The 58,998-nt window shown below is 37.6% G+C and overlaps 3 protein-coding genes and 1 pseudogene across 9 annotated transcripts; 1 reads left to right on the forward strand and 3 right to left on the reverse strand.

Moving 5' to 3' along the window:
* The first annotated feature begins 2,729 nt into the window (after window positions 1-2,729).
* LOC121749034 (K(+) efflux antiporter 4-like) lies at window positions 2,730-22,149 on the forward strand. The gene is made up of 20 exons (XM_042143649.1): window positions 2,730-3,261; window positions 3,912-3,955; window positions 4,523-4,581; window positions 4,730-4,808; window positions 4,977-5,038; window positions 5,128-5,203; window positions 5,325-5,399; window positions 5,517-5,588; window positions 5,719-5,802; window positions 6,264-6,332; window positions 7,563-7,640; window positions 7,832-7,920; window positions 8,341-8,437; window positions 8,507-8,560; window positions 19,278-19,373; window positions 20,456-20,644; window positions 20,726-20,803; window positions 21,007-21,051; window positions 21,513-21,602; window positions 21,697-22,149. Exons 1-20 carry the CDS (start codon window positions 3,063-3,065, stop codon window positions 21,769-21,771), a joined length of 1,710 nt encoding a protein of 569 aa, XP_041999583.1. The 5' UTR covers window positions 2,730-3,062; the 3' UTR covers window positions 21,772-22,149.
* Window positions 22,150-22,962: 813 nt separating this feature from the next.
* Window positions 22,963-25,955, reverse strand: LOC121749033 (annotated as a pseudogene).
* Window positions 25,956-28,955: 3,000 nt separating this feature from the next.
* Window positions 28,956-32,664, reverse strand: LOC121749707 (protein NDL1-like). 4 transcript variants are annotated; one of them, XM_042144301.1, is made up of 12 exons: window positions 32,444-32,663; window positions 31,517-31,616; window positions 31,325-31,422; window positions 31,087-31,175; window positions 30,891-30,951; window positions 30,715-30,801; window positions 30,546-30,623; window positions 30,362-30,418; window positions 30,190-30,245; window positions 29,939-30,074; window positions 29,398-29,653; window positions 28,956-29,215 (listed from the first exon to the last, which is right to left on the reverse strand). In XM_042144301.1, exons 1-11 carry the CDS (start codon window positions 32,504-32,506, stop codon window positions 29,432-29,434), a joined length of 1,047 nt encoding a protein of 348 aa, XP_042000235.1. In that variant the 5' UTR covers window positions 32,507-32,663; the 3' UTR covers window positions 28,956-29,215; window positions 29,398-29,431. The 4 variants fall into 4 exon arrangements, with proteins under 4 accessions (XP_042000235.1, XP_042000236.1, XP_042000234.1 ...); XM_042144302.1 differs by having other exon boundaries at window positions 28,956-29,653; window positions 29,939-30,071; window positions 32,444-32,664; XM_042144300.1 differs by having other exon boundaries at window positions 28,956-29,653; window positions 32,444-32,662.
* A 2,661-nt stretch (window positions 32,665-35,325) lies between these two features.
* LOC121748642 (ATP-dependent DNA helicase Q-like 3) lies at window positions 35,326-43,410 on the reverse strand. 4 transcript variants are annotated; one of them, XM_042143113.1, is made up of 21 exons: window positions 43,328-43,400; window positions 43,168-43,244; window positions 42,873-43,027; window positions 42,602-42,709; window positions 42,475-42,482; window positions 42,293-42,376; window positions 41,846-41,986; window positions 41,688-41,722; window positions 41,093-41,176; window positions 40,710-40,798; window positions 40,186-40,338; window positions 40,003-40,099; window positions 38,749-38,752; window positions 38,497-38,646; window positions 38,329-38,421; window positions 38,186-38,251; window positions 37,942-38,075; window positions 37,363-37,460; window positions 36,833-36,963; window positions 36,181-36,287; window positions 35,326-36,087 (listed from the first exon to the last, which is right to left on the reverse strand). In XM_042143113.1, exons 3-21 carry the CDS (start codon window positions 43,021-43,023, stop codon window positions 35,646-35,648), a joined length of 2,175 nt encoding a protein of 724 aa, XP_041999047.1. In that variant the 5' UTR covers window positions 43,024-43,027; window positions 43,168-43,244; window positions 43,328-43,400; the 3' UTR covers window positions 35,326-35,645. The 4 variants fall into 4 exon arrangements, with proteins under 4 accessions (XP_041999047.1, XP_041999048.1, XP_041999050.1 ...); XM_042143114.1 differs by lacking the exon at window positions 43,168-43,244 and having other exon boundaries at window positions 43,328-43,410; XM_042143116.1 differs by lacking the exons at window positions 42,475-42,482; window positions 43,168-43,244; window positions 43,328-43,400 and having other exon boundaries at window positions 42,873-42,901.
* Between the last annotated feature and the right edge of the window lie 15,588 nt (window positions 43,411-58,998).

Consider the following 58,998-nt stretch of genomic DNA (forward strand, 5'->3'; position numbering starts at 1 on the left):
GGCTTGCGAGGAGGATGTTGCCTTCGCCTTCCCCTTGTTCTTCGCAACCTTGACGCTAATGGGACGTCGGGAAGACACCGGTGTGCCGGAACTCTCCTCATCCCCATACATCGTCCGGTTGAGGTCCACCGGATATGCGCCGCTTTCGCTGCTTGTGTAAGCACCGGCTTCGGTGGTCCTCGTCCTCTTTGGCGCAGCCGATGGCAGAATCCCGCCCTGAAACTTCTGCTTGTCCTTCAAGAGCGCCCAAATGTTGAAATGCTAGAAGTCGTCGTACATTGACTAGTACGACAACAACGTTCTATCGCGCACATCGCTCAAGCTCTCGCCGCTTCCTTGCTCCCTCGAGCACTTCTCGTACTCCGCCGAGAACAGGTTGGCTTGGTTCTTCACCTGGTCTCAGTGCTTGCGGAGCTGCTCCCTATGACGCTTGTACGCGCTCGGCGGCTTTGCCTCATTGTAGCGCTCGACAATGCGCTCCCAGTATGCAACCTGCTTTTGGTTGTTCGCGAATACCGGATCCTCCGAAATATCCACCCAACACCTCGCCAAGACGAGGGTTTCATCCGGTTGGTAGTTCGTCCTCCCGGGGGCGTACTCTTCATTCGTTTCCGGAGGTAGCACCTTGTACGCCCGGTGCCGGTTCCGCTTCTTTCTGGCAGTGGCGGCGAGTTGGAGACGACTCCTTGTCAGACAGACCGTACGAATCCGTAATGAATTTGGGATTGTACTGCGTGTTGGAGTCGAACGACCGATATTCGTCAGGGTCTGTACCCGGCCAACGTGCACCACCACCAAACATCGGACTATTCGGACTTGGGTATTCACCGAAATCCATTTTATAATGTAATTTGAATGTGGAAAAGTGAATGGAAATGTTATAAATGAAGGTGAGGTAGAGGGTATTTATATAAATAAATTTTTCAGAATTAAAAAATAAAAAACAAAAAAACAAAAACGCGTTGTATCATCCGCGCCATCGTCCGCGTCGCCCACAGTGGGCGGACGATGGCGCGGACGATGCCCTATCGTCCGCGTATCGTCCGCGGACGATGCATCGGGCATCGTCCGCGCACCCACAGTAGGCGGACGATGGCGCGCCCGAGGCATCGGGCGGCCTATCGTCCGCCCCATTGCGGATGCTCTAATCTATGGGTCAAAGTTGAGATTTTTTAGCTTTATTGAGAATTGAGATGCATTTTCCGTCAATCATCCACAACATTTTTGAAATATCAAGTGCAAGCAATAGTCTACACATCAAATGTCAACAACTTATAGTTGACATGAATTGTATATGTAGTTATGTGTGTAGTTGAAATAAATTGTATATGTAGTTGACATTATATGTGTGTAGTTGACATGAATTGTATATGTAGTTGACATTATATGTGTGTAGTTGACAAAAAATTAAAAATAAAAAAATATTAAAAAAAATTAAAAAAATTAAAAAAAATTAAAATTAAAAAAAGTATTTATTGAATAAAATGTACCATGAAATTACCATTCTGCCCTTTCATAATTAATTAATCTAAAAATATTTGCATGTGATAAATTTGGGATAATTACACCATACGTACAAAATGTTTCATCAATGGTTCAAATTAGTACAAAAAGTTTTAAGTTAGCATATATCATACAAAAAGTTTGATTAGTGTTTCAAATTAGTACATTCCGTCAAATAACACTAACACCGTTAACTTTTTCTTATTTTTCATGCTTCACTCCAAAAATTAGTGTTTCTTTACAGCATGAAAGCTTCTGTTTGAATTAGTGTTTCATGCTTAATCGGTTGTTTTGTCTTGTAAATGACATTGATTATTTGTGTGCAACAATTTTTGCATTATAGAAGGGCAAGATACTATTCAAGATTTTGTTATGCAGCGGTAGGAGATCCAAGACAACGTTCAATGCCAACACAATAAAATTTTTCTTCTTATGGAAGAGGTGAGATCACTACTTGCTACATTTCTCCCATTTTTAATGCTTGTTTGAAGATGATTAATTATTTGTTTCCTTCCCTGAAGTTGAGGAAGCTGAGAGTGCATCAACAGATTTAAAGCATGAAATTTGAGCCCGATGATGATAGTGAGCTGCCGGAAATACAATCATCGATTCCTTTTCTTTCTCATGTTGTAACTCTCCTGGATATTAGCTAATCATTATTCTTTAGTTTACTTGTTTGTTGAGGGATTTCCTTTTCCCGTTCAATTGTTATATTCTTTATCTTTTGATGTTGTCGTATATTATAAATGTGTTATACAACAGTAGCTAACTCGACTATACATCTCTTTGATTAGAACACAAGGACGCTGAATAATCTGCATTCGACAATATGGATGATTCGCTTGGCAGTGGGGTGGGGTGGAGTGAAGCATGAAAATAAGAAAAAGTTAACGGTGTTAGTGTTATTTGATGGAATGTACTAATTTAGAACACTAATTAAACTTTTTGTGTGATATATGTTAACTTAAAACTTTTTGTACTAATTTGAAACATTGATGAAACATTTTGTATATATGGTGTAATTACCCTGATAAATTCTGGACCACTCATTTAATAAAAATAAATGACTAATAATGCAATCTCAATTTTTAATTAGATTAAAAAATCTCAAATGATTACAGCCCCATAATCTAGAGATACTAATTCATAACCCCATAATCTAGAGATGCTAATTCATAAAATGCGGCATTACAACGAAATGAAAATGTATTATTAATATTACTGCAGAATAAACACACGATTCCATTGTAGCGATTTTGTATAACAAACCTTAAATTGGCGTTCCTTTGGAATTGAAAAAAGTGGCGCAAATTGTACACCTGGAACAGCCACCGCAGAAGACGGCGCGTCGATCACACGCACCGTGGGCCGCGTGGATCCAATCCCAACCTACTCTGTTTCGCAGATCTCAAGCGCCGAGTATCTGGGATGAGTAAAGTTGAGAAACTCCTTTTATGCAATTCACTCCACCTCCGCCGTCTCTGCTGACCTGCGCCGGGAGCCATTTATCTACCGCACTAATTTCTCCATCTCCACTTCCAACGGAGTAAATTCGAAAGATGCGGACATTTTTTGCGCTCCTCATTCTCTTCTATTTCTTTTTGTCGCCGCTCATCGCCGGCGACTCGATGCCTGAAATCGCCGGAGTTAACGCTACTGCCCTAAATGATACGTCCTTGCGAAAGGAAAATACTCTTGCTGATATGATTGATCACGCATTGGAGAAAGAGTTCAACGAGACTGATGAGCTCACCGACGGTTAGTGCAGATCTCTGATGATTGTACTCTCTGTTTCGCCTTGTTGTACTACATTGTCAATTAATCCTGCCTTTTATACCGTTTTGCTTTTCCTTCAATTTTGTGTTCTGTGTTGTGTAGATTAGGTTCCTCTGTGTTGCATGGACTAATAATAGAGTTTTTTTCCCCATTTCTGGCTTGTTTATTTTCATGCATTTAAGTCCTGTGATTATCTTCAAATATTCAGTGTCTGTGTATATTCTTTTGCAGTAGATTCGTGTTAAAAGAAATGCTGGTCAGAGGTTATTTTAAGGCTTAAAGTTCATGATATATTGATGTCAACATTTGAATAACAATTACAAAATATGTATAGCATATCCTAAAGTTTCAAATGAATATAGTGCAAATAAGTTCAAGGAGGTAGCAATGAAATTAATACAAGATGGAAACGTGACACTAGGCTTCTCTTTGACAGACTGGTTAAATCTTGGTTAGTTTGGTGATTGGGGAAAGTATATCACTGTTTGATGTTTGATGTTTGATGCTTGAATGATGTGTTTTTAATCGTTGGAGCTTATTTGAATCTCGTGAAGTAGGAATATGCATTTTTACTTGGAAGGGAACATATGACTTGAGTTTGTGATCACACTCTATCTTCTTGAAATTTGCAGTAAAAGATCACGGGAGCTTCAACAACAGTGTTAATGAACAGCAGGTTTCTTTCTTGCCTTATAATTTCTTCTTATGTTGGAACATGCTTATATTGAATTATTTATAAATTAAGATATACTTAGCTATTTGGTAAGGGTGAATGCCGTTAAATATTTTTTAAGTGCCTTCTTGAACTAATATTTGGTGAGCACTATATTTCTGGCATCTCGAGAATTAGAATTTTAGGTGCTTGGAGATATAATGAAAATCTGCGGCCAAAAGCTGATGTTTTATTTGCTTTTGCTTCGTGGGGATTTCAGATGATTATACCACTGTATACAATTAAGTTTGCTTTTACATAGCATTGAACTGCTCATGTTCTTTTGGAGTTAAAGCATAATACTCACGAGTTCAATGGTGTTTCGGTCATATGAATATGTGAGTTAAAACTTAAAAACAGTTTCAATCAAGTTCATTACTTCAAATATCTATTATCTAAACTTGACTAAACAATAAACATCAAGATTATTATGTAAAACATATTTTGTTTTCGAGTGTGCCCCCTTTCTTTTGCCTCCAATTTCAATTTGGTTGTCTCTACTGTCCCTACTGAAACTTCTAAAATTCTCAGGCAGTTCTGGAAACTGTTGCCAGGGTTAAGCCCAAGAAGAATGAGACAAAAGATGAAAAGTATGCTTCCCAAACCTGTATCCTCCAAATTCATTAGTCTGCTGTGTTCTGTTATTTTTTAGTACTGGAGTACTATTTTTTTATTTCCGTGACTATAGCAAATTTAAAGTTGGATTTTGGTTGATACTTTTTTCTGACTTTATATTAGGTCATTTCAGTTCCATGATGTTTTCACTCTTGATGCTGAGAATCAACCTGAAGAGACTCCAACCTTGATAGATAGCAAGGTACTTTTTTTAAAAAAAAATTCAGCGGCTATTAGTTTCATTTGAAACTCCAACATTTGTTAAGTTTGTTGCTCTGGGGTTGCAGTAAATTTATTTTCAATAATTGCAAGTTCTGCTTTCTAGAAATGTTTGAGGTAGATATTTCCAGCCATTGAAAATTATGTGCAGGACAATGTCTTCATTATGTCCAATCGCAAGTCGAAATTTCCTATCTTACAATTGGACCTAAGGTTAGATATCTGAGTTTCTCCCCAAGGTACCCATACTCGTCATTTAAATCTTATATAAGCAATCTAATATTATTTTTTTTGGTCCACAGGTTCATATCTGATCTAGTTGTAGTAATTGTTTCTGCAACTTGTGGTGGAATTGCCTTTGCTTGTGCTGGACAACCAGTAAGCTTCCCAATAGACTTTATGCTATTTTTTCTGATCTTGGAAACTTTTTATCCATCGATTCTCCGGTGTATTGCTGATTTCTGTATTTCTGTGATGATCTGCAATTTTAACCTCGCAGGTTATAACTGGATATTTACTAGCAGGATCCCTTATAGGACCTGGAGGTTTTAGTATTGTCAGTGAAATGGTTCAAGTATGTTGCTATTTGCACCACCTTTATGTTTGAGCATAATATTATTGCATCTTTGCTGTTTTCTTACTCCTGTAAGAATGTGACCTCGTTCTAACTGCTCATAGTATGTTCCTGCAGGTTGAAACAGTGGCACAGTTTGGAGTTATTTTTCTTCTTTTTGCATTGGGGCTAGAATTCTCAGTTGTGAAGGTTGGTTGTGTTATTACTTATTATCTAAATTTACATGTTCTCTCTTGCTATTAGGTGATGTTAGGAAAATGCAATGGAAAAAGAAATTGAAACGTTGAAAGATTGATAGCAAATTTAACTGATAATGCAGATTCGTGTTGTGCGAGCAGTTGCTTTCTTCGGCGGGTTGCTTCAAATACTTCTGTTTATGTGTTTGTGTGGAATAACAGCCTTGGTATCCTCTCTATTCCCCGTTTCTTATATTTGTGCACCTTTGCAATCACAACTCTGTTATACGAAATGTTGAATGAAGCTAACTTCCTTAGATATTATTGACTTTCGTTATCACTATATATATAAAGGTATTAAGGTATTGATGTAAACTGGAAAATTTTAATTGATTAAATCATTAGCTGTATGTTAAGAATTTAATTTTACTATGGAGGTTCATTTTGTGATGCTAGGAGTTGTATGGGAAAATACAGATACAGAATCATGGTTCACCTTGTCCTTCCATAGTTCCATATCATTAGTGATAACCTTTAACATTCAAAGGATGTCATTCACCTGATCTATGGGATTTCCTTTATGGTCCAGTGCTATTCATGAAATAATCTTTTCGTGTCTATTCATTTCATTTTGTCTTGTCCTTTCATTTTATTTACTTTTTAATATGTATAAGTAATATATTTGCAGTTATGTGGTGGGGAAGCATCTGAAGGTGTCTTTGTTGGTGTGTTCCTCTCAATGTCTTCAACAGCAGTGGTACAACCTCCATCTGATTTTGTAATCTTGAGCCTAATTTAATTTGTGAGGTTTAAGATGATTCAGCTACGGAGTTTTAATTTTGAGTCCTTTTTCCTCTCTATGGTTTAAAACACTAGTTTGGGGAATAATTCCTTTCAAGCTCTCTGAAGCTCATAATAGTAATTTCTTTTCTCGCTAATAGTACCAATCTTGAAGCTATATTTCAAGGTAAAAGAACCAAATATTTTATATGCATTTTCAATCACAATCACATGACTCCTCAAAGGCCAGGGTTTAGATTCTCTCCCAGAGAAAATAATCAGAATATGGATATGAAGAGATTAACTTCATTTTGGAATTTGGAGGAAGCTGTCACTATGTTTTGATGTCGGAAGTAGAGTTGACTTTTATAATGTGCTTAAAGGAATCTTCATCTTCTTACTGACATTAGGCGAGGGAATTACAAATATTCATGTACTCCCATTAAAGATGACTCACTTTCCTTTTTAGTTTGTCCCAGCCAAGATGACCCATTTTTATAAATGGAAACACCTTTATCTCTACTTTATTCCCTCTCTCTTACTTTACTCTCTCCACTCAACACACAAAATAAAACTGCATAAAACTCCGTGCCGCCCAAGGATGGGGTCATCTTCCTTGGGATGGAGGGAGTACTTTCTTAAACGCAGTAATGAATCTTTATAAGAGGTCTATGTTATTGTACATGGTTATTCCTCCCACTGGTTAGCTTCATAGACACTGTAAGGCACCTTTAAAAGGGATCCATGTTCCCATACAAAGTAATTCCCTTAACTATTTTCCTCAGAGTATACCAAGACATCGCTGCTGCAATCAGATGACATCTTCTGATGATACAAATATCCAATTTATGCCTCTAGTTCCTGATGAATATGGATTTTGTCTTATTGAGTTCAAAGATATTGTGGCTGTATACGGTGGAAACAGGATATTTTGCATCACCAAAATTTTCCATACCAAACCATTTATTTTGCACCAAGGACACGAACCAATGAAGATAGAGTGCTCTTAGTACTTCCATTCTGATAAGAAAGTTTCACTTTTTTACATACATGGGTATGTGTATTAATAATGAGTGTGTGGTTGCTGTCTATTTTCACCTTAAAGAATCTGGACAACATTGTATGACTCGTGCCATGCATAAAAAAGAACTCATGTCTTTCTTCTGCCAATCGCTTAATTCAAGCTGATGCAATATCCTGCTTGCAGGTTTTGAAATTCTTGATGGAAAAGAATAGTATCAATACATTATATGGGCAGGTTACTGTTGGAACCCTTGTTCTGCAGGTTTGTCTCTGCTTAAGATTATTCCTTTGATGCATCTATGCATTTAAATTTGAAGCCTAAATTCTCTAAAATCTGATCATTTCACATAACCATAATACTGACAGAATTTCATAACATTTCTTGTAATTAAGTCCATATTTTGCAACGAGTTTTGCTTTGTGAAATTCTGAAAGATCCCTCTGGTTTACCAGGACTGTACTGTGGGTTTGCTATTTGCTCTTCTCCCTATCCTTGGTGGTACTTCTGGTGCTCTCCAAGGAATCGTTTCCATGACAAAACTGTAAGACAATAGACCATAGAGAATGAATTTTCGTGTTTCAGTGACTTGCATGCAATATAGATATATAATTCTATGTCTTTAATTATGCATTAATGATACTTATACTTGCAACAACTTCTGGAACTGATATGCTGAAAAGATTTTAGTTGGCAATGAGTAAGAAAATGATGAAGCTTCCTTCAGATGTTCTATCATTCCCACCATTATATACTCCGTATTTATCAAAAATATTAAATACTATCAGCTGTGAGTGATTAAATCTAACAAATTCTTACTCTTTCTGACTTCTGTGGCAAGGTTATGCTTAGTGTTTAGACTATTTTTTGTAGTTCTTAGAAACACTTGGAAGCCTTTATGAAACCGGGTTTTCTTTTCAATGATCTATATTATCATTTATGGGACCCTACTTTCCATGTACAGGTTGGTGGTGTTGGTTACATTCCTGACCATATTGGCAATATTGTCCCGCACTCTTATACCTCGGTTACTGAAGTTGATGATTAGTCTATCATCACAGGTGCCTTTGCGTTTGAGAAAATGTGTTGCATGCACATTGTTCTGATATTTGACTTAGTCTCCTTTGCAGACTAATGAACTCTACCAATTGACATCTGTTGCGCTCTGCTTGCTTGTTGCTTGGGTTAGTTGCACTTCCCAATTTGTCTTGTTTGACTACTTATTGGCGTTTGGAACTTTTATTTGATCAAGTTATTTTCTTCTGTGATCTGTATACAATTCTAGTACTCCCTTCGTCCCACAAGAATATGCACTCTTTGTAGGAATATATGTAGGTTTTTAAAGAGATTGAATACTTGGATAATTTAGAATCGTGTGAAAAACACTTTCAGATCAAGTATTTTGTGGATACAAAATCTATGATCGGATAAGACTAAATTCATCTATATCTTTTAGTTTAGAATTTCTGTTTATATTTATACACAACACTACAGAATTAACTGCCACGACAGTTAATTTAACCGCCAAAATGGGTAACTGTTTTGTGCAGTTTTGGCGCTAATGACAAACTGTTATTAACTGCCAAACAGTTAACGTCATTTAAATGTATAACAGAATTATGAAATACTGAGTTTCATAATAACCTTAATACATTTAATACCAGCAAATCATATCATTAATATATTATAAAGTATTTAGTAATACTTTCATATAATACACTAAAATTCCAACATTCCTCCCCCATTTTAGTGTTACCATAAAACAAAACAGAAAATAAAATTGTGCATAAATGAAAATATCCTAAGGATTGAATTTTCATCTTAGCATGTTAATATACAAATATTCGAATATAAGAGTGTTCTGAGAATTGAACTCTTATTATTACATTGAATATCAGATTTAACATACACACAATTTTCAAACTAAAATCTAAACATGACACTTATTTAAAACAAGTCTAGTGTCCTTATCCTTCAATGAACATGTATAAAGCTAAGTCCAAAGCTTTACTGGAACAACTTGGATTCCATGTTCATATAGGTAATCTTTTCATCTTGTTCTGCCAAAACACTTGTCAAAAGATTATTAAGAAGTGAAACTTCAACCTTAGTTATGCTGACAGTTGTAAACACATACCTTGAGTGATTAAACATGTGTCAAATCCTACTGTTTGGCTTTCCACATTGAATTTCACATTTAACATTTAGTTAAAAGGAAATTGGGTATCCAAACATTAGAATTATATGAACTTTAAACCCACCCTTTTAGCAGACTTGTGCACTAAGTCTCTTGCTAAACCCTTGGTTAGATGATCTGCCAGATTTTGTTGAGTCCCAACAAATTCTACTGATATCACACCATTCGTGATCAATTCCCTAACCATGCTATGTCTAACACCTAAATGTCTAGACTTGCCATTGCAAACTTGACTATATACCTTAGCCAATGTAGCAGCACTATCACACCTCATGGATATAGGTGAGATAGGTTTTGGCCACAGAGGAATTTCATAGATTAAATTCCTTAACCACTCAGCCTCTTTGCCTGCTGCTGCTAATGCAACAAATTCAGACTCCATGGTTGAATTTGTTATGCATGTTTGCTTCTTTGATGCCCAAGAGATTGCTCCTCCTCCAAGTAGAAATATCCATCCACTTGTTGAGGAATGATCTTCTAAGTTAGTAATCCAACTAGCATCCGAATATCCTTCTAAAACAGACGGAAATTCATTGTAAGCCAAGCAATAATTCTGTGTTCCTTTCAAATACTTAAACACCCTCCTTATGGCCTGCCAGTGATGAATGCTAGGATTATGAGTATACCTACTCAATTTTCCCACTGCAAATGCAATATCAGGCCTTGTACTAATCATTGCATACATCAGACAGCCAATGGCCTTTGAGTATTCCAATTGCGAAATTGCATTGCCTTTGTTTGGCAATAATTTGATATTGGGATCAATAGGAGTACTAACGGGTGCACAGTCACCATGATTGAATTTCTTCAACACCTTCTCAATATAGTGAGATTGAGAGATAGAAATCTCCTTAGAGGAATTTCTTTTGATCCTAATTCCCAAAATGACCTCTGCCTCTCCTAAGTCTTTCATAGAAAACTTAGAAGATAGAAAATCTTTGGTTTGATCAATCTGATCTTGACTGGTTCCAAAGATGAGCATGTCGTCAACATAAAGACAAATGATGACCCCATTTCCTGATTTGTCAAATCTGGAATAAACACATTTATCTGCTTGATTCAGTGTGAATCCATTTGATAAAACAGTGTCATCAAACTTTTGATGCCATTGCTTAGGTGCTTGTTTCAATCCATACAAGGATTTTACCAATTTGCACACTTTGTATTCATTACCAGGAAGTATAAATCCTTCAGGCTGTTTCATGTAGACTTCTTCATTCAAGTCTCCATTTAAAAATGTTGTCTTTACATCCATTTGATGGATTAAAAGTTTATGAATAGCAGCCATAGCTACTAGCAGCCTTATGGTTGAAATCCTAGCCACAGGTGCATAGGTGTCAAAATAATCTATGCCCTCCTTTTGTCTAAAACCTTGAATCACAAGCCTTGCCTTGAATTTATCAATTGACCCATCAGTTTTCATTTTCTTCTTGAAAATCCATTTACATCCCAGAGGTTTACAACCAAGGGGTAAATCAGTCAATTCCCATGTGTTATTTTGTAGAATGGAATCCATTTCATCATCAATGGCTTCCTTCCAAAATGACACATCTCTAGAATTCATAGCTTCATTGAATGTCTTAGGATCTTCTTCTATGTTGAAACAATAGAAGTACTGAGATTGAATCTCATCTCTCGATCCTTCAATCAAATGGAGCTGAAAATTTCCATCCATGCCCACAGGTTTCCTTGGTCTTACACTTCTTCTTACCCAATGCTGAGTAGAAGGTTCATCAGAATCTTGTTGATCATTCAACATTCTGTTTTCTTGAATTGGGTTTAAATCCTTAGGTCTTGAAATAGAAGTGAATCTATTTTCATCAAATATAGCATCTCTGGATTCCATAACAGAATTCACAGAAACAGCTTTGTTTGGTTCTAGGACAAAGAACCTATAAGCTTTAGAATGTTGTGCATATCCAATGAAAATGCAGTCAATTCCTTTTTCACCTAAGGTTTTTCTTTTAGGATCATTTAACCTGACCACAGCCCTGCAGCCCCAAACCTTAAAGTAACTCAGGTTTGGAGGTTTTCCAAACCATAATTCATAGGGAGTTGCCTTACTTTTCTTGTTTGGTACCCTATTTAAAATGTAACAGGCTGTTAACATAGCTTCTCCCCAAAATCCTTCATTTAAACCAGAATAAGAAAGCATAGAGTTTACCATTTCCTTTAGCACTCTATTTTTCCTTTCTGAAATTCCATTTTGTTGTGGGGTATATGGGGCTGTTACTTGATGTATTATTCCAACTGATTGAAAGTATTCAGTGTCATAATACTCACCTCCCCTATCTGATCTAAACACTTTAATCATCTCACCCTTTTGGAGTTCAACCTCTGTTTTGTATATCTTAAATTTGTCCAAAGCCTCATCTTTGGTGTTTAGAAGATATACATAACAGTACCTAGTTGAATCATCTATGAAAGTAATGACATACCTTTTATTTCCCATAGATGGGGTTGAGTGAAAGTCACATAAATCACTGTGGATTAATTGCAAAGGTTTAGATTCCCTAACAACATCCTTAAATGGGAGCCTGGTTATTTTGGTTAACATGCATGTTTTACATCTGTCATTGTTGACAGTAAATGCAGGAATAAGACTGTTTTTGGACATTTCTACAATTCTTTTATAGTGCACATGTCCTAGTCTTTCATGCCAAAGCTTAGAGTTTGGAGAATTACTAGAAGTGATGACAAGGGCATTTTTGTCTTTAAATGGTAAATTAAGATTCAGCCTAAACATTCCATCACATAAATATCCAAAGCCAACAAATACACCATGCTTAGATAATACATATTTATTAGATTCAATAACTTGTTTATATCCAAGGTTATTTAGAACCGGACTAGACAGCAAGTTTTTCCTAACATTAGGTACATACAATACATTTCTTAACAGTAAACAGTTTCCAGAAGTAAATACTATCTTAATATTTCCTATTCCTTCAATTGATTCAGAAGTCCTGTTGCCCATTCTAACTTCAGACCCATCCACATTAGTTTGCAATGATGTGAACCACCTTCTATCCTTGCAAACATGACTTGTGGCCCCTGAATCAACCCACCAATTGTTCTCATCATCCTGCAAATAAGTTGCAGTTGATGTTTCAGAAATTTGGTTTAAATTAGGAATATTAAGATAAGGTAAAACCATACCCTTTTGTGCATCCGGATCTTGTGATCCAGAGTTGTCAGGTTTGGTTCTACTAGAACTTGCACCATTCTTCTTGTTCTTTTTACCACTTCTGCAGTCCTTCTTAAAGTGACCCTCCTTTCCACATTTCCAACAAGTAAATTTGGATTTCTTGTTTGTGTAATTGTCACCAAAGTTGCCCTTTCTTTTACCTTTGGACTTGTTACCAGTATCCATCATGTTAACAGATGGATTAACAGCCACACCCTTATCTTTGGGTTTTCCTTTCTCTTGATTCCTTAAGGATTCTTCAATTCTGAGATGGCTGCCCAATTGGACCAAGGAAAGTTCTTCCTTTTGATGTTTAAGGGTGTGTTTAAAGTCCCTCCAAGATGGGGGCAGTTTGTCAATCACACTGGAAACAGAAATGGATTCATCCATTTTCATGTGGTGTTGTTCAAACTGTCCCAGAATCCGGAGTAGTTCATTGTATTGTTCCATAACTGGCCTTGAGTCTATCATTTTGTAGTTATTGAAATCACTTACAAGGAATTTCCGGCTTGAAGCATCTTCAGCCATGTATTTGGCTTCCAAAGAATCCCAAAGTTCCTTGGCAGATTCTGCATTTTGATAGATGTCGAACAGGGAATCATTCATACCAGTCAAGATGTGCCCTAAGCATGTGTAGTCATCAGTTTCCCACTTCTTTCTCCTTCTGGTCTGTTCCAGGGTTTCTTCTTCTCCTTCATTAGACACAGGCATCGGGGTACTCAGAACATACACCACCTTCATTGATGTCAGAAAGAAGTGCATCTTTTTCTGCCATCTTCTGAAATCTACCCCTTCAAACTTGTCGAGTCTTGTGATTCTGGATGCCATGTCTCTCACAGTTTCTCCTCCAGTCATCTTGTACAATTTACTTGATCTTTGTAGGAATATATGTAGGTTTTTAAAGAGATTGAATACTTGGATAATTTAGAATCGTGTGAAAAACACTTTCAGATCAAGTATTTTGTGGATACAAAATCTATGATCGGATAAGACTAAATTCATCTATATCTTTTAGTTTAGAATTTCTGTTTATATTTATACACAACACTACAGAATTAACTGCCACGACAGTTAATTTAACCGCCAAAATGGGTAACTGTTTTGTGCAGTTTTGGCGCTAATGACAAACTGTTATTAACTGCCAAACAGTTAACGTCATTTAAATGTATAACAGAATTATGAAATACTGAGTTTCATAATAACCTTAATACATTTAATACCAGCAAATCATATCATTAATATATTATAAAGTATTTAGTAATACTTTCATATAATACACTAAAATTCCAACATTCCTCCCCCATTTTAGTGTTACCATAAAACAAAACAGAAAATAAAATTGTGCATAAATGAAAATATCCTAAGGATTGAATTTTCATCTTAGCATGTTAATATACAAATATTCGAATATAAGAGTGTTCTGAGAATTGAACTCTTATTATTACATTGAATATCAGATTTAACATACACACAATTTTCAAACTAAAATCTAAACATGACACTTATTTAAAACAAGTCTAGTGTCCTTATCCTTCAATGAACATGTATAAAGCTAAGTCCAAAGCTTTACTGGAACAACTTGGATTCCATGTTCATATAGGTAATCTTTTCATCTTGTTCTGCCAAAACACTTGTCAAAAGATTATTAAGAAGTGAAACTTCAACCTTAGTTATGCTGACAGTTGTAAACACATACCTTGAGTGATTAAACATGTGTCAAATCCTACTGTTTGGCTTTCCACATTGAATTTCACATTTAACATTTAGTTAAAAGGAAATTGGGTATCCAAACATTAGAATTATATGAACTTTAAACCCACCCTTTTAGCAGACTTGTGCACTAAGTCTCTTGCTAAACCCTTGGTTAGATGATCTGCCAGATTTTGTTGAGTCCCAACAAATTCTACTGATATCACACCATTCGTGATCAATTCCCTAACCATGCTATGTCTAACACCTAAATGTCTAGACTTGCCATTGCAAACTTGACTATATACCTTAGCCAATGTAGCAGCACTATCACACCTCATGGATATAGGTGAGATAGGTTTTGGCCACAGAGGAATTTCATAGATTAAATTCCTTAACCACTCAGCCTCTTTGCCTGCTGCTGCTAATGCAACAAATTCAGACTCCATGGTTGAATTTGTTATGCATGTTTGCTTCTTTGATGCCCAAGAGATTGCTCCTCCTCCAAGTAGAAATATCCATCCACTTGTTGAGGAATGATCTTCTAAGTTAGTAATCCAACTAGCATCCGAATATCCTTCTAAAACAGACGGAAATTCATTGTAAGCCAAGCAATAATTCTGTGTTCCTTTCAAATACTTAAACACCCTCCTTATGGCCTGCCAGTGATGAATGCTAGGATTATGAGTATACCTACTCAATTTTCCCACTGCAAATGCAATATCAGGCCTTGTACTAATCATTGCATACATCAGACAGCCAATGGCCTTTGAGTATTCCAATTGCGAAATTGCATTGCCTTTGTTTGGCAATAATTTGATATTGGGATCAATAGGAGTACTAACGGGTGCACAGTCACCATGATTGAATTTCTTCAACACCTTCTCAATATAGTGAGATTGAGAGATAGAAATCTCCTTAGAGGAATTTCTTTTGATCCTAATTCCCAAAATGACCTCTGCCTCTCCTAAGTCTTTCATAGAAAACTTAGAAGATAGAAAATCTTTGGTTTGATCAATCTGATCTTGACTGGTTCCAAAGATGAGCATGTCGTCAACATAAAGACAAATGATGACCCCATTTCCTGATTTGTCAAATCTGGAATAAACACATTTATCTGCTTGATTCAGTGTGAATCCATTTGATAAAACAGTGTCATCAAACTTTTGATGCCATTGCTTAGGTGCTTGTTTCAATCCATACAAGGATTTTACCAATTTGCACACTTTGTATTCATTACCAGGAAGTATAAATCCTTCAGGCTGTTTCATGTAGACTTCTTCATTCAAGTCTCCATTTAAAAATGCTGTCTTTACATCCATTTGATGGATTAAAAGTTTATGAATAGCAGCCATAGCTACTAGCAGCCTTATGGTTGAAATCCTAGCCACAGGTGCATAGGTGTCAAAATAATCTATGCCCTCCTTTTGTCTAAAACCTTGAATCACAAGCCTTGCCTTGAATTTATCAATTGACCCATCAGTTTTCATTTTCTTCTTGAAAATCCATTTACATCCCAGAGGTTTACAACCAAGGGGTAAATCAGTCAATTCCCATGTGTTATTTTGTAGAATGGAATCCATTTCATCATCAATGGCTTCCTTCCAAAATGACACATCTCTAGAATTCATAGCTTCATTGAATGTCTTAGGATCTTCTTCTATGTTGAAACAATAGAAGTACTGAGATTGAATCTCATCTCTCGATCCTTCAATCAAATGGAGCTGAAAATTTCCATCCATGCCCACAGGTTTCCTTGGTCTTACACTTCTTCTTACCCAATGCTGAGTAGAAGGTTCATCAGAATCTTGTTGATCATTCAACATTCTGTTTTCTTGAATTGGGTTTAAATCCTTAGGTCTTGAAATAGAAGTGAATCTATTTTCATCAAATATAGCATCTCTGGATTCCATAACAGAATTCACAGAAACAGCTTTGTTTGGTTCTAGGACAAAGAACCTATAAGCTTTAGAATGTTGTGCATATCCAATGAAAATGCAGTCAATTCCTTTTTCACCTAAGGTTTTTCTTTTAGGATCATTTAACCTGACCACAGCCCTGCAGCCCCAAACCTTAAAGTAACTCAGGTTTGGAGGTTTTCCAAACCATAATTCATAGGGAGTTGCCTTACTTTTCTTGTTTGGTACCCTATTTAAAATGTAACAGGCTGTTAACATAGCTTCTCCCCAAAATCCTTCATTTAAACCAGAATAAGAAAGCATAGAGTTTACCATTTCCTTTAGCACTCTATTTTTCCTTTCTGAAATTCCATTTTGTTGTGGGGTATATGGGGCTGTTACTTGATGTATTATTCCAACTGATTGAAAGTATTCAGTGTCATAATACTCACCTCCCCTATCTGATCTAAACACTTTAATCATCTCACCCTTTTGGAGTTCAACCTCTGTTTTGTATATCTTAAATTTGTCCAAAGCCTCATCTTTGGTGTTTAGAAGATATACATAACAGTACCTAGTTGAATCATCTATGAAAGTAATGACATACCTTTTATTTCCCATAGATGGGGTTGAGTGAAAGTCACATAAATCACTGTGGATTAATTGCAAAGGTTTAGATTCCCTAACAACATCCTTAAATGGGAGCCTGGTTATTTTGGTTAACATGCATGTTTTACATCTGTCATTGTTGACAGTAAATGCAGGAATAAGACTGTTTTTGGACATTTCTACAATTCTTTTATAGTGCACATGTCCTAGTCTTTCATGCCAAAGCTTAGAGTTTGGAGAATTACTAGAAGTGATGACAAGGGCATTTTTGTCTTTAAATGGTAAATTAAGATTCAGCCTAAACATTCCATCACATAAATATCCAAAGCCAACAAATACACCATGCTTAGATAATACATATTTATTAGATTCAATAACTTGTTTATATCCAAGGTTATTTAGAACCGGACTAGACAGCAAGTTTTTCCTAACATTAGGTACATACAATACATTTCTTAACAGTAAACAGTTTCCAGAAGTAAATACTATCTTAATATTTCCTATTCCTTCAATTGATTCAGAAGTCCTGTTGCCCATTCTAACTTCAGACCCATCCACATTAGTTTGCAATGATGTGAACCACCTTCTATCCTTGCAAACATGACTTGTGGCCCCTGAATCAACCCACCAATTGTTCTCATCATCCTGCAAATAAGTTGCAGTTGATGTTTCAGAAATTTGGTTTAAATTAGGAATATTAAGATAAGGTAAAACCATACCCTTTTGTGCATCCGGATCTTGTGATCCAGAGTTGTCAGGTTTGGTTCTACTAGAACTTGCACCATTCTTCTTGTTCTTTTTACCACTTCTGCAGTCCTTCTTAAAGTGACCCTCCTTTCCACATTTCCAACAAGTAAATTTGGATTTCTTGTTTGTGTAATTGTCACCAAAGTTGCCCTTTCTTTTACCTTTGGACTTGTTACCAGTATCCATCATGTTAACAGATGGATTAACAGCCACACCCTTATCTTTGGGTTTTCCTTTCTCTTGATTCCTTAAGGATTCTTCAATTCTGAGATGGCTGCCCAATTGGACCAAGGAAAGTTCTTCCTTTTGATGTTTAAGGGTGTGTTTAAAGTCCCTCCAAGATGGGGGCAGTTTGTCAATCACACTGGAAACAGAAATGGATTCATCCATTTTCATGTGGTGTTGTTCAAACTGTCCCAGAATCCGGAGTAGTTCATTGTATTGTTCCATAACTGGCCTTGAGTCTATCATTTTGTAGTTATTGAAATCACTTACAAGGAATTTCCGGCTTGAAGCATCTTCAGCCATGTATTTGGCTTCCAAAGAATCCCAAAGTTCCTTGGCAGATTCTGCATTTTGATAGATGTCGAACAGGGAATCATTCATACCAGTCAAGATGTGCCCTAAGCATGTGTAGTCATCAGTTTCCCACTTCTTTCTCCTTCTGGTCTGTTCCAGGGTTTCTTCTTCTCCTTCATTAGACACAGGCATCGGGGTACTCAGAACATACACCACCTTCATTGATGTCAGAAAGAAGTGCATCTTTTTCTGCCATCTTCTGAAATCTACCCCTTCAAACTTGTCGAGTCTTGTGATTCTGGATGCCATGTCTCTCACAGTTTCTCCTCCAGTCATCTTGTACAATTTACTTGATCTTTGTAGGAATATATGTAGGTTTTTAAAGAGATTGAATACTTGGATAATTTAGAATCGTGTGAAAAACACTTTCAGATCAAGTATTTTGTGGATACAAAATCTATGATCGGATAAGACTAAATTCATCTATATCTTTTAGTTTAGAATTTCTGTTTATATTTATACACAACACTACAGAATTAACTGCCACGACAGTTAATTTAACCGCCAAAATGGGTAACTGTTTTGTGCAGTTTTGGCGCTAATGACAAACTGTTATTAACTGCCAAACAGTTAACGTCATTTAAATGTATAACAGAATTATGAAATACTGAGTTTCATAATAACCTTAATACATTTAATACCAGCAAATCATATCATTAATATATTATAAAGTATTTAGTAATACTTTCATATAATACACTAAAATTCCAACACTCTTTCCTTTTTAGCCCTCCCACAAGAATATGCACTCTCTCTAATGAGGTGGGACCCATTCTCCACTAGCAATATTTTAATTACTTTTTCTCTCTACCTCTCTCTTACTTTACCAATTTTACATTAAAACTCATGTTGAACCCAAAGTGCATATTCTTTAGGGACGGAGGGAGTATATTCAATTTGTCTCCTTTCAAAATCTAGTTACTAGTCCAGACAATGTGCCTTTTGACTGCAAAGTTATTGAATAAATGCATGTAATGTAAACTATATTGTTCCAGTGTAGCGATAAGTTGGGTCTGAGTCTTGAGTTAGGATCCTTTGCTGCGGGACTGATGATATCAACAACTGATCATGCTCATCATACTCTGGAACAGGTATGGCTTCACTATTATTGCATGGTATTCTATTCTACCATATATATCTTCCTGTGTGTTTGTCTCTCTCTCTCTCTCTCACACACACACACACAGAGCTAATGTGGTATTGATTGATTACTAAACTGGAATTTCCTCTATGGTTGCTTCTGTTACAAATTTATTTCTTATTTTTATTGAGTCCGTTACCTTTCTTCTTTTCATACATTTTCTATTATCTGGGAGGAAGACTTGAATTTCAAGTTTTATTAATATACATGGAAATGGTTAGGTCTTAGACTTAGGTGTGTGGTTGGTGAAATTTTGGATTTGTTTATTCTGCTGTAGGTGATGAGTGCATGATTCTAATTGTTTTATGAAATTAGTTTTTAAAGCTCCAACACTCTTTTCGATAAAATGATGTTTTCGATGGTAGAGATGCACACATGCCTTTTGCCAAGGTATGGTGATATGACCTTCAGGGTAGCTAAATTTGGAGTTCTGCTGTCTAGCCATTTCTCTCTTTCAACTGTGCTAGGCATAACTCTCTTTGAATTGTGCTAATTGCTTTAATCTGTTTGAAGATATTATTTCCTTTTCTTCCTGAAAGAAGAGTGCCAACAAGCTTTTTCCCTTAGGTTTAGAACTTAGCACCGACTGGAAATAGGACTAAGTGCTGAGTGGCCATATAACTATTACTACAATTTGACTTCCTATAGTATAGTACTAAATTACAAGATTGAGTGAGAGAAAGTTGCACTTTTTTCCTTTTTTTCTCAGAAGTCTGACTGAGGCCATTGAGGTTGTCTTGCGCCTAATTTTTAACGTCAACCTAATTATCGATCTGTTGCTGCTCTTTTGTATTGGAGATCGTCCAATGGGTCTATCATGAGATTATTTTAGATTTTTAGACAGTTATCCTGCAAGAACATAACTTGCTATTCGAATATTTAGTGTGTATGATCCCCTAGCTTTATGGGTCATTAAGCTAACTCGTTCATGTTTCCTCAGCTCCAACTGTTGTCATGTGGGATCTTGGTACCAGATTGTGCTCTTACTTGTCACTATGCAGAATTTCTTCAATCTGACTCTTTATTTTGTAGGTGGAGCCGATCCGGAACTTTTTTGCTGCCCTTTTTCTAGCCAGTATTGGAATGCTAATTCATGTCCAGTTTCTCTGGAATCACATTGATATATTGCTGGCAGCTGTTATCTTGGTGATTATTATCAAAACAATTGTGTTCAGTTTGGTCGTGAGAGGATTTGGCTACAACAACAAGACTTCCCTTCTTGTATGCAACTTTCTAGTGTTAATTTTTCAAATGTTGGTAATCTTTGTTTGACTTGCAAAATTTTGTCATATGCATGTGCAGGTTGGGATGTCTCTTGCACAAATTGGAGAATTTGCTTTTGTTCTTCTTAGTCGAGCGTCTAACCTCAAGTTGATCGAGGTGTTTCTTTATTTCTGAGTTTTTCTTAATTGTGAAGTGTCATATCCATTATATGCTAACTTTGAACTATTTTGTCCTTTTCTTATAAGAAATTGGTGATCTATTGCTCAATACTCTTAAGTATTATCAACTTTCGATGAAAGCCTGATTTTGTTATATTGTCCTTCGTTTGAGCCACCACTAACATAGGTGATGAATTACAGGGTAAACTATACATGCTGCTTCTTGGGACAACAGCACTCAGTCTGGTATGCTAGACTTTTTAGCTGTGTGCCTTGGCAATATCCCATGTAGCGTATTTCTTCTCATTCATAGACAAATGTGATCTGTTAGGGTCTCTACTGCTCATTAAGATTCATGTTTTCCATTGCCTTTGATATGTCATGGAACACTTCACATAATTTTTCAAGCATATGTTATGCTTATATCTGGCATATCTGCTTAACATAGCTTACATATGGTTGCATTGACTTAGATCATGGCATAACAATATTTATTCATATGAAATGGATAAAAGTAGTCCAAGAACTTGTATTAATTTAGAAGTCTCTGGAAAATGCAATATCCAATTTGTTGATCCTCTAGTCAAGCAAGTAGAGGCATGGTTTTCATGGGTGTATTTTGCACTTACTCTTCTAGATACATTGTTTATTAGTTTTTCCAATTATGTCCGCAATTGCTTTCTTCATCTTAAAAATATTATGCACAGGTGACTACACCATTACTGTTTAAGCTAATACCTGCCGTAGTACATCTTGGAGTGCTATTACGGTGGTTTTCTTCTGATTCCACCTATGAGGTACTGTATTACAGAAACCACACTACTGATCCATCACATTGTACACAGTTTCCATAGAGTTTATGGGTTTGTTGAATATGATTTTTGGTTCCAGATTAGAGGAGAGAGTTTGCGCGCGGACAGTGCTAAGCATATATCTTTGATGGTCCACAGCTCTCATGATTCTTGATAATAAATACAGTACCATATATGTATGAGCCAGAAGTGCAAATATCAGACTTGACCTGATGGATGGTCTCTTCTTGTTGGGGGACAGGTGATTAAGAGTGCAAAGGAGGTCGACTGACTCCACTGCCCCCTCCCGCGTCTGCCATGCTTTTTTCTACCGAGATTTCTCACATACGGCCGGAACCTTTTTTTCACAGTTTGTTGTTAATGCGGCAGGTGTTTATACAATTTTCTGAAAGCATGTCCATATATCAATTCGTTTATTATTTTAACTAGCCACACTACATTACAACTGGAAATTATTAATCAGCAGCTTGTAAAGGGGATATAGCTGTGCATTTTGTACTATAATTATTAAATGTATAGTTCTCTTTCTAAATTTGCTGCTATTACAATATTCATTTCATTATCAAATATTCATTTCATTACCAAATTAATACAATATTCCTTTATTACATCAAATATTCTCACCATCTCCATGATGCTACATTCTAGATAACTTTGCTTCCATCCCATGCCTTTCAAAGCCTACTCTTCTTCTTCTTTAAAGAGAAGGTCTTGCACAGAGCTGAACCGATGTTTAGTTATTAGAACCCTTGTGTTCTATCCTAGACTGAAAAACCCAGTGAAATCCACAAGTTGGAAACTAACAAACAGGCTAAATCTTGAGGGAATTAAGTGATTTCTATTTTACATCGTTTTAACTTTTAATACACTGGAAGGTATAAAGCATGACAAAAGCATAGATATAGATAGTGTTGAACTAATCTGCTTGGAGTTGGCTGGGCGACAAATCCTGCAAAACAGATCAACACATATCTATATGAATTTAATTGTTATAGTATATTCTTTCTGTATGTAAAATAAAAAAAGATGACATAAGCATATAGTAGTCGTCTTTGGTTACATTTATTTTAATTTTTGGACATTTTTAGTTATGGCTAAAAAGGAGGCTGACTGTATTGCAGTTGTATGAAAAATACTGACGTGACAACTGGATAATAGAGTTGTGGTTGAAATGTGAGTTTATTTGGCTTGCACTGTGGATGCTCTTATATCACTCTGTTTTCGTTGCTAAAGAGATCTCTTTAGGTTATTATAGCAAAGTTCGATTGTGTTCTTTATTGGTTCGGTTTCATTAGCCCATTGTGAAAACGAAGCTTATGATATCAGTTGTTGAAGGCGTTGGAAATGCTACATATTCTGATAATATCATTCCAAAATAAGATTATGTTGAAGCTGATAGAGACATCAACTGAGAGTTGTGGATGATGCCCTATTTTGGATTCAAGAAGGCGATTCTTGATCTTCATGTAGGGATTGTAGCGCCAACATCATTCCTATTGAAACTATTTTCAATTTTACATATTAAAACCTTCACTAACAACCCACCAATCATAGTCTATTTATCACTAAGTTCAATATCTACGCATTCATATCTGAATTCCAACACATTTAATTTCATCTCATCGAAATGTCACCTTCCAAAAACCGAAGTAGCTGCAACACACAATCAAATCATTCAGCACAAGTTTTGTATAAACTGAAACAAAAGAAATCTGCATGATTGTTTTACCTGAGACATAGGAGGCCTTGAGTGAGGGTCTCGTTGCAAGCACAGCGACGCACAATGCATCATCCCTTCCACCTCTCTCTCCGAGTAGCACTTGTTCAAGCAAGGATCCACATGCTTGGAGAGGCCATTCTCTTCCAGCAACGGACGCGCCTGCTCCATTCATATTAATGTAATCAAAGAAGACATACTTAGTTCTAAACATATGGATAGATGTGTACCCATTCTGTAAGGCATTGCTCGCCCTTAGGCCGGTATATATCCACAGCCTTCCTCCCCGTGACCAGCTCCACCAACACGACCCCAAAGGCATACACATCTGCCTTTGCACTTACTTCCCCGGTCTCAGCATATTCCGGAGCCATGTAACCAAATGTTCCTATGATTCTGCTCTCTGCACCCGAATCTCCATCACCCGCCTGCACCCTTGCTAGTCCAAAGTCCCCAACCTTTTCTCCACAATTTTCCATACAATTACACGGCTAGTGTAAACGGATTGATGCCAATGTGAAACAATGCGATGACATAACAACTCACAACTTACCATTGCCTCAAAATCATGTGTGAGGAGAATGTTGTTTGGCCTCAAATCACGGTGGACTATGCATCCAACTCTGCACTCCTCATGGAGGTATCTCAGCCCTCGAGCAGCTCCAACTGCAACTTTTCGACGTGCAGCCCATTCTAGTGGAATTTGATTCCTTCCTGCAGATTCAAATCAATCCAAGATAAGTTTCACACAGAAAGTAGAAAAAGAAGGCGATCATGAAATTTTACCATATAGATGAGAGTCCAGAGAGCCATTGCAGATGTACTCGTAAACCAGCAGCCGTCTCCCATCCTCCACGCAGTATCCAATCAGCATCACAACATTCCGGTGCTGTGCACAGCTCAAGGCCTGCACTTCAGAGCAGAACTCACGGTCGCCTTGACTGCTACCCAATTTATGCTGTTTGACAGCTATAACCTGGCCATCAGGCAACACACCGCGGTGCACTGAGCCGTATCCCCCCTCAGCCAAGAAATTCGCCTGCAGAAATCCCCCAGTGGCTCGTTCCAGCTCTGCGAATGTGAACAGCCTAGGAGGTTTCCCAACGGATGGTGACTTGTGGCAACACACAGAGCAAAGTGGAGGGGGATCCGTACGTGCATTTCTGTTCAGTGATATCATCTCTCTCACATTCCTGCACAGATCAACGTTCACATCCCTCGAGACGCTAAGTTGGCGCGTTACAGGCTTTTCATTCATTGATTTGCTGCTGGATCTATGCAGCCAATCTTTCAAGAGCTTCCCACATTCATCAGCTGAACTAAGGTTGTCTTCCATGGATGTGACAGAGCTGAGTTTCACTGTCTGACGCAGAATCAGAATCATCATAGTAGTTGTGGTACATCACCTTTGGCTCCCAATCAATGTCGGACATGAATGTTGAGGACACGAACTTGTCTAAGCTTGACACCGAGGAGAGCTTCTCAGGGCTGCTCGTTGGAGTCACATTTGGGACTATAAAACGTTTCTTAGTTGATTTTGAATGCTTAAGCATCTCAGAATCCGGCCTTCTTGGCTCAATCAAGTTCAATCTAAGGACCTTCGTCTCAGAGTTCTTAACAAGTACAACGTTGCAGTCGAGCTGCTCAGTGCAAGAGCTAGCTTCGCTCTCCATTCTCCTATCAAATGATTTGTATGAATTTTGTGAAACGGAACACACAATCAAGAATGCATTCGACTATCAATGAAAAAAGGGAGAATGTGTATTACTTGTCCAATACAACCCACAGTGCTTGAGTCCTCTTGGCCTCAGCAGCCACTACTCCATCTTTGGATTCAAAGACAACCTTCATCTTCACCGTTACCTACACAGCAACGAACATTATCACCACGTCTCAATGTAAGCCGGCCTCATGCATCAACGAGACAATAACAAGACTAGAGGGGAAAGCACAGAAGAAAAGACCTTTGCAGGATCATAGATATGGTTTAGTTGGTGCATCATCTGGTTGCCTATACCTGCAATATACTCCTTCTGTTCTACAATAGTTCCTGACATGAATCTCCAATATCCGGTGGCAAAATCACTATGAAAATTTGGAAGTCCCCATAGACCTTTACCTATCAAGGGCTCAATAATTTAGATAACAACAATATGAACAATGCCTTTATGGGGTTTTTGATAACAACTTCTTTGAATTCCCTAACAACACACTCAATGCAATGATTCAACTATTTCAACTTGACCAAATCTCAAACTCCATCATGAACTCACTCCTAAAAATTGAGCATTTAGTTATAGAATAATAATGGTGCAGTAAAATTTGAAAGAGAGCAAAAAATGAGAGTTTACTTGAGGTATGAATTGGAATGACGACGAGCAACCTAACACAGTCCCCTGGCTGAACTGCATTTGTCAAAGCCCAGGTTAGAGCTGTTGTTGAAATTTCTTTAGCAGCCCTAACAACAACCACCACAACATCACTGCTTCTGCCTATCCCACTCATCTCAATTTCATCAAGATTTGATTTTTCTTTGGTTTCCCCACTGAAAAAACCAATCTTTCTTGGACTAAGGAGAGTATGATGGAGAAAGTCAATAACTGAAAGTGATTTTTATGGAAGAGAAGAGATCATGTAGGAAGTGTGACAGTAAGGGGAAAAGTGACCTGCTGTTTTGGCTGACGTGGCACAACAACTTTTTGAAATGCTGAATTTGATATGGACCATAATTATGTACTGTAATTAACAAAGAGCAACAAATATCTCTGGTAATAGTAATGAAAGCTTTATATCACCAACTGAATAAATTTATGATAATTCTACGTGGAGAGAGAGAAGTCCACATCATCAGATGACATGTGTTTAGTTCATCCTATTCAAATGTCCGATTCCATAATTTATATTCATGTCCCCATCACATTAGCTGTATTGTATATGTTCAAACAGAACACTATGCCGGTGTACAAATATTTGGTAATTGGCCCATACTATACCATCATCTAAATTTTGACAATTTTATCATTAAATTTTACTATCCGATTGTAAATCACTAGTATTATTATCTTTATTATTGTAAGGCGCAATAAGATTTGAATTTTAGTACATGTTCCAACACATATTTTGATAATTTTAAATTTCAATCTCTATATGATAGAATCATGTGCAAATCATCCCTATTTATTTTATTAATAAATCAATGAATTTTGTTGAATTGTCAACGTCGAAGTACTATACTATAAATGGTATAGTAATAATTCAATTACGAATCCTATTATTCTTTTATAGTTAATAATAGGTTTTATAATTGAATTATTACTATACAAATATTTAGAGTACTTGACATTGCTAATTTAACAAAATTCCTTGATTTATTAATAAAATAAATAAGGATGATTTGTACATGATTCTATGATAAGGTATAATGTAAACGTACGCATTTGAAGGCTTTAACAAAGGCATAGCCCAACAACATAACTAATGCCCAAACCCAGATTCATTTCATCCTCACTAACTACTAGCTAGCCTAGCAGACGTAGAGGGGCGGCCATGGTAGGGTGGATACTGGTTTTGGCTCCGGCCCCAGCTAAGCCATTGCTGGAGTGAAGGTTTGCCTGTGCTAGATCGATCCCTGGTTCGAACCATGCATTTTCTTTGTAATTCAGTGAAATTGTTTTAAAAATTGTGTTTATGTTTTATCAAAGATTCATACCATAGTGCAACTGCAAATTAAATTAAACGATTTTCGCATGCTAGTGCAAAATACATATGAAAAATAAAAGTTCATATGCATTCAAAGTTTAATGGGATTGCGCAAACTAAACGATCTCGTGTAATGACTAATGGTATAAATTCATCTAAAAATCAATGATTCATATTTCATGTGATCACGTCAATTGAATAAAAATCAAATGTTCATGCGCTCAATCGAATTGAACAATTTTGCATGATAGTACTAATTCATGCAAAAGATCAAAAATTCTTATGATTGCATGGATTGAATGATTATTCACATAACCCTTTGGTTTTTTGCGATAACCTTCTACTTAAATTACTTGTCATATTTTAAATTGCTTTGGCTAGAACTTATGTACTACTACTACTACTACTATATTTTTAAACTTTAGCCGTAATTTACACATTAATTAAGCAAAATGAGTATTTTTTATTTTTTGCCTCTTATTTCTACTTTATTTCAATGAACATGGAGTACTATTTTTCACTTTAATTTGTTCTGAATGAGGGTATAGTTACCGGTGTGTTAACAATATTTGTGTGATGTGTCGTTGATTGATTTTAACACATTTCTCTAATTTTTTTTACCATCAAGTCTACATTTTTTTTGAACAATTCATCCCTGAGACTTAAAGTATTAAAATAATCATTTATGTTGAAAATTGGAATCCCTTATTCAATTACTGTCGCTCCACTACACTTTGATTCTAATCAATTGTTGGAGTCAAACCATATAGTTGAAATCCTCCTATTTAATAAATTTTCCGATTTATTTATATTTGAATCTAATTCCGATTGACACAGAATTAATCCAGCACTTGAACTCCTGTGATCTTATGCATTCCACCTTGATTTTCTAGGTTCCAATTCCAATAGTAATAGTATAAACCAATTTACATTTTGGCTTCACAATATTGGAGACATATAGGAATAAGATAAATATTGTACAACAAACTTTATTACACAAAATCAATTACATGAAAAAGATGAAATCAAATCAGAATGAAGTAATATCGCATGAACATCTATGCAAAGAGTAAGGTAAATAAGAGGGAGAAAGAGAGGAAGGAATAGGAAGATAGTTTAGGCGCAGACGACGAACCGGCTCCACCCGAACCACGGCTCCTTTTCTTTATCTGGACATGGATCATCTTCCTTTGTGTTCCTTGCTGTTCACTACATGATATTTCGACACCCTTGCTTTTTACTGCAAAATCAAACAGCAACAAAAACAATATTGCTACGCATACTACACCTTTCATTTTGATCATCATCACTCACTTTTCTCAATCCTAAACTCTGAATAATAAGATCATTAGGTATACTAAATCAAGGACCAAATTAGCTCTATATATAAGGAGTTGACATAAATTAATAATGTTTCAAATTTAATGTAGACATAATCAACATTAGTATCCTCATGACCTAATATAATTATTAGGAGTGGTATATATATACATGATGTGACCCCAAATATTTGCAATCTTCTTCGGTTTACTTGTCAATTTTTGGGATGTTTTTGTAATTTTATTCATAATAAATTATTGTTAATTAATAATACTCTCTTCTTTCTTTTATAGTTGGGGCTTCGTTTTGAGAGTTTAAGAAATTGATGTTTAGTGTGTTAAGTGGATAGGTAAAAAAGTAGATAGACTAATAGAAAGAAAAAAGTAAGATAATCTATTACTACAATTTGCATAGCAATTTATAGTGACTACCTTACTATATTCGAGGCAAATCTTATTATCAAGAACACGTTAAATTACCAAAATGGCGTTACACTTAATTTTAAGCCATACTATACTTGCAGTTGTAGCAGTATTTACCTTCGATTAATACAAGTAATTTAATATATACATGTATAATTGAGTGCAGTGTGATCACAAATATTTGATTGTAATATCCATCACATTAATATAAAGGAATGCAGTAGCTATCACATTACAGTTGTCCATGAAAACTAAAAGCATATTGGCAGCCCAGCTCCATGTGCTTGCAAACCTAAGGGAATAAGATCAAATCTCTATTTCTATATAAACAACAACAAAATTGACAACACAAATAGATGCCAGATAATTCGAGCAACTAGAGTCCACTCCCTCTCCATTCTTTATTGCTCGTGTCACGGTCGTTGTAGTCGTCTACGGATCTAACAGATCAAGTCATGAATGGCATAACTAACTACACACGAAAGAATAGTCTAAAACAATCCCAACCCTATGTTCAATCAAGAATTACTACAATCTAAAACAATATCTACCCTCCTCAATCGCCCTAACACGATGGCCTGGCAAAATAAATAAATAAATAGAACGAACGTGTTATACGAACCTCCCAATTTACAATAGTAATTAAGTGACGACTTCTATCTTTGTGATGAAAGGTGAGTCCTGATTGGTTTTAGCTTTAATCCCATGCTTTCTGGAGAGAGGAGTTCTGGAGCGATACACGTAGGGTAAAGTGGACTCCTGGGGCTGCTGTTAAAATGATTCGGTTTGTGTATACCATACCCTACGAGAAAATATTCCATCGGCACCAACATTGCGTATGGCTGCTCCTCAGTCACTACTGACCCGCAAGCTTGAACCTGTGTAGTAAGTAATAATATTCTTCCATTAGAACAGCATTTGAACCTTTTACAAGCAATGAGGCGATACATAAAAATACATCACATTTTCTGATATAATCATTGTCAATGCACACTCCAGATTCCAGAAACATGAAAAACTATAGTGCAAACATTTCATAAGTCATTCATAAAACTTGGATCTTGACATGCAGCAGATTATATACGAAGCAGATGTGATGCTAGATTTTTCCGCATTGATTATTAACAAAGGCGGCAATGTTACATTTGATCCATATTGCATACCTCTACCAAGGCACTGTATCTTCTGTCTAAGTTAGCAGCCATGTGAAGACCTTCTGAATGGAAAGGAGAATCATCTCCAACAAATATTAAAGTTCGACACTTTAGCGTCATCAGCCCATCAGTAATGTCAGGTCTCCTGTTCATCAGCAAAAAATAAGAGATAAAAATGAGTAAAATTCTTGAACAAGCAAAAGTGAAGAAGCCATCAAGAAACTTGGCCTGTATATACTCATATTTTCAGCCTTTGATACCTATTTATTGCTTGAAGGAACCGCAGAACATTTGAGCTCTTCCTCTCATCAAGCAGCTGGAAAACTCAACCAATTAATACTAATATTTTAAGCATAGAAAATCATACTACTACGAAAAGAACAAAGCATTATTTGTCCTAGATAATGGAAACTACATGTATTAAGCACTAACTTTTCTGCATGCTTGAACTATGTCTGATTCTGGAACTTCAGCACTGCCACGAACTTCCTGAAACACAAATAAACTATACTCATAAAACCTGACTAGTAATATCTCAATCAATATCAACAAAGATGACATCTACAACATGGGGCAGGATAAGGGATATTTCAATGATTAACAAGATAATAGATACCTTGCTAAAGTACCGATAAAGTAAACAATCCTTAAGCATGTTGCATATTCCATAGTAATAGAGCAAGTTGGCCATTACCTGCAAATTTCATATCTTAGTATCACCTCAGTTTTTATGAGTTGAGAATCTGCATTGCATACAATACTGATTGAGAATCTGAGAATGATACCTTATTGCACAGCCATTCTGTCCAAGATGGAGCTTTACATAAAGGAGAAACAAGTATCAAACCAAGAACTCGCTCCCTAAATTTCATCTGTAACATATTTCCCGATTATATAAAAAATTGGGGACATAAAAAGAATGATATTGTGAAACAGATCCAAGTACAAGTGTACAACATACAGCAAATAAGGTGAGAACATAAGCTCCAGCCATTACGCCCATGCACATAACTGCACCAAGCCTGAATAAATTTAGAAGTCATTTTATCAGGGACATATGACTAGTGGCATTTCGAGTTAGTACCAACCCAACTTAGAAGTCCAATCATAACTTAAAACAGACAGTGAAGTCAACACAGGAAAAATACAAGACATACTTAAAATAGTTAAGCACTTCAAGAATTTGATCGGCTAAGTCACTGAGAGAAGGCACAGGGATATCGGCACAAATTGCCGCAGCTCCCAACTGCAAGAACTCTTACCAGAGTCGAAGTTAAATATCAAGTGAGCTATATCATTCAGTGTATATATAAAAATGTAATAATAGTTGGAGAATGTATGAGCAAAAGGGTAAGTTTACTATGCCATCACGAACAGCCAGGCTAATTTACGGACCTCGTGTCCTGGAGGACTAATATGGTAAACGCAGAAATTGTGGAGCAGCAAAGTTGCAGCTTCTGGACAAAAGAACAATCCTTGGAAACAGGATATATCTGCACGACAGAGAAGACACAATTGGCTTGTAAAATTTGGCAAGCACACATCTAAACGAACAAAAGCGACCACCAAGGTTTACTCAGAACTCACGATTTAAAGCTAAATCAGGATAAGTGACTAAAGCTGGCTTGTCGGGATCTCCATACACTATAACTGAAACAGAGCCACTCCCAGTCCGTACAATATGTTCCTGAACCATGAATATCAATAACGGGCATTAAGAAATTGCCACAAATCAACATTCCAAATAATTTGAAAACTATAATTATATCTATGATATCATTACTATGTTCTCCAATCTCCATAAAGAAACAATGTTGCAAATGAGTTGAAAAGATTGCTTAAATGATTACCCTTTTGGCAAAGGAAAATACCATTGTTTGCTATCTTTATGAAAAGAGAATACATGTGAACTCAACCACTTGTTGATCCAGATTGCTCATAATCGATGAAAATGAAAAGATTGAAACAGATAAATTTCGATATTGAAAAGAAACACTGAAATTTATTATGATTTGATGACAACTTCTAACCACAGGAAAAAGAAACAGACAGAATAACTACAGCCTGTAACGAGCCATACTTTCAACAACGAAAATGACACCTTTCACAATGTTCAGTTTTTACCAATGGAATTAAAAAAAGCTAAAACTAACAACTAATGAGAAAGATCGTTAGCACCAATATCATAAAATCTCTAAAGATAAGTATCTAACAACATGCAATGCACAGAAGATGAGATTCGATTCGATTCAAAGAATTCGGGACAGCTACTAAATTCTTTTATAGCAGCATATTTTGCAGAAAAAAAGAAAATTGACTTGTATTTAGAGAAAGAATGTCAAGAAAATTCCTCAAGAATGCTAGATACAGAAACAAGAAGCTGATCTAGAAATTGCTTAAGTAGAAACAGGAAATTCAATCCTTATCAAAACACAAGGTGTTTTCCTCTATAGAAAATTGGAAGTAGAAAATTGCAATTGAACAATAATAGGGAAAAAATAGAAGGAATACAACCTTTCCGCCGAGATAGATGGTCTCAACGTCTAGGCAAGCAGAACCGGCGCAGGGTTCAGGCATGGCCGCGGCCTCTTCTCCACAGAACACAGACTAATTGTTTGCTGCTCTGAATGTCTCCTCCATAGACACGAACAAGCGCATTCGAGAGAGAGAGAGAGAGAGGGAGAGAGAGGAGGTTATTGATTCGTCGGCCAACTCCTTCTCCACTGTGATTCTGTCTCTATCTGTTTTGAGTTGTAATTCTTTTTCTACTTTTTCGAAAGCGGGGGCATTTGTGTAATTTTGAAGGAAGCAAGGGATCCGTGATTGACTGCGGTGAAAGAATCTAACCTCCGTTAACGCCCGACAGCTCTGATGGAATATTTCTGCCACCTGCATCCCTATTTTGTCTTCTATTTTTTCATTCATAATCATTTTATAAAGCAATATAATATTCCCACATGTACTACTTCACGTATCACTTTATATATATATATTCATTCAAAAAAAATTGGATCATTTTTTTATCAACTTTTAAAATTAGAATATAAAATTTTAACTTTTCAATTTTTAATGTCCCTTAATTGTTGACATTAAAACTCCTGTTGTTTCAAAAGTTATATTTTTAAAAGTAGGAGGAAGTATGATATAACAACAAACTACATATTCTTAGAGCATCCGCAATGGCGGCTGTTCCGGCGGACGTCCGACCGGCGTGCCGGAAGTCCGCCATTAGGCAGCAGGGAGGCGGACGTGCGTTGCGGACACCGGAGTTCCGCGGTATTCCGGGGACGTCCGTCATTGCGGTGCCACGATGGACGTCCCGACGGACGTCCCGATTTTTAATTTAAAAAAAACTCTATATATACAGCTCGTTGAACTTCATTTCATTCGCACCACTTGTTTTAATGAGTTTCTCTCTCTACTATCATTTCTTTTGAAGATAAATGGAGCACCACGATAGTTATTCCCCCGCTACGAGCGAGTCACAAACGCCGACTTTTCCGTTATAATTGGGGGAAATGCCGGCGGAAGTGCACCGAGATGATGCCTGGAATGGCCCCGATGATGCCCCAACCCCAAATGGCGGGGATGATGCCCGGGTACAGTGTGAGATGATGCTCTAAATGCACGGGATGAGTGCCGCGATGACGGGGATGATGCCCCAAATGCCCGGGATGATACATGCATTCCTGCCATTGCGGGGTAGCAGACAGGGGGTCCCCCAATCACCTTGGGACAATGTCTATCGCCTCTACATGGATTTATTATCTAGTGATTCCCCCCAGAGTACTCATCTGGACACTTAGTTCACCGGTATTGAGACTTTCTCTTTTGAGGAGTTGGGGCTATCTCTATCTCCGGTCAGGGAGTCTCCTACTGAGATGCCACCGGCGGCAGGGAGGACGCGGAAGCAAGGGAGAGGGAAGGGCAAGGGCACTACCTCGTCCTTGCGTACGAGGAACGAGGGTGGGGCGGGGGCTGAGGATGAGGGGGATGAAGCCGGCGGGAGAAAGAGGACCATCTGGAGCATAGGGGAGTGCGTCGCGTTGGCGAAGGCCTAGATCAGTGTAGTCGAAGATCCCTATGTCGGGGCTAACCAGCATATCGACAGAATATGGTGGCGCATTAGCCAAAGCTACCTCCAATTCAAACCGCCAGGTGGGAAGCCTCACGATGGAGAGCAATGCCGGAAACAATGAGAGCGGTTGAGCAGGCAGCTCAACCGATTTGCCGGCATCTACCAAAACAACCTCAACACGACAACCAACGACATGTCCGCCGATGATGTGAAGCTTCGGTCTCACCAGCAATTCCCCGACGGTGAATTGGGTTTCGGGGTATTCAAATATTGGGAGGTCTATCTTGTGGTGCAGACTTCCGCCAAGTTTAGTTCTGGCGTTGAAGCTGGCTGGCCAAAGCGGACAAAGATCAACGCCTCCGGGGAGTACAGCAGCAGTGCCGGTTCCCACGAACTCCCTAACGCCGAGGCAGAGTTCCCGACCCCTCAATCGTATTCCCGTCGCCGTCGCCCGGTTGGGCAAAAGACCGCGATGCGGATGACTAGGGCAAGCGTCAGCGGGTCCCCTGAGGTCCAATCGGCAGCTCCTTCCCAGATCGATCCCGAGCTCTCCTCACTCGTCCGCATACAGCAGCATGAGACCCTGATACACACCATGGAGAAGTGGTATGCAGCGACTGACCCCTTATACAAGTTGATGTTGAAGGATGTCATCGACAGTATGCGGCGCGATTTGGGGATGTCATCCCTGCCCGTGAGTGAAGCCGGGACCGGCCACGGGCATGACGGGACTGGCGGCGGGGACGACGAGGAGTGAGACGGGGGCCGCATTTGTCGAAGCTTGAGGTTGTTTTTTTTAACTATGTGTTTTTTTTAATAATTATGTATGTTTTTTGTTTTAAATAAAGTGGTTGCATTTTCTCCTTATTCGTGTCGAAATTTTAATTCCGTAAATTGCTTAATTTGGTGAATTTGTGAATTTTTATTATTGTGAATGTCCGTCGGGATGTATGTCATTGTGCAGTGAGATGTCCTTATGACGTGGTAGTGCAGTAGGATGTCCTTATGACGTGGCAAGAGGTGTTTTTGGAAAGTTCGTCGGGACATCCGTCCCACTTTGGATGCTCTTAGACATATAAACATCTTTTAATTAATACAAAAAATATATAATAATGGTCACGAAAAGCAATAGATGAAGAACAAGCTAATGCTTATGTAACATGGGATGCACTATGATGACACCATAATTAAAATGACAATATATGCGAACAGTCTGGAATACATAGACAAGTAATACATAGGCAAACAAACGATCTGCGATATATAGACAAGCAATTCAACATATGGTTCCAAGCAATTTGCGATACAAAATCAGAGATAATCAAACAAATCTGCGATACATAAGCAAGCAAGCCTGTCATGACAGATCATGATTGAATCTGCTCCTAAATCCAAAGGTCCTCGTTGATGGTAGGTTGTCATTTTAGTATAACCCTATGTAACATTGTTATGCATTTAATCATGATGAAACAGTACAAGATAGCTCGGTATTTATAGAGATTACATAGCAATCTAGATGCTAAACAAATCAGTAACGATGCGTTCAATGAGCAGTGTCAGCTGCAAATCTCTGACTGCCGAGGACCACATGCTACCTGTTCAATACTCCTTCCAAATTTGAAGTTCCAGTTAAAGAGCCTAGCACTTAGCTTTCTTCTCCATGCCTTGGCTAACTCCATCCTTGGACTCTCTTTTAGATGTCGAAACCTGCTTATCCATCACTTTTCTCCTGTTTATGAATTCTGAGAAAGACAGAATTGGTGGCGGCAATGTATGCTCGAGGACAGCAGAGTTTGATTCAACAGTAGCACCACTGCCACTCCCATTCTCTTCATGGACTGGTGTGATTGCTGCAATGAATGGCACTGATGGTGATAAAGAGCAATCTGCTTCGGGTTTAGCAGCCTCTGTTGACATGCTAGTAGTGGTACCAAGTCTTTGTGTTAGTTCATCAGGGACCACTGCTGACAGCCATCTTGCGGTACTTGCCATCTGGGATAAATAGATTGACTTCCCACTTTTCCCATATTTCCGGTAACATTCAATCTCAAGTGTCTCCGCAGATGTCACAAAGTCCATCCTGAGAATTTTTCATCAAATGGAACAAACATATGCTAGCGAATAAAAGCCACTCGAGCAATTCACATAAAAGCAAGTAAGGAGGGAAGCGTACTGTAAAGTGCTGGAAAGATGCTGGTTTTGCTTCATTGCATTTAGTAACCTCTGCTTTCCAGAATCTCTAAGCGCCGCGGATATGAATTTCTTGTCGACCTTATTGGCCTACCAATATGAAAGGTAAGATCAGTAACAACTGAAACATTTGAGTAAAAAAAAACAGAATGCAGATGGATCCGAGTACAACAAGCTCGAATAAAAATATGAACATATTATAGGTCTTGCATCTGGCTGGCTGTTATTACTCTTATGTCTGAATACAATAATCCACAAAAAGGAAAATAACCTACTCCATTCTCCAATGACATACAGAATCAAGAGTCAAAAAGATGTCAGAGACATAATTTAAAAACCGTGTTTAAAATGCTTCTTAAAGCCCTACGGCCCCTACCATTACCCAGAACCTGGAACAGAAGTGAAAGATGTCAGAGGCATAAACCTCTTGCCATATACAAGTAATATAGCTTTGAAAGGCTTGTCTTTATTATAATCAACACATAAATAATATCATCACTCCTAATCGATATTTTACTCTGGATCTGCTTGCATCACTTTTATCATTTGTATTAGACATGAGTCACATGACTAACCTTCTAGTTTAACCTGTAAAACTTCAACTATGATTAAGAGGGGAAAGAGAGAGTATTAACCTGTTTGTCTTGGTTATTTTTATTCCGATAATAATTCTCTTCCGCACGTTCTAATGACTCCAATCTTTCATCTAGTTTCCATTTGGATGATTTTCCCGAATTTGCTACACTTTTTGCAATTTCTGTGGCATCTGAAGACAGATACAGGAGGTTTGCGAAAAGAAAGGATGCTTAGCATTCATAAGAAAATATATAGGAGTATCTATTATACTCCCTCCGTATTAAAAAAATAGAAACATTTGAAACGACACGAGTTTTAATGCACAATTGGTAAAGTAAGTGAGAAGAATTGGTAAAGTAAGAGAAAGGAAAAGAAAAATGAGTAAAGTAAGAGAGAGGAAGAGAAAAAGTAGTGAAAGTAGTTAGTGGCCTAAAATGGAAAGATTCTAACGGTTTTATTTTTAAGGAACGGCCCAAAATGGAAATAGTTGCTATTTTTAAAAAATGGAGGGAGTATATAAATAAGGTTGAATATCAGAGAACCACCAATTCTTTATATGATGGACATTAAGTTCATGATTTAGATATACCATCAGAATCAGAAATATCTTCTTCCTCAGATCCACTAGCTTCATCATTTCGATTCCAGAATTCTGACAATTGTTCATCACCATAGGTCTCTGAAGCACTGCATGATGATACTAAATAAATCAGAACAAGTGAACAGATTAAAATTGCAAGTTACAGATGAGTAGTATCAAATAAATACAGAACCTAGCTTTACATTTTGACTTATGTCTACCGATAAACAAGTCCAAACTTTTTTCTAACAATGGTAAATAATAGTACTCCCTCCGTCCCATAGTAGATGTCACACTTGGGGATTGGCATGAGATTTTATGAGGTGTTGTTTTGTGTGTTAAGTGGAAAGAGAAAATAATATATCTATATTAATGTGAGAGAACTTTTTTCCAAAAAAGGAAATGTGACATCTTTTGTGGGAGAAACTAAAAAGGAAAGTGTGACATCTATTATGGGACGGAGGGAGTACGTGTTGAGCTTGAACTTGATGATATTAGAAAAAACTAGTAAGCAATGAATGGCAACAACACAACAAACAAGTGAAAAACACGTGTGGTAATACAAATAAGGAATCACCAAATAGTGACCTGGTTATGTATATTCTAGATGACCCCTTTTTATATTGAAAAGCAGCAGTACTTGTAAGCTCCTCCAAATACTTTGAAACCATATCAGGGTGTTTGCATGAGTCACAAGTTTTCCCACATAATGATGCCGTTACCTGCTTCGAAAGAAAGACAGTTGTATCTTGTCAATATGTATCAATTGATTCAGTTTTACAAAAGCCAAAATAAAATAGTAAAGAGTATTTAACAGTCTGGTGTCAAGTACCTCTTCCCCAAAACTTTCAAGGATCTTTTTTCTCCGGCAGCCTGCCTCCTCACAGTATTCAATCATCTAATGTAGCACAGACCAAGGCTCAACTAATAAAAAAAGAGAGACAAATCTTATTCCAGATGAATGCAGATATTTACTTTCTGGAACTCAGCTAAGGAGTTCTTTGTGGAACCCTCATCCAAGCTAGAAGAATGTGATTTCTTGTTTTCGGCCTTACTCAGGATGAATTCCTGCAATGTGTTTAAGTTCAGAATAAAATCAGCCTATACTTAAAATATAAGTGACTTCGCAGGAAGGTAGTCAACCATTTTTCTACAATCATCAACTCCAAAATACAACAGACTTTGAGAAGGCAATTGGTCACGACCAGCTCGACCTGACTCTTGGTAGAATGCTTCCATAGACTTGGGAATATTAAAATGGCAAACAACTCTGACATCCTTCCTATCAATACCCTGAAATTGTTATACAAATGCCTCAGTGTAGGAATCTTCTTAGTCTCCATTAGCTAAACAATCTGCATTTTATTCTATGCATTTTCTTAAGATTGTACTTACCATCCTGCAGAAAAATCACTGCCTCAGAAACTGTGAATGTAACAGGATGTCTCCAGGAGAGGATTCCGTCACCAAAAGAATAACAAAGTTAAAAAGAGCCTGAAGTTAACTGTGCAGTGTGCACTACGCATGTTAAGACACAAAACACTGCACAAGTCTGAAATACAATTCCACGAAGGAGCATGCAATTGTTTTTTCAAACTTAAAGAACTCATTCAAGAGGATATAGGAAATGTAAACCAAAAGGTGGAATAAGACGAGTCATAAAGTTCTTGCTAAGGCATTCTTCCAGGCACTAAAATGAGATATGGAGATAACATAATTTCTCATATCAGCACCACAGTCATTCCATATTCTGCAGTCTTACTAATATTTTATCCTGATCAATGTAATTGATAAAGTGAATATGCAAAATTAAGAGATCAGTCTATTTTCAGCGACTAAAGGGGCTATTTTGATAACTCAAATCATAATATTGGTGTGCATTATCATTCATTGGCCCCTGAAACAAATTTGTTAGGTTCCACCCTCAAGTGCACTGAAATATGGGGTTAACTTTCTTTGTGATCCATGCTAGTTGTATCAATATTTTTGTCTGTTGCCATCTCATCTGTAACCACATTTTGGAGAAAGAATATTGAGACCGGTAACTAAGTTCTCTTCTGAAAAGTAACTCCAGATGCGTTATCCTTAAGGCCTTCCTCGTGCCGAAAAAAGACCAATTTATCAGAATAGAAGGAATAAGAAAACCAAAATACAACAATTACGATAGTTGTCCGTATAAGGACGATAATGTAGTCAGTTATCACGTATCTGATCTAGGCTTATAGGTGTCGGGTACCTCTCATGCCATATATTTTACAACAATTAATGATCAAGAGTGTTGTGTACGATGTGCTTTCTGGAGTAAAATCGAGCACCGGGTAACTTTCTCCTTCAAGATTAGCCATGAAATACTCGCTCTGTCCCACTAATAATGACCTGATTTCCTTTTTGAGCTGTCCTATTGATAATGGCCTGTTTCCTTCTTGAAACACCTTTATTACACATACAACTTTAAATAACATAATCGCTCACACACCTTTACACTACTTTTCAACTCTCCTAAATACCTGTGCCCTAAAGTTTTGAGTCATTATTAGTGAGAAGGGGAGAGTATATAGCAGTAAAATGGTAAATAACAAATCATTTTGAATGGAAATCAAATACACACAAAGTTAAAAAAAAGGTGGAAAGAAAGTGAGAAAAGCATACCCAAAAGCTACTGTAGCCACAACTATTTGTGTTCTAGAGGAGATCCAGTCATCCAAGACAGAACTCCGGACATTACTGCTCAATCCTGCATGATATGCTGAAAGTGGAAGAAAAAGAAATTCATTTGAAAAAATCCTACGTCAGTGATGCTCCGAGAACAAGTTAAGAAAATAGTTCCAATACCAGAACAAGGAATTCCTTTTGCAGATAGGTGGACTGCCAGATCATCACAAGCTGTGCGCTCAAGGCAATAAACAATGGCACAAACATTTCCACAGGATTTCAGATAATTGCAAATGTCAGAATATGGATCATCCATCAGATCTTTATAGCGAACTGCATGATGAAAAAGGAGACATATCAGAGTTGACATAATTCGTACTTTCAAGATCTAGGCAGTTAATTAATCATATTTAGAAGCATCACCATCCAAAGCTAGCTTTTATCATATGGAATCACAATTAATAATTAACATCGTGTGACTACTTTTGCAAGATTCTGGATTTTGTTATTCCAAAAGAAAATTGAGTCATTGGATTTGATATTTGACTAAATGATGTGATCATGTGAATATGAGCATTTGTTATACCCTATTGTAATATATATTCCCCTCCGGACAAAGAAGTGATATGGTATTGTTAGGCGATGATAGAAGAATCAAGATAGAGATAAGGTCAGCATATAAAATCAAGCTACAGGGAGCAAACCTTCATAATAAAGATTTGGACGATTGAATGATGACTTCAGAACAAGAGGTTTTTGCAAAGACAAGGACTTTATCACGTCCTCCTGAACCCTGCAGAAGTACCAAATCTGCTATAAATGTTCCGCCTTTGCTTATTAAAATATATCTTCAAATCGGACAAGAAAGGTAAATTCCATAGATATATATAAATGTGACTAAAAAGGCAGAGATTCTAATTTTTCCATTTAGTATCCCAAAAACTTAATGAACAAGTACAAATAGTATCTGAGAAAAAATTATAGCAACTTGGTTATCTGAAATCATTTAAAATGATTACAAAGCATTAATAATCTAAATATAAAATACTTCTTGTTTCCACTCAAAGAATGTTCGATCGCAACTCACTTGGGAACAGCTGTTGCTGTCAATGCTAAAACTGGTATGCCAGGCAAATTATTCCTCAGAGAAGAAAGCTTTCTGTAGCTTGGCCTAATATAAGTCAACACCAGAACAGTTCAGCTCTATTCACAAGCTATCAGTGAGGTGCGTAAACAACCACACATGCATGCGTGCATGCATGCATAAAGATAAAATAATTTAGGAGAGAGGCGAGGAGACTACTATGTGTCTAAATACATCAAGGTCATATTGATTAGAGTCAGAACTCAGAAGTACATATGAAGTTTTTAATTAATTAGAAAAATGAAAATAATTTTATATAGACAAGTTGAGGTACAGAAGCAGTATGTATAAACGAGCTTATATTATATATTGAGGACCTTTGTACACTAGTTACCTGCATTTCAAAGACCTTGAATGCATAACTTGTACTATGAACTTAATGTAATGACTCTAAGTGGAAACATATTACTACAAAATTTCTAAAATTAGAAGGGTTTAAAGAAAAACGTAAAAATTAAAACAATTCATCGACTGTTGAGAAAGGGTGCTTCAATAAAAGAGCTGAGTAGGAGATACAAGTTAAAGTTTGAAGAGTAACCTGAAATCATGGCCCCATGTTGATACACAATGTGCCTAACAATAATTGAAAAAATGTTAAGTAAAATCATTTTCTTTATTAATTACGAAAAGATAAACTTATGTGTTTACTTTAGAAGCATTTGTATGAGATTCTCCAAGGGTTGTGTGATTTCAGACCTCATCAACTGCTATAAGATTTAGCAATCCTCTGCCATGAATCTTCATCAACTTTGACATAAATCCTGATGTGGCAATCAGTTCTGGTGTAACATACAATAGTTGCAAAGATGGCTTTCCAGATTCAAGATTTTCATAGATCTGCACAGCAATAATAAACAATATCAAACATGTAGGGTTGTCAACAAGATAGAAAATGAACTTGCAGAAACATTCTTCACCTAGAAAATGTTCATAATACTCTTTCACAGTAAACAATGAAGTTCACCACCATGTGACAACTACTTTTCACAATATAATGGTTATCTGTGGCGTGACTATAAAATGTTAATCAAGCTTCGCTTGATCCTTCAAAAGATACTTCAAGAGAAATACAACAAAAACTATTGACAAATGAAACCTACCTACTTCACTCTCAGTACAACTTAAACAAGATGGTTTTAATACCTTATTCTTGACTTTGACAGTCTGAGTTGAAGAGAGATATTCAACAGCAATCCCTTTTTCTTTCAGAGTCATTACTTGATTCTCCTGAGGGATAAAAAAATGTTTTATTGAACAACGAAACCAAAAGAATTGCATTTAAAGATTATTTCAAAACAACAAGATATATAGACGAGTCTAATCACCATAAGGGCTGACAATCAAAAGAAAATGTAGTGACTGCCATCAAATGTCCTGAAATTTAGAAAAGCAGAACTTGTGCAGCATAATTTTCATAGTATATCAGAAATCAACAATACAGGTCATATTTACCTATCAATGGACTAACAACGAGCACAATCCCTGGTTTTGCAAGGGCAGGGATCTGATAACAAAGTGACTTTCCTCCACCAGTCGGCATCAGACAAAAACAATCTCTACCTGCAGCATAGGCAATGGTATACTACAATTACAAAGTGAGCTTGGCATACGGCATTAACAGTGAAAACACTGATCATATCCTCAAACAGAGGACCATCAGAAAACATACATGCATAGTACATTATACATATGTGGCATTTTAGATATGCCTAAATATAGGGACCTGATAGAACAGCTTGAATGGCTTCCAACTGATTCCCTCGGAAATCAGAATGACCAAAATGCCACCGCAGAAGCTTCACCAAAGCTTCCTTCTTGATCACCTGCTTCTCCGACCCACGCACACATTGCAGGGGCAATGCTGATTTACTCATTTTCCTGCATCAAAAACGAAATTTTCCACCATACTTTAAATTCTTAATGGAATCACAGTGATTCTAAATGTAATCGCGGTTAATTAATTCTAGTATAATGTAAAGTATCATTTGAAGATTATTTTCTAATTATTGATCATAAACCTAACAGTTTCAGGCGTGAATTTTCGCTGTTTAATTATCAGAAGTGATACTCCAACTCGAGATACACACCATGAGACCTAAATTAATGGTAAAAGGAAATCACAAACAGCGATTGAGAAAGATCATATACATAGTGATTGAAGATTGGGAGGAATAAAACCTGAAAAGCAGCGGATTGTGTCGTGGTTCTTGGAGAAAAGCTTGTGCAGGGAACTGTATTGGAAATTCGGAGAGACGAGAAGAGTAAATGAATTCAAAATATAACATGTTTTAAATTTTGTGTTTCATTTTAATTTTGCAAATTTTATTTTATTAACATGTTAGTAATATTTATTGCACTATATTCGTATCTTATTTTTTACTGACGTCATACTCTCCCGTCCCAAAAAGTATGAACATTTGATTTGACATGAATTTTAATGCATAATTGAAAAAACAAGATAGAGATAGAAAAAGTTTTTAAAGTATTGTTAGTAAAGAATGAGTCATACCTCATTAGAAAGAAATGAGTTTCTAAAAATTAGAAAGTTCATACTTTTCACGGACAGACTAAAAAGGAAATAATTCATACTTTTCAGGAACAGACTAAAAAGGAAATAATTCATACTTTTCAGGAGTTATTCCTCCGTTCTATTGTAATTGTATCTTTTCTTTTTTGTAATCATTTTAGAAAAATAATATTAGTACTAATAAATAGCTAAAGTAACGGGAAATTAAAGCAAGAGAGATAATAATGTAAAGATTAGTCTTACCAACATCATTCACTTTCTTACTTTATTCTCATGCCATTTTAATTATTTATTATATCATTTTCTTAAAACGAACGCAAAAAGGAAGTGACTCAGTTATAGTAGAACGAAGAGAGTACTTTTTAAAAAGTTTATGCTAGTATGTTTTGAGTTTATGCTTGTCAAATGATTAATATTTTTAATTTTGTATTTAATCTGTCACACAAAAATAGATACTTTGGAGATGACATGAATTTTAAATTTTTAATATGAAATTAGTAAAATATGAGAGATATAGAAAGAAAAAATGATTGAGTATTGTTAGTAGAGAATAAGACTCACCTCATAAGAGAAAAAAAACACCCAAAATAGAAATAGACTAATTTTGTAAGATGGGGCAAAATGAAAAAAATAGAGACTTTGGGGATGGCATGAATTTTAGATTTTTAATGTGCAACTGATAAAATAGAAGAGATATAGAAAGAAAAAAATGATTGAATATTGTTAGCAGAGAATTAGACTCAACTCATAAGAGAGAAAAAAAATAACCCAAAATAGAAATAGACTTATTTTGTAAGAAGGACCAAAATAAAAAAAATACAATTTTTATAGGACGGAGATAGTATATATTTATATATTATAAATATAAAAACCTTAGGAATAATATTTAGGTTAATCTTTATATTTCTTGTGTTATCAGATTAGTTGATCTTGCTAGTCAACTTTAAATCCTCATTGTGCACACTTATCCTTCTTAGAGTTTCCACAATAGTTAAGCCTGTGGCCCCGGGCCAAGCTACAAAACTTGGCCTAGGCCACAAAAAATACTTGTTCACACTATGGTGGATAAGCCCAAGCCACCAAATATTAATTTTTTTTAATTTTTTGAGGTATTTTAATTTAACTACAATAAAAATTATCGGACTATAATAATTATAAAAAAATGCATAATTTAATAAAAATAAAAATTAAAACCAAATCTTCGTTGTATTATAGGAAAGGGGTAAAATTATCATCTCCTCCTTGTAAAAATTGAAGAGAATGGAGTAAAATGTGTGTGAGATAAAAAAGAGTGGAATGAGGTATTTAAAAAAAATATTCAAAAATATTTAAAAAAAATTCAAAATTGAGGGAGCCGCCGGCGTGGCTCTCTCTCTCCCCCCCCCCCCCCCGGAATTCCATGGCTCTCACTATAGGGAGCCGCGGCTCCCCTATAGTGGAGGCTCTTATGTCTTCCAACGTTAAAGTGATCATCTATGACAGTGTTTTGAGTAAAAATTCCATGGTCCTTCCACACCATGGTGACATAAGGCCATCCACAATAGGCGCCCAGCGACCGCCCAGCCGAGCGCCGGCGCTGGGCGGTTCGCTGGGCGATCTATTGCAGCCGCCCAGCGGACGATTGGAGAGAGAAACCGCGCATAGCTGGGCGGTCGCGTGGCGCTGGGCGTTCCGTTCGGCGCTATTGCAGCGCCCGGATCGCCCAGCGCACCGCCTAGCGCGAAAAAATAAAATTTTTTTTTTCGAAACACTATATATACGCGCTTTGTTCGTCATTTTCATTCGCACCACTTGTTTTAACGAGTATTCTCTCTATCTTAATTTCTGTTCAAGATCAACAACGGTAAATGGATCTCAACAACGAGCCTAGTTTCGGAAGTAGCGGGTCACAAACTCCGGCGATCCCTGTGGGAAGTGGATGGGGACAGGTGCCCAGGTACTACAACATGTACCCGTGGCAGCAGATGATGCCCGGGGCCCGTATATGTCTCGTAAATTAAATTTCGCATATTGTGTGATTGTTAATTATTTCATTTTGTATATATTTGTTAATAGTGATGTGGATATTAGTGGCTAGGCTATGGCTGGGCTATTGCTGGGCTATTTGCTTGTTTTGATGATGTGGCAGGAGGATTTTTAGTGCTGCTGATGTGGCAGTGGCTGGGCTATGGCTGGGCTATTGCTGGGCTATTCCTATTGTGGATGGCCTAATGATTTGGTGTGCTTCATCAATAACTCTTTGACAACTGAAAATTAAAAGGGTCCACATGTCATATCACTTGGACATAAATTAGAAAACTTATAGGTAAATTTGGATACATCCATTTAATCATTTTATGAAAAGTTGAATAATATTTAATATAGAAATTATACTTATTTGAAAAATGAGTTGATCGTTAATATACTTGTACAATTTATATATGTATATTGATATCATAATATAATAATATTATACACATAAAAGTAATTGTTTTAGTATTTATATATATAAGAAAAAAAATCATATTATTATGGATAAGATCTTTTTTAATTGTTTTAGTATTTATACATATAAGAAAAAATTCACATAATTAAAAATTATGACTGTAAGTTATATATTATATATATTAATTTTCGGTATATTTATTAGCATGTAAAAATCAAGAATTTTTAACACAAGAAAATAAAAATGAAATATAAATATAATTTGAAAATATTATTATTTTATAAAAGAGATGTCTTGTAGTATGTTAGTACTATTATAATTTTCATTAGATTTATTAGCATGTAAAAAAATCAATAATTTTTAACACAAGAAAATAAAAATTTTAAAAATGAAATATTAATATAATCTGAAAATATTATTATTTTATAAAAGGGATGTCTTGTACATATTAGTACTATTATATTATAAGATGAATATACATATATAAATTGTACTAGTATATTAACGTCAACTCATTTTTCATATAAGTATAATTTCTATATTAAATATTATTCAACTTTCCATAAAATGATTAAATGGATGTATCCAAATTTACCTATAAGTTTCCTAATTTATGTTAAAATGATATGGCATGTGGACCCTTTTTCTTTTAATTGTCAAAGAGTTATTGGTGAGACACACCAAATCATTATGCCACCAGGTGTGGATTGTGGAAGGACCATGAAAGTTTTACTCATAGTATTTTTCATCAAAGGTTTATAAAGTTCTTCTCATCTCAACTTAGAGACATTGGAGGAGAAACAAGTTACAAAGGAATATTAGTAGTATTTGTTAATTGAAAGAGTCATTCATTGTCAAGTCAGAGAAAGAAGCTAAAATAGAGATGCTGATGAATCAATGGAGGTAATAAGAGAGCAAAATAATCATGGGTGTTGGGAGTTAATTTAACCAGATGTTAAACTTCATACGATCCTTACTTTTACTTGCATCATGCATTCATGCTACACTAGTATAAATCATTAATTTTGTAACCGTTCATGATGAAAAAATGAAGCAGAAATGCAAATCTGTCATCAATTCTTGCTAACCAAACACACGAATTTGGTCACATATATGTCGGCCATACCCAAGTATAAGAGTGTCCACAGTAGAGCGCCGCAGCGCCCTATTGTAAGCCAGAGGGGAGCCGCGGCGGTGGTGGAACAGCCAGGCAGTGGCGGATCCAGGACCCGAAAATGGCTGGGGCGGAACTTATATTTAAATATTAAATATTTAATTTAATATTATTTTTAATAATAAAATATATAAATATTATATTAATATTTAAGTAGCACTAGCTTCAGTAATAAAATATAAACATGCTTCAGCTTGCAAATATGTATTATTCATTTTAAAATAAAAAAATATATAAATATAAACATGCTTTAGCTTGCAAATATGTATTATTCATTTTAAAATATAAAATTATTGTAAATATATGTACATTTTAAATCACTGTAAATATTATATACAAAAGTGATATAAGTAGAGCACTAAATATTTATATTTCAAAAATATTTAAAATGTTTATTTTGTTACATAGAGAATAATTAAGATGCATGGACCAAATTATAAGTACTATAGGATAAAAAAGACTTTAACACAAGATTAAAAATGATTTTAACTAAAGAATAAATATAACAACATAATATATGCAACTTAGTAAAAGTTTAGATTACATAAAGTATTTAAAGGTATTATTTTGATAATAAGAAGAAATATGAATGGATAAAATAAAAAATGAAAAATGAAAAATGAAAAAAAATATGTTTTTGTTGAGGATTGAACCATAGACATCTTAGTTAAAAATCCAACAACCAAACCATTGAACTACTACATTTTATAAGACATTTATTGAAAACAAAAATATTTCTACACTCTACGGAGGGGGCGGATATGCTATTTTCGGCTTGATTCAATGAAAAATTTAGGCTCTCAGGACGGTCGGGTAGGGGCGACCGCCCCCACCTGCCCCCTGGATCCGCCACTGCAGCCAGGAACGCGGCGGGGTCGGGGCGGAGGCGGCGGTCCTCGCGGTGCAGCCGCGGCGGCAGATTTTTGATTTTTTTTCTTTTTATTTCAATAAATACAAACTATTCATCTCATTTTTTACTTCACACATCCACATCTACACTACAATTCCACCGAGTGGCAGATGGAGATGGGGATGGAGGCTGCTAGGGATGGAGATGAAGCGGCGGATTCCGAGGATGCCACTGAGTGAGCGGCACCGATGTTTTTTTAAGTGTTTTTAGATAATTTTCGTTGTATAATTTTCCAATATTTATAATACAACGAAGATTTGGTTTTATTTTTTTTTAATATATTATTTTTTTTTCTAATTAGTTTTGTCTTATTAATTTTATTCTAGTCCAATTAAAATATACCAATAATTGATAAAATAATGTGATTTGTGACTGTCATTATGGCTAGACAAGTTTTTGTGGCTGTGCTGATTAGGCAGACAAGTTTTTTTATGGTTGTGGCGTTGCTGTTCCGTCATACTGTGGACACTCTAATAGCCCAAGTTTCAATAGTGGCTTTATTCTAGGGCTATTGGAAATGAAAGCTGTGTAGGTGAACTTCAGAATATCCCAAGAATTGGGCTCTATTCTTGCTATATCCATGATAGTGAAAGAAATCCCGAACATATATATACTAGAGTATCACTATTACATTTAAATGCTTCGAATTAAAACCATAATAATATTCAAAACAACATCTCGTCCTTTTCATTTAATTAATATTTTTGAACTTTTTGAGGGAACAAAATCTAGGGAGATAGAATCGAGTGATTCGTAGCTCGACTAAGTTAACATTAGCATTAGGAGAAGGAATAAAATCCATGGATATTTGTACAACATGTAAATCATGTCGGAGCCATGAAACTCTTATCTACCAAATATTCTACAATGTTTCTGATGAATCAACGAACTTTTGACGGTGATGAATGCAGGAAAAACGCAGATCACGACACAGAGAATTTACGTGGTTCGATTTACTGAGGTAAATCTACGTCCACGGGGAAGAAAAGAGGGCAGAGTTGTATTGCTTGATCTGTTTTCTACAGCTTACAATACAGACTTGCTATTTTGTATTCTATCTCTAGAGATCGAGAGAATGTCCCCCTATCTATCAGATCTAGGTTCTATTTGTACAAAGGACCAAGATCGTGGCATGCAGCTATTTACTAGGTAGTGGATGTCGTGGAGATCGTGGCGATCTTGCATGGGTCCACTATCCTGCATGAGTTAATGACTGCTTGACACCACTAAGTAGATCGTGGGTGTAGTGGAGGTGGAAATCCTGCATGAGTCCACTATCTCCTAGTTCGGTCAAATACTGAGACCGAACTGCTGAATTATGGCCGAGCAGCTTTTGCCGATCTGAGAGTAGAGCTTGATGCCGACCTGAGAGCAGAGTTTGATTGGTTGGCTTTTACCGAGCTGTAGGCTGGGGCCGAACTCTTTGGTTGTGCCGAACTGAACTCTGATACTCTTTAGTCATGCCGAACTGATACTCTTTCTTGGGCTTTAGGCTGATGGGCTTTACTGCTGCTGGGCTTGTTTAGTACGTACTCCATCACTACCCCCCCCGGAAAGCGAAGTGAAATACTTCGGCATTCTGGATAAAGGTACGGGGTAAGTCGATGTTTGTCCTTGGTCTTATGAAGTAAACTCTTCTTTGACCGGACTCGTCTTTGGTCTGATGAGATAAACATCTTTGACCGGACTTGTCTTTGGTCTGATGAAATAAACATCTTTGACCGGACTAAGCTTGTGTCCTAATTTGGCGAGTTTTATCGCTCGGATCAGACTTTCCGTTGTCCTAATTTGGGGATCGGACTTTCCCTTGTCCTAATTCGGCGAGTTTTATCGCGTGGATCGGACTTTCCCTTGTCCTAATTCAGGCAAGTTTTATCGCGAGAATCGGACTTTCGTTGCAGTTCGTTTCAGACGAAGTGCTTGATTTTTAAGCCGAATTGTGGTCTTGTATCCTCTTTAGAAGCTTGGACTTCACAATCGTTGGCTTATTGCAGCTCGTTTCAGACGAACTGCTTGTTTAAGCTGAATTGTGGTCTTGTATCTTCTGTAGAAGCTTTGACTCACAATCGTTGGCTTGTTGCAGCTCGTTTCAGACGAACTGCTTGTTTAAGCTGAATTGTGGTCTTGTATCTTCTGTAGAAGCTTTGACTCACAATTGTTGGCTTGTATATGTTCTAAGAAGGGGATCAGCCTTCGAAGAACAAGATACCTCAGTAACATTTGTAAGAGACGACACGCACAGAGACAGACAAAACACACAGACAAAACGCACAGAGACAAATAAAGACCAAGTAAACCAAATAAAGCACATTGACTGAACAGGACTCAAGACTGACTGACCGGACTGTCTCTTACAAATGGAACTTTTTGAGGTTGGAAATGTGCCATGTTCGGGGTACCTGTTCTCCTGACATGTGAGCCAATTTGTAAGACCCTTTGCCAAGGACTTCTGACACCCGATACGGACCTTCCCATGTGGGTTCGAGCTTGCCCAGCTTTTCTGCTCGGCTTACTTCGTTGTTTCTCAAGACGAGATCTCCCACTTGAAATTGCAGCTTCTTCACCCTTTGGTTGTAATACCGGGCTACTTGCTCCTTGTACTTGGCTGCTTTTATGCATGCCAATTCTCTTCTTTCTTCGGCAAGATCTAGCTCGGCTCTCAGTCCGTCGTCATTCATTTCTGAGGAGAAATTTAGAGTTCGGGGACTGGGTACGCCGATCTCCACCGGAATTACGGCTTCAGTGCCGTACACAAGACTGTACGGAGTTTCACCACTGGAGGTTGTGGGTGTAGTTCGGTAGGACCATAGGACTTGAGGGAGATTTTCTACCCATTGTCCTTTGGCTTGTTCTAACCGAGTTTTTAATCCTTTCACCAGGATACGATTTGTTACCTCCGTTTGTCCGTTTGCTTGTGGATGAGAGACTGAAGTGAACCGCTGTTGAATATTCAGCTCTTGGCACCAATTCTTGAACGTCTTGTCGGTGAACTGAGTCCGGTTATCCGAGATGAGGATGTGGGGTATGCCAAATCGGCACACTATGTTCTTCCAGACGAAATCCAATGCCTTCGAGCTCGTTATCGTAGCTAATGGTTCAGCTTCCACCCACTTCGTAAAGTAGTCCACGGCAACGATTAGGAATTTCATTTGCCGAGGAGCTTGAGGAAGTGGTCCCACTATGTCTATGCCCCATTGCATGAAAGGCCAAGGGCTCTGCATAGTGGATAGATCGGTCTGCGGCATCCTTGGGATATTTGCATGGATTTGGCACTTCGGGCATGTCTTGACGAGCTGCACTGCTTCTTGTACCAAGGTTGGCCAATAATATCCCCATCTTAGAACTTTTTTAGCTAAAGCTCTAGCTCCGATGTGGCTGCCGCACGATCCTTCATGAACTTCTCTGAGGATGTAGTCCGTCTCTTCTGGTCCTACGCACCGCAATAACGGCTGGAGGTAAGACTTTCTAAAGAGGACTCCTTCATGAAGTTCGTACCGAAGTGCTCGACACGTGATCTTCCGAGCTTCTCTCTTATCCTCGGGCAATTGTCCTTGATCCAGATACTGCAAGATCGGCGTCATCCAGTTCGGCGAGCTGGACACTGAATGTACCTCGGCTTCATCAATGCTTCGATGCATTAATTCTTCCGCCTTTGAGCTCGGATCTGAGGCCAACTTACTTAAGGTATCTGCTCGGCTATTTTCCGCTCTGGGAACGCGGATTATCCGAAAATAGGAGAAACTTCGGCTGATGTTTTGCGCTTTGTCCAAATACTTCTTCATTCTCTCGTCACGAGCTTCACTTGTACCCAACATGTGATTTACTATGACTTGTGAATCACAATGGACTTTGAGAGATTTAACGAGTAGACTTTGCGCTAACTGGAGTCCGGCCAGGAGGGCTTCGTACTCGGCTTCATTATTAGTAGTGGGGAATAGGAACCGAAGTGAGTAGGTTACCTCGTGTCCGTCGGGAGCGACGAGTAAAATACCAGCTCCACTTCCTATCTTGTTTGAAGCTCCATCTACGAATCCGCTCCAGCAGTCTGGCGGCTCTACTTCGGATTCCAAGGGCTGTGCTAGTTCGGCATTGGTAGAATTTTTCTGTTCGGCAATGACAGGGATTGCTTGATCGAACTTGGCCTCTGCAAGAAAATCTGCCAAGGCTTGTCCCTTGATGGCTTTCCGAGGTAGGTACTCGATTGAGTGTTCTCCCAGCTCTATGGCTCATTTGGCGATTCTGCCTGATGCTTCTGGCTTGGTCAAAACTTGCCGAAGAGGCAGATCGGTTAAGACGCATACCTTGTGAGCATAGAAGTATGGCCGCAGTCTCCTTGCTGCATTTACTAACGCCAGAGCAATTTTTTCCAGAGGTTGATACCTTGTTTCTGGACCTCTTAATGCTCGGCTTGTAAAGTAGATGGGAAACTGCTTTAGGCCTTCTTCTCGTACAAGCACCGCGCTGATGGTTTGATCTGATGCCGCTAAGTATAAGAATATTACTTCGGCTTCTGTTGGAGCAGAGAGAATAGGAAGCTCGGCTAGATAACTTTTGAGCTCGTCAAAGGCCTTTTTCTGCTCGGCTCCCCACTCGAACTTTGGTGCCTTTTTCAACACCTTGAAGAACGGCAGTTGCTTTTCGGCTGCTTGAGAAAGGAATCGATTCAGTGCGGCTAGACATCCGGTTAGCCTTTGCACGTCATGTATGGACTTCGGCATTGCCATGTTCTGAACGACTTGAACTTTTGAGGGGTTTGCCTTGAGTCCGTCCTTTGAAACCCAACAACCCAGAAACTTTCCCGAATCTACCAAAAAGGTACACTTTTGGGGATTAAGTTTGAGGTTGGCTTTCTTGAGCACGCTGAGAGTGGACTTGAGGTTGTGCTCGTACTCCGAAGTGCTTTTGCTTTTGACGACTATGTCGTCGACATACAGTTCAACCTGTTTTCCGATTAGGTGCCGAAAAAGCTTGTCTACCATCCTTTGATAAGTGGCTCCGGCATTCTTTAAACCGAATGGCATCTTTTTATAAGCGAAAATGCCGAAATCGGTAATGAAAGCTGTTTTCGGAGCGTCACTCTCATCCATCAACACTTGGTGATATCCTTTGTATAAATCAAGAAAACAGAAAATTTCGAAGCCGATCAAAGCTTCTACTTTTTTATCTATATTCGGAAGGGGATAGCAATCTTTAGGACAGTGCTTGTTTAGATCGGTAAAATCTATGCACATCCGCCATCCTCCTTTTTTCTTGATCATCACAGGATTGGCCACCCAGGAAGGATATTTTACCTCGAATAGTACATCCGCTTCTAATAATTGGCGGACTTCGTCATGGATGACTTGGCTTCTTTCTGCCGCAAAGAGTCTTTGCTTCTGTTTTACTGGCCGGATTGAAGGATCAATATTTAACCGATGAGTGATTACCTCGGGGGGCACTCCGGTCATGTCCAACGGAGACCATGCAAAGACATCTTTGTACTCCTTGAGGAGCTGAATGGTCTTTTCCCGGAGTAGAGGCGTTCCTGCGAAGCCGATCTTGACCGTTCTGGATGGATCATCTTCGTATAACTGAACGGTCATTGAGTTCGGCTCTGAAGTGACTTCGGTCATCTCGCTTGCCTTTGACTCCGGTTGCTGTGATTGCTATGCTTGATGGTGCCGAACTGATTGCTCGGCACTTTTAAGCGCAATCTGCAGACATTCTTTTGCCCTCTTTTGATCACCTCGGATGACCGCTATCCCACTTTTAGTGGGGATCTTGATGGTGAGGTGATAAGTAGAGCAAACGGCCCGAACTGTGTTGAGCCAGTCTCTCCCCAGGATGATGTTGTACGGGGACCGAGCTTTCACCACAAAGAACTCGATCATCGTATTGGAGCTTGTAGGTGCTTTTCCCACCGTGATCGGAAGGCTGATAATACCTTCAGGGCGGGTGTCCTCCTGGGCGAAACTTTTCAGAGGAAGTGGAGCCGGACTGAGCCGAGCTGGATCCACTTCCATTTTATCGAAACATTCTTTAAAAAGAATGCTGACTGACGCTCCTGTATCCACAAATACTCTGTGGATCAGTTTGTTTGCCACTCCGGCTTGAATGACAATAGCGTCTTGGTGAGGAGAGATGGCTGGGACGGGATCGGCATCTGAAAATGTAATCACTTCGTCTTTCTTCAGCCTTTTATGTGTTGGCTCCTCTTGATTGGAAACTCTGCGTTCTGCTTTTAGGGACGACTTAGTCTTCCCGGCAGGGAGAGCATCAATAGTCAGGATTACTCCATCATATTGCGGCTCGTCGTCGTCTTCGGGATCCTCATGCCTTTTCGGATCCTGAGGATTGCAGTTCGCACCTCTCTGCTTTTTGTTCTTTTTCGGCTGCTTGCTTTGGTATTTTTTTAACATTCCTGTTTTCACAAGAACATCAATACCTGCAGCCAAATTTCGGCACTCCTCGGTATCGTGACCGTGGGCTTGATGGAAGGAGCAAAATTGATCCTGAGGTCGGCGCGCGGCCGATTTCGTCATCCGCCTTGGTTTTTCGAACATATCGGAATGTAGTTCGAAAATTTCCGCTCTTGACTTGTTTAAGGGTACGAACTGAGCGGGCGGCTTCTCAGGATTGAGACGTGGTCCCAATCTGCCTTGTACCGGTGTCCTTTGAATTCTTTCAAAAGGAGTTCGGCGAGGAAGCCTCTGATCGCTATGATCGGGCTTCTTTTCGTCTCCTCGGGATGAGCTGTCTAAAGACCGTTTTCGACGGTCTGCCTCATCCGCACGGGAAAACTGGTCCGCAATGTCCCACATTTCTTGAGCTGTTTGCGGACCGCACTCCACGAGCTTTCTGTAGAGAGCTCCGGGCAGGATTCCATTTTGGAATGCCGAAATGACAAGTAGATCATTGAGATTATCTACTTGTAGGCATTCCTTATGGAATCTCGTCAGGAAGTCGCTGATCTTTTCGTCGCGACCTTGACGTATAGAAAGCAGCTGAGCCGAAGTGATCCGGGCTTCTGCTTTCTGAAAGAACCTCCTGTGGAAAGCATCCATTAGATCTCGGTAGGATCTAATGCTGCCTTGAGGAAGGCTGTCGAACCACCTTCTGGCGTTCCCGATGAGCAGCTCGGGGAACAGCTTGCACATATGGACCTCATTGAGACCCTGGTTCGCCATATTATATTGATAGCGTCCCAAGAAGTCATGAGGATCCTCTAGCCCGTCATAAGTCATTGACGGTGTCCGGTAGTTCCGCGGCAAAGGAGTTCGGGTGATGTCGTCCGAGAACGGAGTCTTTAATGCTCCGTACATGGCGAACCCGACATCTCTTCGGTACGGAGGAGATGGAGTTCTCCTGTGGTTCCGGTACCGAGGAGGAACTGGAACATGTCGGGGTTGAGGATTCTTTCTCCTGGAAGACACGTCACTACTGCGGTAGTGACTTTCATGTCTGGATGAGGAGGGAGAATCCGCCGTTGTCTTCTCCGGCTGTTGGCTCTTCTGCAGGAAGGTTAAGAACTCCTCCTGCTTCTCGGCCAAGAACAGCTTGACAGCTTCATTTAAATCGGGCTGCTGGGAAGACTCGGTGCGATGACTCCTGGAGTGGCTTGTTCCTCCTTCGTGAGAACCGGAGGTAGATGTCTCCCGAGGCCGTTTTTCAGACCTGCGAGCTGGACTAGCTTCCTCACGGTGATCACGAACGGTATTACGGGTGGTATGTGATCTGGTATGCATTTTTTTGGGGTGGAAAAAGGGTCAAAAATTCGCTTTATCACAAATTTGGTTCTCTGTTTCCCACAGACGGCGCCAGTGATGAATCAACGAACTTTTGACGGTGATGAATGCAGGAAAAACGCAGATCACGACACAGAGAATTTACGTGGTTCGATTTACTGAGGTAAATCTACGTCCACGGGAAGAAAAGAGGGCAGAGTTGTATTGCTTGATCTGTTTTCTACAGCTTACAATACAGACTTGCTATTTTGTATTCTATCTCTAGAGATCGAGAGAATGTCCCCCTATCTATCAGATCTAGGTTCTATTTGTACAAAGGACCAAGATCGTGGCATGCAGCTATTTACTAGGTAGTGGATGTCGTGGAGATCGTGGCGATCTTGCATGGGTCCACTATCCTGCATGAGTTAATGACTGCTTGACACCACTAAGTAGATCGTGGGTGTAGTGGAGGTGGAAATCCTGCATGAGTCCACTATCTCCTAGTTCGGTCAAATACTGAGACCGAACTGCTGAATTATGGCCGAGCAGCTTTTGCCGATCTGAGAGTAGAGCTTGATGCCGACCTGAGAGCAGAGTTTGATTGGTTGGCTTTTACCGAGCTGTAGGCTGGGGCCGAACTCTTTGGTTGTGCCGAACTGAACTCTGATACTCTTTAGTCATGCCGAACTGATACTCTTTCTTGGGCTTTAGGCTGATGGGCTTTACTGCTGCTGGGCTTGTTTAGTACGTACTCCATCAGTTTCCATATATATAGATCTTATCATCTTACCATGGAATATTTGAATTTAATTAATCTTCATGCAAGCCGCCCAGTGGTAGGTTGTCTGCACCCCAAGATTTCCATGTTATCCTTTTGGGATACAAACTGAATTCTAATTATGAACTTTTTGTGTAATTAAATTACGTAAACATATACAAAAACAAGTGATTATACAAAAATTGATGCATTAATCTTTAAACTAGATGGTTATCCACAAGTTTAATTTCGGGTGTATCACCAATTATTTAATTTCGATATCTATGATCCACAAAAACGTCAACGATTGCGTTCTAATATTGTTATGAGCTATATATTTTGCTATAGATGATCATGAAGATAAAAATATGAAATTGTTTTCAGACAAGAGACGCTAAAAGATGCTATTCTTAATTTGTTGACATCATCACAGATACTAAGAACAACTGCTTAATTTTGGTGAGAGTAAAAGATTGTAAATGATTCTTCTTAAGATTTAGCTCATTAAATTAGCATTTTGATTCTTCAACATTATAACATAGTCGTATTTGTCGTTATATGTCTTCCACTGCTTAGTGTTAATTCCACCTAATTACACTCTTATAGAAGCTTAATTACACTTGACTTGACTTTACACACGGCACTAGCTACCCAATAAAACAAATTCTTTTTTCTTTAATCTTTTATTTTTTTTTTGTTTCCTAAGTTTGGAAGCAGCCATATATAGTTAACTAAAATATTTCTGTTCATATCACCATCATTAGTTTATCCGAATAAACAAAATTAAAGGGTCGGGATGGAAAATATAACTACAAAAAATTCAACACAATTAGTCCGACAAAATAGACCGAAAACCTCATATGTTTTGATCTAGCATGATATGAAGCTGATTGACTTTAGGGATTAAACCGACGAGTGACAAGAACAAATCGTAACCAAGGGATTAATACTGGAAATTTGTAGTCAAAGAAAAATAAATTAGTTTGACTGACCCGAACCAAATATACCAATATCGTAATTGTGTCATATTGATTAAAAAACTTAGTGATTTTTCCTTTGGCTTATTTCGTTGCTCAAATTAATGAGTAGCTCACTCAACATGTGAAAAGTACTTTTAATTGTTTAGAATTTGCAGATGAATATTCAGTTTGAGATGGGGATGTGCATTTCATCTAATTACATCTCAAGCTAGTGTTTTAATTTGATTCACGCTAAATTCAATGTTAATTAATGTGCTTGGATTTCAAAAGTAGTTATCAGTTGAACAAACGAAAAGGACACCCACCAAATAGAATTCGAAAATTTCTTCGAGATTTGAAGACCAGATCGAACTTCTATTTACAACTCATAAAGTTTAATTATGGTGTTGTAATAGAAACAATTACAAATTCATGTTGTAGTTATAAAATGACTTAAAAATGACTTTATGATTTTATTAAAACTGATCAAGGACGACATTATAATTTATAGTGATACAATCAATTAGTACTACTACAAATATGGAGCAATAACGAAATGGACAGAAAAAAAAAGTTTTAAGAACCTACATATCCCCTACCCACATTTCGCCGCTGAACAATATCAGCAACAGAAACAATCATATAGATTTAATGTGAAACTACTCGTCATTACTACACACGAATGTACTAACATCATGAGCTGTGCTACTGATTTACAAGCTGTCTTATGTTTTTTCAATGAGTAATAGCCTAGAATCACAAAGTTTGGTCGAAATCTAGTATTTCTCGTAGGGATTTCAATCGAGCCAGCCCACCGGGTTTCTGGCCAACCCTATTCGGGTTGCGGGTCAATCGAGTGCGGGCTAACCGGGTTGTGATTTTTCCGGGTTATAAAAGTTCAACCTTAACCCTAAAAGCTCGGGTTTCGGGCTAGCCCATCGGGTTAATCGGGTTGCTACCGATAAAATTAACATGCGATCAATCCAATAAATAATGGTGAAAATTAGTTATATTTATAAAATGTAAAATATTTAATTATGATAAATTTGAGATATATGCTTAAACTCAAACATAAACATGATCAAATACTAATATTTGAGAATTATGCAAAATAAAACATAAACATCAAGAAATTTTAAAGCATGTTTAGAAATTTAAATATATTTTTTAGTGAATTTGAAGTTTCTAATTCATTTATCTATTATTATATTAATAAAAACATAATATATATTTAATATATAAAATGAAAAGTTATTTTTTCAGTAATCTATATTATAAAATAATCAATGAAGTGTTGAATTAGAGTCACACAAATAGAACAATAGAAATTTTATCAGATTTCCGGGTCTGGCCCTAACGGGCTGCGGGTTAATCGGGTACGGGCTAATCGG

Source organism: Salvia splendens, chromosome 9 (assembly GCF_004379255.2).
Source record: "Salvia splendens isolate huo1 chromosome 9, SspV2, whole genome shotgun sequence".
In the NCBI taxonomy this organism is placed as follows: Eukaryota; Viridiplantae; Streptophyta; class Magnoliopsida; order Lamiales; family Lamiaceae; genus Salvia; species Salvia splendens.

What these genes read in the sequence shown, in the direction of transcription:
- LOC121749034 (XM_042143649.1), top strand. Translation starts at nt 3,063, where the DNA reads ATGCGGACATTTTTTGCGCTCCTCATTCTCTTCTATTTCTTTTTGTCG. An exon ending in ATCTTACAATTGGACCTAAG is followed by an intron (nt 5,039 to 5,127) that starts GTTAGATATCTG and finishes TTTGGTCCACAG; the next exon opens with GTTCATATCTGATCTAGTTG. An exon ending in TCTGCTTGCTTGTTGCTTGG is followed by an intron (nt 8,561 to 19,277) that starts GTTAGTTGCACT and finishes ATATTGTTCCAG; the next exon opens with TGTAGCGATAAGTTGGGTCT.
- LOC121749707 (XM_042144301.1), bottom strand. Translation starts at nt 32,506, where the DNA reads ATGCCTGAACCCTGCGCCGGTTCTGCTTGCCTAGACGTTGAGACCATC. An exon ending in TTAGTCCTCCAGGACACGAG is followed by an intron (nt 31,176 to 31,324) that starts GTCCGTAAATTA and finishes GAGTTCTTGCAG; the next exon opens with TTGGGAGCTGCGGCAATTTG. An exon ending in TTTATCGGTACTTTAGCAAG is followed by an intron (nt 30,419 to 30,545) that starts GTATCTATTATC and finishes TTTGTGTTTCAG; the next exon opens with GAAGTTCGTGGCAGTGCTGA.
- LOC121748642 (XM_042143114.1), bottom strand. Translation starts at nt 43,023, where the DNA reads ATGAGTAAATCAGCATTGCCCCTGCAATGTGTGCGTGGGTCGGAGAAG. An exon ending in ATCTTATAGCAGTTGATGAG is followed by an intron (nt 41,723 to 41,845) that starts GTCTGAAATCAC and finishes AATTATTGTTAG; the next exon opens with GCACATTGTGTATCAACATG. An exon ending in TTGATGATTGTAGAAAAATG is followed by an intron (nt 38,422 to 38,496) that starts GTTGACTACCTT and finishes AACACATTGCAG; the next exon opens with GAATTCATCCTGAGTAAGGC.